This window comes from Pinus tabuliformis, chromosome 4_2, assembly GCF_031772625.1.
Source record: "Pinus tabuliformis cultivar Carrire ecotype Pingquan chromosome 4_2, CPIR1, whole genome shotgun sequence".
NCBI classification, from domain to species: domain Eukaryota; kingdom Viridiplantae; phylum Streptophyta; class Pinopsida; order Pinales; family Pinaceae; genus Pinus; species Pinus tabuliformis.
The window spans coordinates 6,294,761-6,366,849 of NC_142304.1; the positions used below are offsets into that span (position 1 = coordinate 6,294,761).

At 38.9% G+C, this 72,089-nt stretch overlaps 1 protein-coding gene across 3 annotated transcripts; it reads right to left on the reverse strand.

Moving 5' to 3' along the window:
- Positions 1-10,958: 10,958 nt before the first annotated feature.
- LOC149168117 (uncharacterized) lies at positions 10,959-53,658 on the reverse strand. 3 transcript variants are annotated; one of them, XR_016259317.1, is made up of 3 exons: positions 53,405-53,624; positions 53,122-53,273; positions 10,959-11,272 (listed from the first exon to the last, which is right to left on the reverse strand). XR_016259317.1 is itself a non-coding variant. In XM_089426889.1 (3 exons), the coding sequence occupies exons 1-3, from the start codon at positions 53,564-53,566 to the stop codon at positions 11,284-11,286; spliced, it is 309 nt and encodes a 102-aa protein (XP_089283015.1). In that variant the 5' UTR covers positions 53,567-53,658; the 3' UTR covers positions 10,959-11,283. The 3 variants fall into 3 exon arrangements, 2 of the variants coding, with proteins under 2 accessions (XP_089283015.1, XP_089283014.1); XM_089426889.1 differs by having other exon boundaries at positions 10,959-11,286; positions 53,122-53,265; positions 53,405-53,658; XM_089426888.1 differs by having other exon boundaries at positions 53,122-53,265; positions 53,405-53,645.
- Positions 53,659-72,089: the final 18,431 nt, after the last annotated feature.

The following is a 72,089-nucleotide window of genomic DNA, read 5'->3' on the forward strand; positions in this document are numbered from 1 at the left end:
ATACTTGCATCCCTATAAAGGAGGCCTTGGAAGTGATCTATTGCCTAACAAATCCTGATACGACGCATCTGGTTGAGATTTGTCTCACTTCCACTTTCTTCTATTTCGAGGGTGAATTCTTTGAGCAGACTTGTGGTGTTGCCATGGGCTCCCCCCTTTCCCCGATTGTTGCGAATCTTTTTATGGAAGATTTCGAAGCCAAAGCTTTAGCCTCGGCTCGTCTCCTTCCCAAGCTTTGGAAAAGGTATGTAGATGACACTAATGTCATCTGGTCCCATGGCCAAGAGGAGCTTGATCGCTTCTTAAATCACCTCAATGGTCAGTCCTCTGCCATTAAGTTCACCATGGAGAAAGAAGTCGATGGTTGCCTCCCTTTCCTAGATATTCTTATTTCGAGGAATAAGGACGGCTATCTCTCCCACTCTGTGTTCCGGAAGAAAACGCATACTGAGCAGTATTTGCATGTCGATTCCCATCATTTCCCTGCTCATAAGATAGGTGTCCTTAACACCCTCACTACTCGAGCCCTCAGGATTTCTGATAATGAGAGCTTTGATAAGGAGAGATCCCATCTCCTTGATGTCTTTGTGAAGAATGGATATAGTAGACGCCTAGGTCAGAAGGCTTTCCTTAAAGCATCTAAGAATGCAGCTATTAAAAAAGAACCTAAGGAACGCCGAATAGGGGTCCACCTTCCCTATGTCCAAGGAACCACAGACAAGATTGCTCAAATCCTTAAGAGTTATGATATTCCCTCTTCTTTTAGACCCCTCAACACGATTCGTAATTCCCTCCGATCTGTGAAAGATCCCGTTAACCCCAAAGACATGAAGGGTGTCTACTTGATCCCTTGCTCTTGTGGGACCCAATACATCGGGGAAACAGGGCGCTCCATCCATCAGAGGATCAGCGAACATGCAGCTGACCTAAGACATGGGAGAACCAAGTCTTCAGCGTTAGCAGAGCATGTGGTGAAGACCAAGCATCATGTTTGTATTGAGGAGGCTAAGGTGGTTGCCAAGGTTGCCCAGTTCCATCATCGTAAACTCAGGGAAGCTATTGAGATTGAAAGAAGACCTAACAATCTCAATAGAGATGACGGCTGGAAGATCAGTAGGTGTTGGATCCCTGCCCTTTCATCTTAGTTCCCCCCCCCCTTTTCTTCTTTTTCGCTTCCATCGTTCCCCTGGAGCCCTCCTGTCTCCTTTGGTTTATCCTTCTTGCTCTGGACTCTTTCCGGTCCTTCTCCTTCTAAGTTGTATCGTTCCTTTCCTGCCTTTGCCGAGTTGATATTGGTTTTCATATTCTTAACAATTTTTATTTACTCATTATTATTTTTATTTTTTATCTATTTTATATGATCTTTATGTATATTTTTATGTATTTATCTATTAACGAAAATATATTAATAATATCAGTATTATTTATTCGTCCCCCCCCTTTTTTTCTGTTTGATATTGGTACTTATATTATTAACAAATATATATTTACTTAGTTTTATTATTAGTATTTTTATATATATAATCTATTTATTTTATTTATTTATTAATGTATACATAATATTATTATTATTATTTTTTATTTTATTTTATTTTTATTTTTATTTTTATTTTTATTTTTATTTTTATTTTTATTTTTTTATTTTATTTTATTTTATTTATTTATTTTTTTCCGTAACTAGCCTTTATATATTGTTATTATTTTATATAGTTATTAACGAATATATATTTTACTATTTCTTTCATAACTAATTTATATTATTTTATATCTTAATTATATTATTATTGTTATTTCTATCTATTAAACCCATTAGTATCCAAGATTCATTAGATCAGATCTCAATTGGGGAAAAAATTTTGTGGATATTTCAACAAAATAGGTTATGGAAAACATAGAATAGGAAAGATAAATCAGTGAGTACATTTTTTTATTAACATCAGATATACATTTATAGTACAACATATGACTCTTGGGTTTCAGATCCCAAGGTCTCTTGGACTGCTTTTGTCCATTCGACTTCCACACTAACCCATTAGGATTAGGTGTCCAACATTCCCCCCCTTAATCCGAAGGGTTATGTATGAGTCCAAGAAGAGAGCTGTAATACAAAATGTGCAAAAAATGCATGGCAGCACTAGGCTGAATGTGCTCTATGAAATGTTGGTAAAAAAGGGCGGTGGTTTAAGGATGACCACCAACACTGGAACGCTTAGTGCAGTTCCCGAAACTCTTCCAAAACTGGCAAGAAGCTGGAGTCTTCTGCTAGAGGAAGTGTTCTTAATCTGTGATGGTTTAAGGATGACCAACAACTCTGTAATGCTTAATGCAATTCCTGGAACTCTTCCAAAACTGGCAAGAAGCTGGTGTCTTCTGCTAGAGGAAGTGTCCTTAATCTGTGATGGTTTAAGGATGACCAACAACTCTGTGATTCCTGGAACTCTTCCAAAACTGGCAAGAAGCTGGAGTCTTCTGCCAGAGGAAGTGTCCCAGATTGCCAACTGAAGACATGTTCAGGGGCATCTTTGTCTCTGGCTACAACTCTGAAACTGGTGTGGCAGGTTGTGGCTTAGGCTCGCTTGATGTGACTTTGAAGCTTGTAGATGACCATCATTTCCCCCCTGGTCAGATACAAGGTGAGAAGATGGAGAAAACTCAACTGCAAGACTGTTCAATACTCTAGAACAAGTTCTAACATGCGTTTGGAATATCTTCTTGGTTGTTGATGCCCATTGCCAAGAAGCGATCCATCCAAGATGAATCTTTGTTCTTGCAGGACGTTTATTTCTGAAGCATATGTGTGAAGAATGGTTGGTTTTATGACAGTGCTCACATGGATGAAGATCAAAACAGTGATCTTTCAAATGGCCAACTCGATCACAGTGTTGGCATTTCACGATCTGTTGTTTTTGTTGTTGTTGTCGTTGCTGTAGAAGAGGGGCAGAGTCTGGAACAGCTGGAGGTGAACTGTCATGAGGAGCAGGTGAACTGTCATGAATAAATCCAGCACTTTGAAACTGAATGGGCTTGGCATAGTCTGGAATATGAAAGGACAAGTCCTTGTCATATCCAAGACCAGTTCTGTGCTTGTTGTGGACAAGCTGTTCCCAAGGTCTGATGATGAGCTTAGGAAGTGCAGACTGAGTTTCTGCATCTGCATGTACAGCTGCTACTTTATTGGGCACTGGATCTGAATGAACTGTAATATTATTGTCTTGATGTTTATGGGAGTCTGTTTCAATCCTCTGAACAGAAACATGTTCAGAATGATGACTCCACTGCTGTAATTCTTCCTGCTGTAGCTTTGTCTCAAGCTGCAAAAACTCAATATTCTCTTGTACATTATACAAACAGGTTCTAATATCAACCAGAGAAGCTTTGCTTATTCTCACTGTATCATGATCTGAGGAATGTATGAGAGCTTTTAAGAACTCTAATATTTCAGTAATTCGAGGCATATTCTTCATTGTCAAAATTACACCCCTTTAAAAGACTGATTACAACTATGACTCAATGAGTAAAAGTAACACCCACTCATAGTACAAAGACACAGAAAAATCCTTTGTAAATGTGCAGCAAATGAATCAAGGAATAGAAACTATAATGAGTTTTAAATACAGTTTCACAACTGGGGCAGCAGCAATTGCAACATTGGCAACTGAGAAGAGAAGCCAGCTGCCTCAAGCTGGATCTTCAGAGAGTCTTCTTGCCCAATTAAGAGATATACAAAAGAGGCTCCTTGAGTTTATTTGAAAGAGGGTATCACTTCTAGAAAAAGCACTGAATGCTGAATACCATAAGGAGTCAATAATTGCAGAGCAGAAGGAATTTGGGTCTATCAATGAAGAACCTGAGCAAGAGGCTAGAGATGCACATCAACCACTGGCAGAAATTGGTAGCACTGCTTTTTCTGCTCTATCACCCCTGATGGGTCAATGGCAGTTACAAACGACGAGATATTAAGGATAAGTTTCACAGGTTTGACCAGTTTGGTTTTGGAGGCTGTCACCTTTGGGAGCTTCCTGTGGGATGTTGAGAGTCATGTTGATTCAAGGTATCACTTTGTTAGAAAGTAGTTTGAACAGTCACGGTGATACTACGTGTGTAGTCCATGGCTTCTGTTGATATATTAGTTGTGAACTCCAGACACAGGCAATAGTCGGTTTTAAAATGAGGTATATCTTTCTGGAGAATACCCCTTCCGATCTTGTAAATGTATATCGGGAGATATTTTACCTTCTCGCTTATCGCTTTCATGCTGACCAGTGATCCATCGTAACATCCACTCCACTGCAGTTTGGTCCTCCAGAAAACAGTTTTGTAAATATCTTATCAAGTTATAATGAGAATAAACTTGATCTTATGTTCACTGTTAGTTGCTTTTTACACATCACTGTCGGGATGGGTTGTAAAGCTCATCTTATATAGCTGAGCTTTGTATCTGAGACACAATTTTCGTGACGCTAGTCTTCTGTTAAGGTGATCTTGTATATGAAGAAGTCTGTATGCATTCAGCTCTGTAACCTTCCACTGCTTCAGAGGGCGATTCCTAAAACCCCTTCAAGGCAAACAATCCAGGTAACAATCCGAGTTCGAATCCGAACAAGTGCTCAACAGAATATTCACCTCGAGTACTCACACGCATGGGGTTTCCAAAAGAGCAGGAGAAAATGAAAACATTCTGTATTATTTGGATCACTTCGGGTTATGGGCAGCCTATCAGGTTACACAACTTTACTAGAAACCCGCAAGCTCCACGACGAAAATGAATATTTGAATGCAGCATTGGAAGTATTAAAAAAAGGTACCTTTTAAATAGATACCAAAGTGTTTTTCACTTTATCGCCGCCCGACGTAAGAGACAGAGTTGCTGTAAGTACCTCTCCAGTTGCCTTTTCCGAATTTATGAAGTCCCAACAGACATTTTATGTTCTTCCTCCTCCGTCCAAGGAATGCAGAGGACGGGTAAACAAACAGACTGCCCTGTGAGGGGGATTGGATATATACCATATATATATAGTGTGTTACCAAGCTTCTTCGTGGAAACTTCCGACCTCTGGGTCGCTTCCCAATTTATTCTCAAGCCGCGTTATTTTTTACAAAAAGCCAAGAATGTGAGTAACAGTGGCAAGACTTTGACGGAGTTGTTGGTCTTAAGACGTTATGACTCACCTTTTTCCTAATGTGGCGCACGCCATGATCGCGTCATGAGAGTTCCATAGACGACGCAGTCGATGACAGCACGAGGTGGATTACAAAGCAGAGAAGCATTCAATTCCTGAGGCCGAAACACTTTCGAACTTGCAACAAATTATAGCGAATTCATTTTTGGCTACAATTCCCACGGCCGCTGGTTTCATTCCTTCTCCTTCTACAACTTGATTCTTACGATAAATAATCTGGATCACTGATTCTTACAATTCCGTTGGGCAGAGCTGTGGTGCAGTAGAAACATATGCTTCCCAAGCACGACTGTGACATACAAAACATTCCTTTAACACTGGTTTCAAATTCAGTTCTCCTCACCGTCTCACCCTAAGATCTTCGACTGCGTTGCAGACACCGACATGAGATGGGAGATACAGAGAAATGCAAAGAATAACGCACACAATGGTATCAAAAAAACCGAAGAGAATAGGCGTTACTACACAGTGGCGCAGAAGCGTTTTTGCTGACAAGCGCAGAGATACAGTGTCAGGCCCAGAGCAGCGCAGGACAGAGCAGCCATATTCAATTACTAGCATATCCCAGGCAGAGGCAGAGCAACGCAGGACAGAGCAGCGCAGTGCTCAGGGCAGAGGCGTTGATGACAGAGGCGTTATAAGGCAGCGCTTGAAAAGAATATGGCAGAGGGCCAGGACTGCTCACAACAGAGGAATGGCAGCGCTGAAACAGGTGGCTCACAGAAACAGGTGGCTCACAATGGAGCAGGGCAGGAGATCGCCCGCTCCGATACCATGTTAAACACACATGGACAGCAAAGAATGGGAAAGATAAATCAGTGAGTACATTTTTTTATTAACATCAGATATACATTTATAGTACAACATATGACTCTTGGGTTTCAGATCCCAAGGTCTCTTGGACTGCTTTTGTCCATTCGACTTCCACACTAACCCATTACGATTAGGTGTCCAACACTATCTAATTTTTTGTAACTAACTTTTATATAGTGTTATTTTACAATTTATATTTTAGCAAATATATATTATTTTCATTTTTATTTATGTTTTTTTATTATTTCTTTAATCTATTTATTTATCTACTAACGAATATTTATTATTATTATTTATTTAATTGCTTATTTTTATTTTTATTTATTTAACTATCAACTTACATTTACCTTAGGTATAAAATGTTAGGTCTCCATTATAACTATTTCCCTTTAATAATAATTTTTAATTATTAAATTAATAATGTAACCCCCTCTAAATAATCCATTTGACTTTTTGACTGTCCCTTGGTCAAATCTAGCCGTTGATCTAGATAGCTGTTGGAGGCCCTGCTCAGACTATTTAACTTGCAAAGCTGGATCTGTTTCTTCAACTTGTCCTGACGATGAGCCACACTTGCTGGCTCGAAACGCGTCGACAAAGATCTCTTTCTATATGTGATTTACGCTGAAGCTCTTCTTACAAGTATATTCAACCTTTCGGGAGGAATGGTGAACAAAGAGTTGAGCCAATTGTATGGTTAGAATTGTTTAAATGCTCTCATTTGAGAGATATCCTCTACCCTTGAATTTTTGGCGGTGACTGGGTGGAAGTCCTTTAAATAATTGGGAATCCAAATCTTGTTAGGTGCTTCAGGTTTGGAGGAATGGATGAAATTTTGCAGAATATTAAAAGAACAATTTAGGGATGGGGTGCACACAAGCTAAATGTGGTTGGAAAGGTTATCCTTCTTAAATCAGTTTTGTCATCTTTGCCAATTTACATGTTTTCGGGTCTCCTATCTCTAAAGAGTGTAATTAATCAAATAGGTGGGATGATATGAAAAATCAATTGGCAAGGAAGAACAATGAAAATATTGGTAAATTGGAATGTTGTCTGTCTCCCTAAAAAATATGAAGGATTGGGGATAAAATATCTTCAATTCATGAATCTCGCCTTGGGAGAAAAAACATTATGGAGACTCCTCTATGAACCAAGGGATTGGTGGAAGAATGCCTTCTTGAGGAAATAGTTTGATAAACCTAGAATCCTCAGGGCTAAAAACGTTGATTGGTTGGGCACTGGTTAAAAAATATGGAAGCTATGTAAGTCAACTACCCTAATTATAATAGATCATCTGGGATGGAAAACTGGAAATGGAGCTAGAATTAGTCTATGGAAGGACAACATTCCTTTAGAAAACCTACTGGAAGAATCGCTAAAAATCAGTGAAATGACTAACTGGATGAACAGGGGAGGATATATTAAAATCAAATACATTTCCCAGTCGGATAATCTTGTTGCATGGAAAATATGAGATTGTTTGAATCTCCCTCCTTATACCAGAATCAATGGGAAAACTAATTAATTCCCTTAAAGGATATGATCCCATTTAATTATTATCTCTTGATCAATGCTCGTGGAGGACTGGTCCACATCATCGCTACTTGGTCAAGGTTGGGTATGACCTTCTGGTGTGAAATCTTCGTCATCTAGCTTTCTCAAAGATTTGGAAGAGGATCCAGTTCAAAGAATGGATCCCAAAAGTGAATATTTTATGTTGGACATTAGTTCACAGGAAAATATTACTTTATAAAAATCTAAAGAAATGAAATATATAAGGTCCATCAAGATGTTCCCTATGCATGGAAGAGGAGGACATCCCTCATCTTTTTCGAAAATGTTCCGTTTCTCTCTTTGCCTAGTAGAAAGCCTTTGAGAAAATTAGCAAAGTAGACTCAATTCTAGAAATTTGGATGGAAATGTTTGAAACTTGGGGAAACAAGTTCCCATGTCCAAGAAAAGCTTTGTCTCTGCCAATTCATTGTTGGATGTCTCTCCCAAAATACCTTTATTGGGAAATTTGGTTGGCTTGTAACAATGTTGTATTTTGGGAAGATCATCCCTCCCCATTTAAAATAACAAATAAAGCTTTGAGTCTATTGTTTGAAGCTATAACTGCCAGGGGTTTTAAACTCTAAGATATAGAAGATTTAAATCCAACTGAAAATAATTGGATAGAAGTTAGGTATCCTTTTCCTCATGTAAATATCCTCAAGTTATGCCCAGTCTTTAAGGGATCTTACTGTATAAAGATGGAACTTCCTGAATTCCAAAAATGGGGAAGAACAAAGGACCATCCTCTACTATTTTTTTATGGAGCTTTGAAGGAAAATCCTAGTTTGGTAGAAGTGGGAGGGGTAATCCTTTGCCCCAATGAACAATTAGAGATTCAATTTGCTTGGGGTTCTATAATTACGACACACAATCAAGTAGCGTATATAACACTTTGTAAAGGGCTTGAATTTGTTATAAGAAAAGGGATCTATCGATTATTAGTGTTCAGAGATTCAATTTCAGTAATTAAGTAGCTCCAGAGAATCAAGGAACCTCGAAGCAAGGAAATCCATAACACTTTGTCAATAATCTATATGTAGCTAAGGTTGCTTGAGGAAGTCAAATTCTTCCATATCCTTTGACATTTGAATACAGAAGCAGATTCTTTAGCAATTAAAGAAGCTATAATGGAGTAATGCATGATGGAGATTAATGAAAACCATAAATCTTATATCCCGCTAACATGATTCGTCGACACATTTTAGAGGAAAAGAACAAGAGATTAGGCTATTGAAATCGTGTTTCTCGTCATCAGAATTCTAGTTGGACATTTCACAAACAATTTCATTTATTTCTCTTAGACTCGGCCTTGTGTCAATCTCAAGGCAAAGCAGATTGGAGGCATGAATCAATTGGGAATATGGATGTGGAGTATGCATGATATAATGACATCTTCTTGAGTTCCTTGTGTGTCACCAAGGATACATACAAATGGAAGTCATCTATGTCTTACAGAGCGAAACTGGGGAAATCCCATTTAAATAATCTTAGTTATTCAAGCAAGCATTCAAGTCCCAGAAATTCTGAAGTTAATGTGAAAATCCTTTGCATAGAATGTAAATTAATGGTAGTTGTTGGAATGGATCACTTCACCAATGTCATGGATTGGGTTGAATTTGTATTAATTGTTCACAGTTGGAATCATTTTCCTTAAGAGGAGGTCCATATATTTATCAAGCTCTAGACGTTACAAGTCTTCAATGATTGTTAATTCATAGTGAGGCAAGATTGCTTCTTGCAGAACGATTTGTATGGGTGCAATTTCATAGATATGGCTCAATGTCATCCCTAGAATATCTTACCTTAGAGCATTCCTTGGTCCATATGAATCAAATGACCGATATGTTGTTAGAAATGGTTGTTTCCCTAACAGAGTTGATGAACAAAAAAGTGACCTAGGTGAAAAGGAAAGGGATATACAATTGATCCTATTGGACAAGAAAATAGTGTTTCTCCAAACGAAATTTGACAAATTACGGGCTTTCATGGAGGCGAAGGAAATAATATTGAATGTTAGATTAAGTATATTGGAAGTTGATCTTAACTAGGGACTTAAGAACAATCAAGAGGATCAAGATGCAAAAGCAGACTAGCTAAAGAAAAGTATTTGTGGTGCTATTGCTCAAGATCGGGAGTTTTCAAGGCAAGATGCAAAACTGAGCAAAATAGACCTATATGCAAGGCCATCTGATTCAAGCCACTCTTAAAGTCTTATTTGATGATGTATTGCAAGACTTTGTATTTTGTCATTATGTGTTTTCTTTAGAGTATATGGTAGATACTAGTGTTGGAATGTAAACAAAATATTTTCTAGGTGTAGGGAAAATCCTTTATGGAAGGGATTAATCAGTGAAAATTTTGAGATGTTTGAAAATGTAAGGTATTGGGCTAGAATATAGTTTTCCTATTTTTTAATATAAAATACCTACTCGTTTCATTAAAAATAAATAAAAATACAATTGAGGCATTCTAAGAACTAATTTTTGTGGTTCCCAAGGAAAAGTTAAATTATTAGGTGTAAAGATGCACTATATCCTATTGTCAATGTTGATTTCACAAAAATTTCAAGCCTTCTTTTTATAAATAAAAACAAATACATTTTATAATTTGGAAGAATGTTTGGCCTCCCAAGTTCATATTTTGTTTTTAGATTGGATAGGGATTCTCCCTTGGAATTAGCAAGTACTAACCAAAAGTGCAAAGGGATTGTGGAAGGTTACATTGACACCTTCCCTAGTTACCTTTTAACTCTATGAGTTTCAAATGTTAACTCTTCTAGTTTCAACCGTTAACTCTTATAGAGTTTATATTTGGAATGATACAATTTTGAGTGCTAAAAAAGTTGCATTAGGGTTTAAAAAGGGTATAATTAGGTCTATGTTTATTTATCTTTGAACATTTTCATTTCATGCTAGTAGTGACAAACAAAATACGAGAGAAAAAGAAGAATGTTAACCCTCTTGGTCTTGGGTCATTACATTTATATTGTTATATTTTATTTTCATTATTGGTTGGATCATTATTTAGTAAATGTATACTTTCTCTCTTACATATATACAACAAGGAAATCTAGATCTCGAGATCATTAAGAGTTAAATAGAAATATGTGTTGTAAAGGAGATCGCTCCCTTGAAGTGGCAATGTTATTTATTCAATTTTATCATTCTCAAGGCGTGACACTACCTAATCCTTTTATTTTATGCAATTTGGATTAATTAGTTGATAACATTCAGTATAATAATGAATGATCCTTGGATTGGCTCCTTCAAAAAATCCATCTTACCATTTTCACTCTAACCTTTTTGGGTACAACAAAATTGGGTGGAAATTTCAACGTTGGCAAAGGAAACAATATAACACATTTGACAAGAAAAAAATATAATCTAACTTTTCATATTTTTAGAGTTAGGTTGTACTAGTTATGGTTTTTTTCTAATCTTGAAACTAGGCTCAAACACGTGGTTTCCGTGAAACAACCATATGTGAATATTGCAATATCCAAATTGAATGAAACTTGTGGGATTCGATAGAAGATGAACTAGGGTATTACATGTCCAAATTTTTCATCTTCAAATGCTAAAAGTATGGAGTGACAAACTATACACGTTTGTTTTCTTGAAATAGGGAAAAACAACATGTTCTAATAATTCCACCATAAATTTCTTCTGAAGCATCCACATTATAGATGATCAATGGGAGTCTAAGGAGAAACTTCTTAGTACCTCCTGTAAAAATATCACTATAGAATATTAGAATTAGATGATTTGTAACAAATGTTAGGTCAAAAAACAAAGCAAACCCCAAATTAGGGCTTTATGCTATGTGTCAACTTAAATTTATCATAACTTTTGATTGAAAGATAAATTTCTAGTGATTTAACAGAGTTCAAAAGGAAGAAATACAAAATAACATATAGGTATCCTTTTTGGTGATAGATATTTAGAAAGAACCATTATTATGGAGAGAAACAATATTATATTTTAAAGAGAAATAAAAGTGGAAGAACCTGCCAAGTTTAAGAACATGTCAAGAGAAATTATGGAAGTCATCATCAACTGGAAGAACTAACTAACATACTATGTAACTTGAAAAGATGTTTATTTCTTATAGAATCATCTACAATTGATCAAGCATTGAAAGTAACACTTGTTGAATGCGAATAACATATTAAGCCCCTAATTGCTTGATCATTACATTGTTATTGCAACATTATTGTTGTTATTATTGGTTGGCTTATTATTTCTAATTGTGTCATTTTTTTGTATGTGGCGTGCATTGGTGTGTTTGTGTGTGTGTGTGTGTGCACATGCCAATGAGACCTAGTTCTAGAGATAATTAAGAGTTATTTTTAAACATAAGGTGTAAAAGAAGTTTCCCTAAAGAAATGGCATTGTTATTTATTCACTTTTTATAATTGTCATGCCATCATTTCATTAGTTATTCTTTCAATCTTGTGTTATAAATTGGGTTATTTGGTCCACAAGAAAGAATGAGCACTAATTTAATTCCCTTCCATTTGTTAATCATTGCTCGTTATTTATTTGTCCCATCAATAATCCCAAATCAACTCATCATAATGAATATGAATATGATTATGAGTATACCACAATAGTAAATTAAGGAACTTGACCACATTAATCAATTAGTGGTGCCCCTTCACTTCCGTTTCAAATAATTAAACTTTGATCTTCCTCCTTAAATTAGCATAGTACCTCACTCTAACTGTAACTTTACAAAAATCACAAATGGAGTGCATTTCAAAAATTACATTAAAAAGGTGAAATAGGTTAAAGATCAACCCCTAAATGATATTACCTTTTCCCACTACAATCTTCAATTGTGTGTGAATCGGTTAGAGAAAACAAATGATGCAGAGGAATTTATTTGGATAGCATTGATCCCATGTCTAATTGGTTGTTGGACACTAATTGGCCTATTATGGAGGAATCTTTTAAATGGTGAGATGAGGAGGATGAGTAGGAGTAGCCAGAAGAGAGGATGCAATAGACAAAACATGAGTGGGGAGGAGAATCAACAAAGCTAAGCATCAACTTTAGTACTTGTTACCGACCAAAATGTGGGTAACCCATAATAAAAAAAATTTATCCTCTTTGGATAGCCAACTAGCTAGCATCCCTACTTGATCAACACATAACATGATGCCGATATTTTCCACTTCTATCTTAAGTCACATTTCTCTCCCATCCAAGATTCCTTCTTGAAGGAATGTTGGTCATCCATCGAAAAGTACTTTAACCATTTCTGCAATCATGTGCTTTCACTTAATGTTATGGGCATACTGATATGGATCAAGGGGAAAACTGGATAATTGGATGATCTCATCTGTATTCTTGTTCCCTTACTTATCCTGGGAGGTTAGTCTTTGAATCTAGTCTAGTAGGACATCCTCTGAGGCCTTAAGGTTTTAGGAAGGAGACTATTTGGGAAGCATTGATTGAAGCAGTGTGTCCAAGGTAATCCATACTTACCACTTTCCAGCTTTCCCTTTATTCATCTCCATCTTCGAGCTGGTGTTTGTTGGTCACTGGCATTGACACCCTTTATCCTCATCCTTGATTCGAGGCCCAAAAGCTTAGTCCTGGAGGTTGATGTAGCTAAAAGAAAGATAAAATAATAATAAATCTATAATGAAAGAAAAATAAAAAATGAAAAAGATGCCTGGGACATTTCCTTAAAGCATGGCTAAAATCCTAGCATGAGATCTACACCAATAATTAGCCATCATCCAGATCCTCAAGTATGTATAAATGCTTCATCTAAATAAAGGAACTCTTGTATTGCCCCAACCCTAATGAGCGATAATTTGACTCATCCTAAAAGGTAATTGAAATATCAACTGCAAGCTTGGGTTCCTGAGCTATGCACCCAAATAAATATAATTTATTAAAACAATGTAAAAGGTGCACGAAAGGGGTGGAAAAAATAGGTCGAGGAAAGGGGTAACTCATGCCTCCATGATTTCTACCTCCTTAGGTATGGTTCATTATGATGCATTTATGGTTAATCTCCCTAAATATTGATGATTTCATTTGATTTTAAGTAATTTTTTGTTAGGAGGTGTTATCATAACAACAAAGGCCTCTTGAGAGATGATTCTCATCCCATTCAACAACATTCTAGAGGCTATTTTACCCATTCTAATGAGTTTTACTATCCTTGGTTATGAAACATACTTTCAAAGAAATGTTGGGCTATGAGTTGGTTTTACATGTTACTTGATTCAATTGAGTACCCCCCAAAGCTAAAACTTTGAGCCAATAAGGCTTGGTGTTGGATTTGTTGATGATGTGCCTAGATGGACCTAAGATGCCCCCAATTTGGCCTTAACACTGTTTGATGGGTTTTGCTTGTTCCAGAGTCTGAATGATGATGGTTATCCTTAAGATGAAAAGGGAGCATTTTTACATCACTAATGGACCCTGAAACTTGAGCATAATGGTGTTATGTCACCCACTTTTCCTTTAGAAGGGTGACATAGGGAACTTTGGTTATGATGTCATGGTTTTTGTGGCATACCCATGGACTTTGAGTTATTTCTTGGAGTATGGAGCACTCATGACCTATTTGTAACTTTCTTGTGTTAATTTGATCACTTATGGAGGATGACGTCGTAGTGGAAGAATATATTTTCACATGCACGTGAGCTATTTTAGCATTATTTGTTATTTTTTAAAGTTATTATGAGGTTGGCTTGTAACCTCTCACTTGTTTAACACTTAAGTAAACTTGTATTAAGGTTTTTGTTTTGTAAATTAATGGAAATAATGGGGTTAAGCTTCATATAAATAGAGGCTCCCTTATTTTGTATTGGATCATGGCATATATTTTTCACTCTTCTCTTGTAAAAGAGTGAAAATTAGTCTTTGCTTGGGTCACAACATGACTTTTCTATGGTGCAAATTCTCTTAGAGGAGGAACATTGTGTGGAGATGTTTTCTTGGGATTGAATGAAGTGTTTCTTTGGATAATTTTGTATGTTTCATGTTTTCTCTTATATATTTTACATATTGTATTTGTGTAGTAGGATTTATATCTTGTGCCATGATTAAATGTTGAATCTATGTTGAAATCTTGTTCCATTATAGCATGCAAAACAATGGAAAAACATAGTATTCAAAACCAGCTGGTTCGAACAATAAAATGGTCAAATTGGTTAGTTCATTAGGAAGAGGTACCTAACTGGTAGAAAAATCAGTTTTAATGCTCACGGGATAGGGTTTTGGCACTAACCAGCCATAAACCAACTAATTTATGACAAAACCGACCAATCAGTCTTTATTGTCAAGTCGGTCACCAACCCCATGGAAGTCGTTTTTGTGTGGTTTGAAGCGGTTTTGAGGGAAAGTAGGGGTTGTATCCCTCCAAAATCATCCCATCCAAGCCTTTAAAGGATGACTCCCCTCTCATTTGCCTCACACATCTCATTTGGACTTTTTTTGAGATTCATTGTGAACTTGGAGAGTGTTGAGTTTTTGCTAGAGTAGTGGAACAATAGAGAATTTAGGTTGTGTTTTCTATATTAGAACTACTTTGGAGATACTTTGGATCTATTAGTGGAGTTGACATCTTCAAGAGGAGGCTAAGGGAGCCAGTTTTCACTTCCAGGTAAGGATTTTCACTTGAAAAAAATCCATATTTCACTATTGTCTATGTATTTTTTTTTTTTGTTCTTTAAAATTTCAACTATTAGTTTTCAAGTCTTAAATTTCAACATGTTTGCAGGATAAATAAGCCCCATTTTTCCCCAAATTTATCTTAGGTTTTCCATTTTACTTAGATGTATTTTTTTTTCAATTTTTTTTCCTTTCCAAATTTCAAATATTTCATTAGTCAGTAGCCACCATGTCTCTGAAAGCCAAGGACACTGCATGGTCTCATTGTGATATGATTGATGGAAAAATGACTTGCAAATATTTCCAAAAATCTATTGGAGGAGAAATATTCACTGGTTGAAAAAAAATTAGTTGGGATAAGAGGCCAAGTAAAGCCATGTAAAATGCCAAAGGAAGTGGTAGGTCATATTAGGGTAGAATACCTTGCGAAGCTTGAGAAGTTTGAGGAGAATAAGGCAAGGGATAAGGCCATTCAAGAAGAAATTGCGGAGAAGAAGGAAATTTTAAAATCCATGAGAGATGGTGGGTATGAAGATTTTGAGATTCAAGACTCCTCTTCTATCCCTTCCACCAATGATCCCTTTCACTATGTTCATCCTGCTCTTGGGTCTTATAATCAAGGAAAACAATCTAAAGGAAAAAAGAGGACAAACATCCAGAGTTATTTCTCAACATTTTCTACTAGGCCCACAATTTCCTCTACTATCCTATTTCCTCCCAACCAAGTCTAACTCAATTTCAACCCACTTTGGATGACCACTGGAAAAAAAAATGCAGAGAATTTGATTTTCAATACATTGTTAAATGGTGGTATCATGCATATATCCAATTTAATGTTGCTTGCTCACCTTACTACCAAGATATGTGGGACTATTATAGCTACAGGAAAGAGCTTCGAAGGCCCTAATGTGCATCAACTGAGGGGAACTCTTTTGCAAAAAGAGATTTTTGCTTCGATGAATATTTAACTAAGTATAGAGAGCCATGGGACAATACATGTTGTTCCATCATGTCAGGTGGATGGATTGATGGAAATAACCACACTATCATTAATTTACTTGTTTCTTTCCCTTAAGGAACCGTGTTTTTTAGACCAGTTGATGCATCTGATAGGGTGAATGATGAAAACCTTCTATTTGAGCTTTTGGAACTGATGATTAAAGCAATGGGGGAGGAGAATGTTGTGCAGGTCATCACAAATAATGCATCAAACTATGTTCTTGTTGGAAAGATGCTAGAGTCCAAATATAAGACTATGTTTTGGACTCCATGTATTGCACATTACATAGACCTCGTGCTTGAGGACATAGGAAAAGTGGAGCAAGTAAAAAACACTATAGAACATGCCAAGTGCATAAAAAAAACAGATTTACAACCACTCATGGGTATTGAGCCTAATGAGAAAAAACACTAGGGGAAAAGAGCTTGTTAGGCTTGCAATTACAAGATTTGCAACTTACTTCCTTAAATTGCAATCTCTCAATTCTCAACAATGAAACTTGCTAAAAAAAATCTTCTGATTAATGGAATTCATCTCGATGAGCTCATAAAAAATATGGAAAATACACCAAAAATAATTTTTTTGACAATTATTTTTGGAAAAAGTTTGCAGAGGTTGTGAAAATTAGTGAGCCCCTTGTTAAGGTGTTACAGATGTTGGATGGGGAAAAATTGACCAAGGGCTACATCTATGAGGCTATGGATCAGGAAACGGAGCAAATACGAGCAAAATACAAGGATAAAGTAGTTAAATATGGTCCTATTTGGGAGATCATTGATAACAGATGGAATAATCAAATCCATCGTCCTATACATGCATCGGTATTTCCTAAACCCAAAGTATCATTATAAAGCTCATCTATGAGATGTGCACACTAGGGAGGTCAGATATGGGTTGTACGATTGATTGGAGTGCATGGTCCCTAACCATTATGAATAGTTGGAAATACATAAACAGCTTAATCTTTTCAATATGATAGCAAGTAGCTTTGGTAAAAACTTAGCAAAGATCGCAATACTGAAATTAACAATTTATGTAACTACCCCTCCCACATTTACCCACTTTGAAAATCGCTCCAGGGTAAGCATGAGCTGAGTGTTACTATGATGTGACTTGACCTCCAAGTTCCAGTTATGGAAGTGGGGCCTACAAGCTGGAAGTAAACTGACATCCCTTAGAGACTACAGATCACTGAGGAGCTTACCAACTACCGCAGGTGATCAATCCCTGAGTTGGAACTCTTTTTCACTAGGTTTACTCCCTAATCACACCCATAACACTTCATGCATGAGGTTGGGGGGATATAACCACACCCATAGGCCTATCTCCATGTAGTTATGATCCAATTTCCTCTATTTTGTGCATCTAGTGGCAAGATATATGCCACTTTTTTAGGCTAGCCTCCAAACCATTGCCTGGAACTTTCTAGAATCATGACAATGATGATAAAAATGCTAAACAATCAAAACTTGAGCAAGATCTTGGGCTAGACATGTCGAATACAAGATAGACATTTCATCATAAAGATAGTAAACATATAAGCTATTGGTCATGAATAAATATTTGATCATAAAATTCTCTGACTTCATCTGAAAATCACCAAGAAGGCTCTATGCCCTCTTAAGCTAGCTGCAACAACACTTGTTAGGCCATGCATTCATCAACCATTCAATAACTTATCAAATGATGAGAGAGATCCATAGCTAGAGCACATCATAAAACCATGCATATAACTAGAATATAAACTATGAAAAATAATCCATAATATCACCATAATGACCAGTACAAGTGCTCATAGATCATAAAAGGAGAATAAATCATATAACAAATGAAAATGTCAACCAAGTCAGGGACTCCACGTACGACCCGACCATAGATTGGGTTGAACCAAATCTCTCTTTCATCCAATCACCCTCGCACCATATTCCAAGCATGAATGTGGGATCATAAGGGTTAAACCAAAATAAAAACAACTACGGCTTCCATAGGCCAAACCACCTCAACCCTCAAGCACAGTGATATCAACTATATAGTCTAGAAATCACTAACATCAACTAGATTGGTCTCTATCCAAGCTGTCTAGGGCTCCAGGAACTAGTAACTCAACCCACAACCTCTAAGGAACCTAAGTTGTTATAGAGCTCTAGATATCTCCCATCTCAACCCACAGCCTCTAGGGAACCCAATTTGTTTCAGGGCTCCAAAGAATTTGTCCCAACCCAAATCCATAGGAAACCTAAGAACCAATCAGAAAATCAAATGGGGAACCCACTACATCATGGTTATCCAGGAAATGGCAAGGAAAAGCTGAAACCACTTTCAAACCAGGAAAATCTCCATACTAATGATAGTACATACCCAAGGAACCACATGCATATACCATGCATCAAAAAACTAACAAGGAGATCACACATGCAACCTGTTACCTACAAAATGAGCATGATGTAGTTGTTGATCGACCTATCTCCTTGTGCTTCCTTGCTTTCGTTTGCTTGTCTTCTTCCAAATTAGTCCAAGAATATTCTAAGTGTGCAAGAATGTAAGAGAGCCAAATTCTAAACTGATAAAAGATATCAAATGTTTCTATGATGCCTTTTCATTATTGATGTCCCCTTTTCTTTCATTTTTCCTCTAATTTTCCTCTCATGCAAATTTGTGTCTCTTCACCTTCCTTTTCTCCTATTTTCCTTTATTTCATAATTAAATATCATTTATTGCATCTTTTCCTTTGTCAATTTCTAGATCCATTATTAAACTGCAAGTGATTTCTACTATAATGTTTTCCCACAATTCAAATTGAAATATATGTCCCATGACCTTGGTCTTATTTTATTTACATGGAAAATCAACCAGGGGTTGTTACAATTTTCCTCTCCCTTGATGATGGCCCCTAGATAGATATAATATGGAATTAAGCAGACCTTTAGGGTTTTACAATGCCTTGATGATGGATTTCATTCAATAGGGTGGTTTATCTCTCATTTCTTAGGGAAATTGAAAGATGTGGATCAACCAAGTAAGAAATTCCAAATTGTTTTTCTTTTAATGTTCAATTGTTTACAATTCAAACTATAAATACACGTAAATAAGTAATGAAATGAACTAACTAATGTATTTTTCTTTGTAGCACATTGGTAGGAGTCATTTGGCAGCCAATGTCCTCAACTCCAAACGTTTTTAGTTATAGTCCTCAACGAAACTTAAAGTGATTCTACTTGTGAGCGCAATTGGTTTTTTTTAGTGCATACACACGAAGAAGAGAAACTGTTTGAAACAAAAACAGTTAAATGATCTTGTCTTTGTGCAATACAATCTTTAACAAAGGCACAACCAATTGATGAACAAAAGACATGATCAAGATCCCGTTTTGTTGGATGATATTGATCCAACATCAAAATGGGTGGAGGAGACTCAACCAACTGAGTTTTATGTCGATTTTGATATTGGTGACATGGATTTACGGGGGGTTGATCTCGATGCAGATCTAGTAGTGCCATTGGAACCAGAACAAGTGGTTGAATTAAGAAAAGGAAAACAACCAATGGAAGGCATTGGTCGTGCAAATGGACCAACTCATGCATACATTAGGTCTAGTTGTATTGCTACTAGTGCTGCTACTGAGGTTGCAAATGAGGCTGAGGCATCCTCAGACTCTAAGCAAGATGATGTTTATGTAGCTCTTTTTGATGATTCCATGTCTAGTAGTGGTCATGAATTTGATCATGACAAGGATTGATCATGTTGATCACTGATATGTAGACTTGTAATCATGTCGTAGGCCAATGGCCCCATAGCTTGTGGCATTGTTCTTGGACTTTATAGGTGATTTAGAGCCTCATTGATTATGTATTTTATTGTTGATATGATCAGTGTCATTTTTGATATATTCACCTTTACATGGTATATATATGAGAAAAATTTTCATATTTTGTCTCTATTGGTTTGAAATCATGGTTTTATAAGTTAAAAATATTTTTTTTTTCATTAAAAATAAATTATTTCATGTATTTTTTAAAGACGGTTCATTGAGATCTAACTGGTCTAGTATTTCTAGTTCTGGTTTGAAAACCACTTTCATAGGTGGATCGGTCTGGTCACCATTTTCGATTTTGAATACTATAATGCAAAAATTTTCTGTTTGAAATCTATAAGGAAACTTTGATTATGCATTCCTTATATTTAAATCCCCCCCTCACAATTAAAAGTAGATGCCCTAGTCATCCCCTCTTACTCCATCAAAATTTCTCTTATTAAATTTAGCCCTAGAAGACTCCATTAAGCCCATTTAGAATGAGGCACTAATAATATGTTGTGTTTATAATCCATTGAATTAATTAAATCCCTTCTTATTTACCTTTTCCTTTAACATCTAGGGTTAACAACTAGGGTTTCTTGTGGAAAGTTACATAAAAGTGAATTTGAGTTTGATGTGTATGGTTCATAAAGTAGGAATTGCATCAACAAATATGAAAGAAAAATATAACATTGTTACAAGGTAAGACTCCCCTCTTTAGGACTAACATCATCCTTTATTTGTTGTTTATGCATGTTTTTAACCCTAGATATCCATTAAGAAACCCTAATACTTGGTGTCTATTGGAATGCCTTGCTTCCTTTTATTTATTATCCCTTGAAAAGTATTTTCTTTGGTTGTTATATGACATTGTGTACTCTATCATTGCAAATCAACATAACCCTAACTTATAACAACCATCTATTTTGTCTAGGGATAGAGTACTTGAAACTTGGCATCGAACATCTAGGTTTTCTAGGCTTTGTCGATGCTTTGTCCCATCTGGTAGTCCTCTTATATATCACCTTGAGCCATAATAATTAAATATACTTTCGGTGATTAGGGACGCCTCCCAAATACCACTAAAGAGTGGGAGAAAGGTTATTGAGGTGGCATTAACAACCCTTTATCTTGTTTCCATAAGGTCTGGTTCTACCTAGTGGGGCTTTGCACTAGGCCTGCTAGATTTTGTGGCAACAATACATACTCAAACTACTATAAGACAACCTATTGTTTTTTATTGTCATAGGGATAGAGGAAATTGATAATATACTAGCATAGATATATATTAAACCCAGATCTACCAAGTGCCGAGAGGGATCAAATCTCTCAAGATGCAAACCCCGTTTTGAGTGTAAAACTCGAGGGAAAGTTTGCACTTCGAGAGAGATTTGATTTTTCTCAGTGCTTGGTAGATATAGACTTAAGATAGATCTAATATGGTTAAGATTTTTTTTTTCACTTGTTTTATATACTAGCAATTTCCCCAAAAGGTGCAAATATAAGTTGATAGGATCGTTAAATTGGAAAAGTTGTACTTTGATTTGAAATAATAAAGAAATGAACATGGACACATCAATGCATCCCATGGATAAACCGATATGGACCATATTATTTATGACGATCATGCCCATCCCCACACCATAAAGAAACACAAAAAACAACAACTAGAAGCCAAACTATTGTATCACCTAAAATATTGTGTGATCCTCGCCTATGTGAGGAGGATTAGGATTGCATACAATCTGGTTCTCAGTGCTTTCACTTTGTGAAGACAGTGGTTTCATAGCATGGGTTTAAGCTTTAGACTGCATAGATATTTTTGGGTTTTCTCCACCCTTTGCTTCCTCAAGGTTCGTCAATAAGGGCTTGCTGACTTGTTATTTTTCTATATCTTATGATTTCTTGTTCGCGGAATTCCCTTCCCAGAAAGATGGAATCAATTTCTCACCCTGATCCAGGTGGATATTTGTGGCCATATTCCTATTCCACTTGGACCCCCACCATTATTTCTTTTAGTTTTCTAGTTTCCTTAATTGTAGCACAATTTACTATTTTTGGCAATTTTTCAGGCCCTGAACTTCCGGAGCTGTTTTGAGGCCCTAAAAAACATTTTTTTGGAAAATCACTGGTGGAGAATATTAATTTTAACTTAGTATTCATTGTCATCAATTGTAATACTCAGATAGATATTTCTAACGAGGTATCTTGTGTGTCAAACAGAGATCGTATGCCAAAGTTATGACCTCGAGAAATTGATGTACGGATTTACCCCAACGGGGCCCATAGTTTGGTGTTTCATCTCTCAGGGTTAGGTTTTTGGATATTTGGGGTTTTCCATTGTTTCTCAATAATAAATAGGCCTTCAAGCCTCATTGTAACACAGTTCAAAGGCATGTAGCCACCACATCTCTTCTCATAAACAAGCTACCATCGCCCAAGCCAATCTTATTTCTATTATGTTTGTAAGCATATTTCAATATCTGATATTAATGAAATGAAGCATTATTTCTGTTGCATCTCTACATTTAAATTCATATCAGTGGTATCATAGCGTTCTGCTCTTTCTCGATCTTTCTTTGCATGTCCCCAACGATGTTGGGGTATAAGCAGTTTGGGCTTGATCTAGTTGAACCTTTGCAATATCAACCTCGCAAACCCTGACAGCCGCCCATGGGGTGATCTAGGTGGATTTTGGTGGCCACCCACCTATCCCACTTGGACCCCCACAACTGTCTCTTTCAGTTTTTCAGTTTTTGTAATTGTATCACAATTTATTATTTTTAGCAGTTTTTCGAGTTTTGAACTTTCAGAGCCATTTTGAGGGCCTAAACGACGTCTTTTGAGGCCCCAAAGTTGTAGTTCTCGGATAGATCTTTCTAACGAGATATTGTATGCATCAAATGGAGATCATATGCTAAAGTTACGACCCCAGGAAGTTGATATACCAATTTACCCAAACGGGGCCCACAATTTGGCATTTCATCTTCTAGGGTTAGGTTTTTGGATGTTTAGGGTTTTCCATTGTTTCTGAACAATAAATACGCCTTTGAGCCTCATTGTAACACAGTTCAGAGGCATGTAGCCGCCACATCTCTTCTAAGAGATAAGCTACCATCGCCCTAGCTGGTTTATTTCCATTTCTGTTTGTAAGCATATCTCAGTATTTTACATTAATGAAATGAAGTATTATTTCTGTTGCATCTCTGTGTTTATGGTCATGTCTATAATTTGTTGCATTCCTATTTAAATTCGAATCAATGGTATCAGAGCAGTCTGCTTTTTCTCTGTTTTTCTTTGCATGTCCCTAACGAGGTCGGGATATAAGGAGTTAGGGCTTGAACTAGTCGAACCTTTGCAAGCCCGACCTCGCAAATCACGACGGCCTCCCATGGCGAATGAAAAGAAATACGAGGGGGTAGGAGATCCTATCAAAATCTTGCTCGAAGAAGCCCTCGAGCGACAAAGGAATGCAATGATGGACAACTTTGCCCAGATCCTTCAGCAGCTACCCAGAGGCGACGCATCAGCTTCCAGTAGCTACTCTGGAAACGCCACACTCTTTAAGGTAGAAGTTAATTTTGAAATCCCCATATTTGAGGGTCAGATAGATGCAGATGTTGTAGATAAATGGTTAAATTTTCTAGAGGGTTATTTTTCTGTTCATGAATTTTCGAGTCAGGAAAATATTATTTTCGCTCTTCTCAAAGCAGCCCCCCACGTCAAGGACTGGTGGGAAACTTACTGCGAGCAGAAGGATGAAAGTATAGACTCACTGTTCTCAGCCGCACCTACTTCGAATTCCTTCCGGGATGCCATCAAAGAGCAATACCACCCTGTCAAAAGTTATGAGGACAAATACATAAAGTGGACCATGTTGCGGCAGGGATGGGACCAAGATGTGCTGGAGTTCACAAACATTTTTCATACCCTTTGCACATAGTTGGGTATCAAGGATTCTAAGCTGCATTTGGTACTCAAATACCACGGCTGCCTAAAAAGGTACATCCAGGAAGAGATGGAGTTCCTGAACATCTCCTTGCTTGGCACGATGTACTGATACACTGTCAAAATCGAGCAGAAGTTCAAACAGAAGAAGTGAGACTTTGGATCTGCGAATCCGAAGACCAAAGGAAAAAGCCAAGGCGAGGTGACCCAAGACAACCCGTCGAAGCCGCAAGAAAATAACAACACCACGAAGTCAAAGAAGGACATAGGAAAGTGGTGCGAGTTCCATAAGAGCCCCACTCACAACACAAGTGAGTGTCGGACCAAGTAGTTGTTGGTGGCCGAGTTGAAGGCTTCATAATCAGATGCATGTTCCGACCCTGAGTCAGAACCCGACAAGGGAAATGGAAAAGGGAAGCAAACCATCGATGCGGAGCCTAACGTCACTATTGCCACCGCCAAGATCTAGAATAATGAACCCGAAGATCCAGAGGAGGGGGAGCGCCTTTTCCACTCACAGATGTGGGTGAAGGGTTCACCGTTGCAATTCATTGTTGACAGTGGAAGCCAAAAGAACCTCATTTCAGCAGAGGTTGTGAAGCGGTTGGGCCTACCGAATACACCACACCCACAGCCATACAGTATCGGGTGGCTTCACCAAGGACGAGATCTCCAAGTTCGCCAGCAATGCTGCCTTCCTTACAACATCAAACCCTTCACAGATGAGGTATTGTGTGATGTTACACCTTTGGATGTTTGTGATGTATTATTAGGCTAGCCATACTTGTGGAGGCGACATGTTGTGTATGAGTCAAGGCCTCGCGCTGTCATTATTTCTTTGAATAATTCATTATACAGGATACCGGAGCTAGCCCCACCTACCGCCACCTCTTTGATCACTGCCAAGAAAGGCAGCAAGCTCATCTCCCAGACTAGGAAATTCATTTTCTGTCAGGTTTGCTCCCAAAGTAAGGGGAAGATCTTCACCACATCCATGACCCCCGCGAAGGGTTCATCCACGCAGCAGCGTCAGCAAAGGAATACGATAATGACAGAACGCAGGAACAACTTCTCCTCACCCACAGCGGTACCACACAAGTTTCCAGTGGGCGACAAAGTCTGGTTGCATCTACAGAAAGAACGCCTGACAAGAGCCCATCAGAAGCTTAGACCACGCCGACATGATCCTTACACCATTACCAAGGCTGTGGGAAATAATTCTTTGGAGCACATCATTCCTCCATTCCTTCGCCTACACCAAGTGTTCAATGTATACCGCCCTCGATCATACTTTCACCATTAGTGGACACATCCGAGATTGCAGAACAGCTCACCAGGGACCAAGTTCAGCAGATGGAGGAGCTCAACGCAATGGGGACCATTTCTTCCTAAGGGGGGAGGAATGATCCAGGTGGATGTTGGTGGCCACCCACCTATCCCACTTGGACCCCCACAACTGTCTCTTTCAATTTTTCAGTTACCGTAATTGTAGCACAATTTACTATTTTTAGTAGTTTTTTGGCCCTGAATTTCCGAAGCCGTTTTGAGGCCCTAAACGATGTATTTTTGGAAATCTGGGAGCAACATGGGTCCATGGATTGATGTTGCTCTTCCAAACGTTGTAGTTCTCAGATAGATCTTTCTAACGAGATATTGTATGCGTCAAACAGAGATCGTATGCCAAAGTTACGACCCCAGGAAGTTGATGTACCAATTTACCCAAACGGGGCCCACAGTTTGGTGTTTCATTTTCTAAGATTAAGTTTTTTGATGTTTAGGGTTTTCCATTGTTTCTCAACAATAAATAGGCCTTCGAGTCTCATTGTAACACAGTTCAGAGGCATGTAGTCGCCACATCTCTTCTTAGAGATAAGCTACCATCGCCCTAGCTGGTTTATTTCCATTTCTGTTTGTAAGCATATCTCAGTATTTTACATTAATGAAATGAAGTATTATTTCCACTGCATCTCTGTATTTATGGCCATCTCTGTAATTTGTTACGTTCCTGTTTAAATCTGGATCATGGGGGAAGAAAAGAAAGACGAGGGAGCAGGAGATCTTATCAAAATATTTTTCGAGGAGGCCCTTGAGAAACAAAGGAACGCGATGATGGATAACTTTGCCCAGATCCTTCAACGGTTGCCCATCAACGGCGCATCCACATCCAACAGCCACTCTGGAGGCGCCAATCCTTTTAAGGTACAAGTAAACTTTGACATTCCCATATTTGAGGGCCAAATAGATGCAGACACCGTAGATAAATGGTTAAATCTGCTAGAATGATATTTTTTTGTTCATGATTTTTCCAGCCGAGAAAATATTACTTTTTCTCTTCTCAAAGTCGCTCCCCACATCAAGGACTGGTGGGAAACCTACTGTGAGTAGAAGGATGGAAGCACACCCTCACTGTTTTCAGCCGCACACACTTGGAATTTGTTCTGGGATGCCATCAAGGAGCAGTACTACCCTTTCGGGAGCTATGAGGATAAATTTCATAAAGTGGACTATGCTGCGATAGGGAAGGGACTGTGAGGATCCATCCTAGGGTCCTCTAACTACATACTAAATTTATTTAATTTAAACAAAATAAGAATGGAAATAACTTTTTTATAACTCAACGTTTATTTTATGATAATATATAATTAAAATTTATTTACAACATATTAAACAAGTAAGAATTTCATTGCAGCCGTTTACATAAGTAATCAATAAATGGAAGAATAGTTGTTCCAATAGATTGGTTGAGATACTCCTGACTCTGTTGGGATGCTCCTCTAGACAACCCAACTGAATTTACCTCCCAGCCAATTAGAAATGGTTTCCTAGCCCATGGAATCTCCACAAGTTCCCTAGCCCTCCGAGCCTAATTCCAACTAGTTGTAGTGTGTCCAAGTTAAACCAACACTCTCCCTTCTCTTTCTCCACATTCCTCCCAAAACCAAATCCTCCAAAACCAAAACTAAGACCAAGGATTCCCCTCTCCTCTCATCATCCTCCCCCTTTTATGTCTCTTCCTCCCATCCACCTCCACCACCTATCATTAATGTCATGACTACCCCCCTATCCTTTCATTTAGTATCCTTGACTTTTCTTACCATATCTTCTCCCAAGTAGATTTGAGAAGATACTTTGGGATATGGATATTTAATTTGGAATTTAATTGGAGAAGACCATATCTTCTCAAAACTAGATTTGAAAAGACACCTTGGGATATGGATATTTAATTTGGATTTTAATTGGAGAAGACCATATCTTCTCAAAACTAGATTTGAAAAAACACCTTGGGATATGGATATTTAATTTGGATTTTAATTGGAGAAGACCATATCTTCTCTAAACTAGATTTGAAAAGACACCTTGGGATATGGATATTTAATTTAGAATAAATTGGAGGAGACCATATCCTATCCAAAATTAAATTTGAGAAGACAAGTTGGGAATTGAATAAAAACAATAATAAAAATTTTATCAGTAAAATAAAATTACAGTTTCACAAATGTAGGTATATACCAATATTTCTTGATGATTGTAAGTCAATATTTTTAGGTTAATTAAACACTAATAAAAATTAGCGTGATAAGGTTAAGTAGGGCATTACATACACCCCTCCTTTAGAAAGCTTCGTCCCGAAGTTAGAGTGAAAAAGATACAAGGAGTTCGAAAGAAGTTTGACAATAAGGCATAAAAAAAATAGAGAGAGTTATAGTAGTAAAATTAAGTAAGTCAGACAATGATACCACTTCCCATCAAGAGTCTCCAACTAATCTATATCCTCCTATCTTTCCTAATCTGCTTCCATTCCCACCCTATCCATCCTCTGCTGTTATATACTATGGCATCGGCTATACCAATCTAACCACTGATAAAACCAATATGGCGGAAGCGTCGACTATATCGACCTAACTTCCCCAGCAGGCAACTGGAAATCGTCATCACATGTCTAGGGGAGTGTGTCCATCACTGTCGTCCCACGATTCTAGGTTTGGAAGTTTTATAGTGGGAAATACCTCCAACCCTCCTCACAACTAGGGTCAACACCCTAACATGGGCCAGACTACAATGTTAGTTGGATACTTTTCATCGACTAAACTAGTCAGGTAGTCTTTTCACCTGCCATTTACATTTTACCTATGTCATAAGAGTGCATATCAAGTAGATACAAAATGTAATAGAACAATGTACATCATACATTTCCTTATTAGATGTCTTGGCCTTCCCCAATGGAAGAGTAGATCTTGGTTATTACATAGTTCTTTCCAATCTGCAAGTTAGTTCTCATTCATGCATATATATAACAACAAAATATATATAAATAAGTGATCTTAAACATCAGGTTATTAAGTCTAGTATCCACGTGTCAATTTTGTAGTCCATACTAGAAATACATCTTACATTAGATAAATCATAATTTCACTAAGTCATTCATTAGATAAATCATATACACTTAAGCCATACATGAAACAATAATAACTCTGATAAGTCAGGCACTATATAAATCATAACCAAGTAAGTTGTACATTAGGTCATACACCAAACATTTCAATCATCAATACCTAATCCATCTAATGATTTATATAAATAGTTTCACCTATCCAACTATATTACATAGCGTTCATAAATAAATAACATGGAACTGCAAATAGAGCCTTAGCATAGGTAGTTATCCAAGTCAAAATGGGCATCACAGATGCTCAAAAGGTGAGGGGTAGTCACGACGTATAGTCTCTGCATCCTCCCAGTTAGCAGATCCTGGGCTATACTTGTCCCACTGGACCTTAACCTGATCCACCATGCGACATCTGAGCTGTCGAACCCTACGGTCCAATATGCATAATGGTTCGACCATTATGGTTCCCATGTCTGAGACTTGCAATTCCCTCCAATCTAGTTTGTGAGATTCATTAGAAACATAATGTCGTAAAATAGATACATGAAAAACATCATGAGTTTTATGCAAATGGGGTGGCAGTACAAGACGATAGGCAACTGGTCCAATCTTCTCCTTGATCCTAAAAGGTCCTATAAACCGAGGTGACAACTTCATCCCTTTCCCAAACCGAATGGTGCTTTTGTTGGGTCGGATACGAATAAAAACTTGGTCTCCTACTTCATAACTTCAATCAGTCCTATGTGAATTAGCATAACTCTTTTGTCTATCTTGTGTTTCCTTTAACCTTTGTCGAATCTATCTTATTTGTTCCTCCATTTCTTGAACTAATTCTGGCCCAACTATTACTCGGTCCTCCAACTTTTCCCAACTCAATGGTGTCCTACATGGCCTCCCATATAGAGCTTGATAAGGAGGCATCCCGATTGAACTATGGTAACTGTTATTATAAACAAACTATACTAATGGTAAGTACCTTTCCCACTAAGTCTGATTATCCATGATGTACATTCTAAACATGTCTTCCATAACCTGATTTACACTTTCAATCTGCTCATCTGTTTCTAGATGATATGTTGTGCTCAGATTCAATTGAGTCCCTAGTGCTGACTGCAAACTTGTCCAAAACCTAGATGTAAATCGAGTCTCTATCAGAAATGATCTTTGTGGGTAACCCATGTAGTCAAATAACTTCACTTATAAAAACTCGTGCCACATCAATAACATCGTAAGTGTCTCCCACTGGGATGAAATGGGCACTTTTGGTCAATTTATCAACTAAAACCAATATAGAATTGTGCCTCTATGAACCGAGTGGCAAACCCACAACAAAATCCATAGAAATTACCTCCCATTTAGACATAGGGATGTCATGTGGTTGTAGGAGTCCTGCTGGATGGCGATGATCGGCCTTCACTCGTTGACATTCAAGACATTTGGCGACAAACTGGACTATGTCGTGCTTCATGCATGCCCAAAAGAAGAGTTTCTTCATGTCCGCACACATCTTCTTCACTCTAGGATGTGCACAATAGAGTGCTCTATGTGACTCTTCGAGGATGGTTCCCCTTATACCCCCTTCCTCAGGTATGTACATTCTCCCTTGAAATCTCAATAGTCCATCTGGTTCAAGGACATATACCTCAAACTTTGGTTCTATCTGCTTCCCACTCTAGGGTGTTGATATAACCTTTAGATACCAACTATCTTCAAAGAGTTTCTCCAACACATGTTCCCTTAAATTGACCCTCAAGGCTACTATGGAGAAGGTTCATGGCCTCCTTCTTAGTGCATTAGCCACCACATTCTCCTTTCCCTTTATGTATGAGATCTCAAAATCATACTCACTCATGAATTCACTCCACCACCTTTGTCTAGCATTCAAATCCCTTTGAGTGAAGAGGTGCTTCAGGCTTTGATGATCTATTCTTAACTCAAATCTTCTCCTAATGAGGTAGTGTCTCCACAGTTTCAAAGCTAACATCACTGCTGCTAACTCTAAGTCATGGGTAGCATACAACTCTTAATTTTTCTTCAATTTTCTAGATGCGTAAGCTATTAGTCTGCCTTCTTGCATCAATACGGCTCCCAATCCTTACTTCGAAGCATCAGTGTAGACAGTGAAGTATTTTTCCATGTCCGGTACTCGAAGGATCGTTGCACTAGTTAATAACCTCTTTAGTTCAGTGAATGTAGTGTCACATTTAGATGTCCATTCATACCTGACCCCTTTTCGTTGTAATGTGGTGATGGGTTTTGCAATCCTTGAAAACCCTTCCACAAACCTACGATAATAACATGCTAGCCCCATAAAACTATGCACCTCATGAGCATTTTTCGGTACTGGCCAATCGATTATGGCCTTTACCTTTTTCGGGTCAACTGAAATCCCTTCTCCTGAAATGATGTGCCCAAGATAATGAACTTTCTTTTGAAAGAAGGAACATTTGATGGGGGGTGCATGTGGATCCAGCCAAGATCCAAGTCATTTAGGATTGGCCAGCCCCAACCACTCTGACAGAGATCCTCAACTTTCTAGGTCTTGCCAATTTTTACCGCAAGTTTGTGTTGGGGTTCTCTCATATCACTTGGCTCTTGCATCAAGCCCCCAAGGGAGGAGGGAAAGAAAAATTATTTAGGTTTGAATCTCAACAAAAGGCATTGGCAAAGTTGAAACATCGCCTCTGCTCTGCACTAGTGCTCGCATTACCAGATTTGCAACAACCATTTGAGATCAAGACAGATGCCTCTAACTATGTTATTGGGGAAATCCTTATTGAATAGGGGCATCCAGTGGCATATCACAGTGAGACACTTTCAGACACAGTACGAAAGTATCCCACTTATGAGAAAGAGATGTATTCCATTGTGCAGTCCTGCCGACAATGAAAACATTACATTTTGGGGAAGGAAACGGTCATCCACATAGACCACCGATCCCTGCAGTTCGTACAGATGTAAGGGAAGTTGCAGAATGATCGCCATCAAAAGTGGTCCACATACCTGCAACAATTCCATTTGAATATCAAGTACAATAAGGGAAAACCAATAATGATGTACACTGCCTCAGTCGATCATTGATCATGGCATTAACCATTGTGCTCAACTCTTGTGGGCACGAGACTTCTGATTGGCCACTTCACTACAAAAGAGACCCAAAATTCGGCCACACATACCAGACGCTTTTGGAGGGTCAGCAAGTTCTAGATTTTCACCTCTAGGATGCACTGTTATGCCACCTGGGATGCCTTTGTGTTCCTTCAAGAAAGTGTGCCAAGATGATTTGGGAAGTGCACTATAGACGGGTCGCTGGGCATTTTGGGGTTGAGAAAACAATGGCAGTACTGAAAAAGTATTTCTATTAGCGGAATCTTCGACAAGATGTTGGGAAGTAAATCAGATCCTGCACTGCCTGTGACATTGCTAAACTGACCATCAAGAAGTAAGGACTCTATACTCTGCTACCTACCCCTAGTCGACCTTGGGATTACATGTCAGGCCTTCTTTCTACTAAGAATGGCAACGATTATGCTTTTGTGGTCATCGACAGATTCTTAAAGATGGCCATTATGACAGCTTGCAAGAAGAATATCACAACAGAAGCCATTGCTAAACTCTTCATTGAACGAGTGTGAGTGCACTTTGGGATCCCACAGTCTATCATCTCAGATTGGGACAGCAGGTTCCTCTGTACATTTTGGTCTAGTCTCTGGTTGATGTTGGACACTAAGCTCACTAAGTCCAAAACTTTCCATCCCCAAACTGATGGCCAAACAGAGGTTGTCAATAGGATGATCATACACATTCTACACATGTACAACTCAAAGCATCCACGCACATGGGATGAGAACCTCCCCTATGACCAGCACAGTTATAACTAGGCTCTCCACAGCTCAACTAGCCACAACCCTTTTTAGGTGGGCTTGGGATTCCAACAACTATTTCTCATTGAAGTGGCCATACCATTTGTAGCTACTTGGGAAGATTCAGCTCATGTCTAGTCCGAAGCTGACAAGGAAAACAACTTCATTAAGCACATTCAACACATCTGCCAACAAGTCCATGACATATTGGACAAAGCCAATGCTGAGTACAAGCAGCGACATGATCAACATTAGGTGCCACACAAGTTCCAGGTGGGTAACAAAGTTTGGCTACATTTGCAGAAGGAGAGCCTCACTCGCCCCACTGCAAGCTTCACCCGCTCCGATATGGGCCATACACCATCACCAAGGTAGTAGGGGACAATGCTTTCGAGCTCAGTATTCTGCCATTCCTTGGTCTACACCTAGTGTTCAATGTGGACCACCTTCAACCCTACTTTCCACCATTGTTGGACACATCCGACATTGCAGAACAACTCACACCAACAGAGTTAAACCTATACTGCATAGAACAAACCACAATTGATCGGATCATGGACACACATATCAAGAACACTTGACAACAAAGGATCCAACCATATCAAGTTGTCAAAGCAGGTTAACTTCTTCACCAAGGCCGAAAGTGTCCACATTTCTTTGGCTTCTCTGTCATAACAGAGTTTTAACTTGGGACAATCTCAGAAAGAGGAATTTCTCAGGCCCATCCATATGCTACATGTGCCGACAGGAGGAAGAAACAGCAATACATCTAATGCAGAACTGTGCAATGGGAAAGAAATTATGGGAGAAGATAGCATTCCGCTGTCAAAAAGAAAGAAGAGTGCAAGACGACCTCAGAGGAACCATCGACAAAGGAAGTCAAGCCCCCTTTCAAAGTCCCATTCTCAATGAGTTATGGACACTCCTCCCCGGTTTCCTGATGTGGAATTTGTGGAAAGAGCGCAATCGAAGAATATTCAAAGATCAAACGCTGACGCTGGAAAAACTGTGGAATCTTGTCCATCATAACATTAAGGAAACTCTCTCACTCAAGGAATGGCACCCCGACGACCTTCCGACTCTACCTCAAGAAAAAGCCATATGGGACAACTGGCAAATGAGTATAAACCATTACTCAACTAAAGATAGAACTCCTAACAAGCACAGACAGGAAGCAAGTTCATGGAATCCTCCTCCGGCAGGCATGATTCAACTCAACTTCGACGGAGCCTCTAAAGGAAACCCCGGACAAGCAGGCTATGGAGGCGTGTACAGGGATCACAATGGCCATCCTCTAAGCATCTTCATGGGCTCGATAGGCTGGGATACTAACAATTCTGCGGAATTGGAAGGTCTATGGCGAGGACTCAAAATAGCACACAGGAAAAATTTCTTCCCCCTCATTGTAGAAGGGGACTCGCAGATAATAATCAGAATGGCCACAAAGCTTCAGCATGGCTCCCCGGTACACAAAATAAGCAGCAGTTGGAGAATGTCCCAGAGGCTTGAGTTGATCAACCACTGGATATCCATGCACCAAGCTATAACTTTCAAGCATATCAGACGGGAAGGAAACAAGCTAGCCGATCTACTAGCCAACCTTGGAGTGGAAGCAAAAGATAACCACTTCGAAGGCGCTGTAGACAACCTTCCTTCCAGAGATCAATTAGACACACTGAGGGCAATCATCTCTCAGGAAATCTCACAGATTCAAACCTCGCACCCGGATGCGGGTGTCTTTACTAGCCCATAACTATGGCATGCGCCATGACACCTGGAGGCAGGAAGGAGCGCCGACGTCTGTACAAGGAGGCCTGTACAAAGCTCAGACAGTTAATGCACCGGGTTAATGTTCTTGGTCTGCGGCAAAGGAGGAGGGACGCTGCATTGATGCCGAGCATGGCTGCTCAGGCTTCGATGCGAAAGGGGAGAAAAGCCCAAGGCCGTTCCCCCGTGTTGCGATTGCAGGTTACGCATTATATTGATTTTGAAATGCCAGTTATGACGCAGAACCAACCCATTGTTGCTTTCAGTGCACGGAGAGAGGGCTTTCTGTCTGCAAATTTTCAAGAGATTATTGAGTGTTTGGTAGCGTTACTTTTACAAGCCATGCCGCGCAGTCGAGGGGTTCCTAGGCGTGGAGGAAGGTCCGGTACCCGCGTGGTTCTGGAAGACCTATACCCAATTGAGCCAATTGCTGCAGAGCCACCTTCGTCTCCCAATTCGGAGCAGGAATGTCTTCTTCCTCAGGGCACCTACCAAACTTTTAGATTCAAATTTCCAAGCCTCCTTGTTAGACTTGAAGTGGTAGTCACTTTCACCGTCTTCATCTCTGAAGAAGAGCCTGGCCGGTCAAATTCTAGTTCCCCTGCAGCTGAAATTGTCCAAGACAGCAATATCCTCCTGGGTGATATGGAAGGCTTGGTGTATCGAACTCGTCGACACGCGGTAGCTCCAATTCAACCTGCTCCGGCCCAGCAAGCTATACAGGAAACTTCCGGTTATAAAGCCTCTGTGCAAGAGGTCCTGCTGCCGCCCAATTCCAACGTGGAGATGGAAGTCTTCAGCTCCTGTGCTCCGATACAGGGCAACTCTGGTTACGCTGCCTCTGTGCAAGAGGTCCTGCCGCCACCCAATTCAAACATGGAGGTGGAGGTCTTCAGCGCACGTGCTCCGCCAGATCAAGGAGAGCCGATTCAGAACGAGGACGAGATGGTGATTTGGCTCGACTCGCCAAGCCCAGACAAAGGAAAGCCGGAGGCCTCATCCGACCAGCCAGTCTAGTTCTCGGGTGCTCTATTTTGTTCTTTTCTTACTGTCATGGTATTGCAAATCGTGTTGTGTCTTTGGGTCCTTTTTTGTGTCCAACTCAGTCCTAGGGCTCGGTTAGGCCACTGCTGCAAGTCTCAGGCTTCAGCAGTTTGTTATTTTTGTTTAATGGTTAATGATGTAAACTGGCTCTGTCCTGCCAATAGATATGGAGTTTTTGTCAGTTTGAGTCCAGACTATATGACGTCCAGGAACTATAATGGACTGTGTTTTATGAATCGGTTAAAGCTTCTTCAGCTTGACGACTGGCTTCGGTCTCCTCGCGGGATGTAAACCTCTATACATATTTTCTTTTCTTTAATATAGCAGTAGTCTTTACTTAGAAAAAAAAAAAACTTCTTCACCAAGGCAAATGGCTCACCAGGGACCAAGTTCATTAGATGTTTCCTCATCTCATGGAGGAAATCAACACAATGGGGACCATTCCTTCCTAAGGGGGAAGGAATGATCAAGGTGGATATTGGTGGCCACTTGCCTATTCCACTTGGACCCCCACCATTGTTTCTTTCGATTTTTTAGTTTCCTTAATTATAGCACAATTTACTATTTTTGGCAGTTCCGTTTTGAGGCCCTAAACGACTTCCGGAGCCGTTTGAGGCGCTAAACGACGTTTTTTTGGAAAATCACCATTGATGAATGTGAGTTTTTAACTTGATATTCATTGTTAATAGTTATATTCCTCGAATAGATCTTTCTAACAAGGTATCGTGTGCGTCAAACGGAGATAGTATGCCAAAGTTACAACCCCGATAAATTGATGTACCAATTTGCCCAAAGGGGCCCATAGTTTGGCATTTCGTCTCCTAGGATTAGGTTTTTGGATGTTTGGGGTTTTTCATTGTTTCTCAATAATAAATAGGCCTTCAAGTCTCCTTATAACAGAGTTCAGAGGCATGTAACTGACGCATCTCTTCTCAGAGATAAGCTACCATCGCCCGAGCCAATCTTATTTCCATTTTTTTTGTAAGCATATTTCAGTATCTGCTATTAATGAAATGAAGTGTTATTTCTGCTGCATCTCTGTGTTTATGGTTATATCTGTAATTTATTGTGTTCCTATTTAAATTCAGATCACGTCTCTAGAATACCTTTCTCTAATGAAAAGCTTCATAGGAATGACTAGAGGCGTTGCGAGAAGAAGCAAGAAGCCTGCAAAAATGCATGAAAGCACAATTCCGTTATTTCTAGTGATTTCGAGGTAACCAAAGTGGCTTCCATGCTCAAACCCTCCCCACAAAAGCACAATTCCGTTATTTCTAGTGATGTCGAGGTAACCAAAGTGACTTCCATGCTCAAACCCTCCCCACAAGGTTTGAGTCTGTAATCTAACTGAGACTAAACCCCAAAGAAACCAACTAATCTACACCTCAAGGGTTTTCCATATGTAATTTCAAAATCACTCATGAAAATATAATTGACTAACTTTACTCATTGAATATTTCACAACATTAATGGAAACTCAACTTTATCATCTAGATGTTTAGATGTCCTCCCAAAACATTTTCATTTACTTTAATCATTGAATACATCCTCAAACATTTTCATAGACTTTACTCATTGAATATTTTCACATCGTTAATGGAGAGCTTTATGCCCTCCCCAAACATTTTCATTATGCCCTCCCCAAACATTTTCAGGCCTTGTCAAGATGTCTTGAGATACATTCTCTTTTGTTGATTTCTATATCATGCCACAAGTACATTCTTATCAAAGTTGTCATGTTCAATTTATATGTTTTAAATTAAGAGGTTGAGAGTAAGTTTTCAAACAAAGGTCTTCCGTGAAGTTATGTTGCCAATACACCATCATTCATACTAATGAAGATTAGAGTAAGTTGGATTTGGTGATGGTGAATGTAAGATGTCTGATGTCTTGAGATACATTCTCTTTTGTTGATTTCTATATCATGCCACAAGTACATTCTTATCAAAGTTGTCATGTTCAATTTATATGTTTTAAATTAAGAGGTTGAGATTCAATTTATATGTTTTAAATTAAGAGGTTGAGAGTAAGTTGAGAGTAAGTTTTCAAACAAAGGTCTTCCGTGAAGTTATGTTGCCAATACACCATCATTCATACTAATGAAGATTAGAGTAAGTTGGATTTGGTGATGGTGAATGTAATGCCAATACACCATCATTCATACTAATGAAGATTAGAGTAAGTTGGATTTGGTGATGGTGAATGTAATGTTAAATTACATTATTATTATATTAACCCTATATAAATAACACAATTAACTCACCTATAAAATACACTCATACACTCAATAACATTTGACATAATAAAAATATACACTCAATTACATTTGAAATAATAAAAATTTATGAATTATAGTAAATATGGTTATGTTTTTAAATTTCAACTTTAATATTTATTAAAATAAATAAAAATAATGAAAAATCAATACAATAAAATTAATAAAACTACTTAATTGATTAATTATAATAATGAAATATTGTTATAAATATTAATAAATATTTTAATATATACTAAAAAGATTATAATTTTGAAAACCATAAATTCCATTAAAAAATAACAAAATCAATACAAAATATGATTAAACCCATACACCACATTTATATTTGTTATAAGAAATTGTAAAAAAGAATGATGTAAGTAAATAAAATTGAAAATATGGCTTTTACACGACTGACCTAACAACATGATTTCGCTTTTACAAGTGAATTGAATGCTAGGCATCATGCAAAATGACAGAAACAGGGGAAAACAATTTAAATTTATTTGTTTCATGAAAGTTTCAAATTCAATCACTATAAAATGAATAAAAAACCAAGTGGTATCTTTCCCTCTTGCTTAATATCACAGAACCTGCTGGTATGGACAACCCAACCCACTCACTGTTATTACTCCAGTTGATTAAAGTAACGTTTGACAAAGCCTGTAATGGGAAACTATGGTGGTCATAAGATAGAAGAATTAAATCTTGGTATGTATATGCATGCAATGCAATAACAACTGAGCGTAACTAACTACTACAACTTCTTCAATGAGGTGGGGGCATTAGAATAGGCTTGTCGCTTCTTTGAATTTGAAATTTTGCAGTAAACAGACATGAAATTGCCCTTTGCAACATACCTGCATAGAGATGAATAAGCATATTCATCCCGGGGGGCAGCAGAAAGCAACGCAACCTGAAACAGAAGAATAGGGGAGTAGGAAACCTAGCTTTTAGGAACAACATCATAGAGAGTTCTGTCAAACATTTGCCAGCAGCACTCCCTGTTCAACAATTTTTATTTGTTGCTGCTGCCGTTGTTAAGGATTGGATTGCAACATAGAATTCTCAGAGCCTTTGCCAGATCTCTGAGATGAAGACGCAGTGGAGGAGCAAGAGTTCTTGTTTGAAATAAATATATAGGTAGCCACGGCAGATCTTGAGGGAAAGATGGACAAAGTAGTGTGCGTATTTTGTCTGGAAATTGATTGGATTGGATTGAGTAAGAAAAGGGGAATTGCAGCATGAAGGTCCGACTAATTTCCATGCGCGCGGATCATGTTGAGGAAAATGGAATCCGGCGAAGTCGAGAAGGGTTTGGATCCGCAACTCTGGCATCCCTGTGCAGGCGAATGGGCATAAAGCTAAGCAGTTTACACAGTGATTCCCGCAACGAATCAATCATACCTACCTCAAATTTGTCGTGGCAGAACTTTAAACAATCAACAACCTATCAGCATATCCTGGCCGCATGACGTTGCTCGTAATAGTTTCTCAGGGAGCTCGTCATTGTCAATTTCAGAAGCAAACCATGCCACAAGACCGAAGGCCTTCCCCACATCCTTGGCGACGCTGAGGTTATTCAACTGAACCTGGTTTAGGTACAGAATTGATTTAAGCGCCACCAAATAGTTAGAGAAGGTGTACTTGTTCCAGGCAATTGTTCCAGGCAATGGCCTGCACCCAGATGGCCGTCACGAACCCAACCCACTTGATCGCTGCCACAGATGTTGGTTGATCACGGCCTCAGATGTCGGTCCCCAGATGTCCCAGATATTGGAAAAGCTCAAAGCAGTTGGGGGTTGTTGGAAAACTGAACGGAGGACGTGCGTTCAACGGCCCAACAGGAACTCGTAGATTTCGTACAACACCATGATATTGTGGTGCACATGTATCAGTATCAACTTCAAATATCAAGTATCAAAGTATAAATGTAGTTAGGGTGGGCATCTTTATTTCTATGGATGATTCATCTAATATTTGGTCATTAGATGGATATGGGTCATAACTGATTCAAAAAAAAAAAAACTTATTCACTTAAATATATACATATTTAACATTGAAATATTTTTTTTGCAAGAGATTTTTCAGCGAAAATTACATGATAAACCATTTGTCGCGTTTCGAACCAACCAGTGTGGTTCATCATCAAGACAAGTTGAAGAAACAAATCCAGCTAAGCATGTTAAACACATGATAAACCATTTGTCGACGCGTTTCGAACCAACCAGTGTGGTTCATCATCAGGACAAGTTGAAGAAACAGATCCAGCTAAGCATGTTAAATAGTCTGTGCAGAGACTCCAACGGTGGCCGATTTAGCCGTTGGAGTCTCTGCACAGAGTATTTAACATGCTTAGGTGGATCTGTTTCTTCAACTTGTCCTGATGATGAACCACACTGGTTGGTTCGAAACGCGTCGACAAATGGTTTATCATGTGATTTTGGCTGAAAAATCTCTACCAAACTTGTTATGGATCACAGAAGCCTCAACTCTGCAATTGAAATATTTTATTTATTATTTACATTCTCCACGTTAAAATGTTAATGCATGTCCCTCATATTTAGAAATAGAAAACATCTCTATATATATATTTTATTAATGTTTTTTTATAATGTTAAATATCAAGTACATATTAAACATGAAAATAATTACAAATTTTGATCATGCCTTAAAAAGAATTTATTAATAGAATAAGAACCCTTTCTCCATATATATATTAGATGTTAAAATCTTTTACTCAAACTTGAATATTGAACTATTTGTTTTTGTAACTTAAGCTGAACTAAAAGTGAAATATAAGAATTTTTTTAATTTAAATTACTTTATTTTTCTCTATATAAATTTTATATATATCTGTCTCATACTTAAAAGTAAATTGAAAGTTTTTATTTTTAATTACTTTATATTTTTATATAAAGTTGTGTTCAATTAAAATGGAAATTGAAATAGTTTATTTATGGTCGACATTGATTTTTTATTATTATTATTATTATTTTTATTTAGTATTATTTTATTATTTGTAAATGTAACATTACTTGGCAACATCTCCCTCATACTAGGTTTGAGAGCATATCCGCACAATAATAGATGCATTATGAGATACTTTTGTTTTGTCTCATTAAAGTATATATACATGACAATGTGATTATTATTATTATTCGTAAGTCAACATTTTTTATTAAGTAGTCAAAAAAGTACATCGTGATAAGCTTTCAAGCAAAATGCCCTCGACCTCATTCCTATTGGACTTGTTAGCTAGTAGATGGAAGCAGAAACAAAAATATAACATTAAGAGAAAACTATAGAATTTCATACAAGTTTGCCATAAAATCCAAAAGAGCCCCAACACCCAAAAACCACAAATCTCCATAGCTAGTCAACAACATTACCCGAACCAAGGGCTTCCCTATCATTCCCATGTGGCTAAGGTTGATGAAAGGCCTCGTGTACATGTGCCTTTGATGCGCCAACCTCCCCTCTAGCTAGTGTTGTCTATCTTAGATTCTCTTATCACCACGATAAAGGGAGGCCAATATATCTAGCATATGTCACTAGTTGTGTTGCAAATCATTCATGAAGGCAATCAGTTCATTTCAGTTATGGCGAGACTTAACTAACTGTTCCATCCTCAAAGTAAGTTGTCACAATTGTGCCTCCATCAATCCAAATGGAGGGGGGAGGTCAACTTGAACTGGCGATTGAACTTTTTGCTGGTCAACTTCCTCTACTATATCCCTCTAGTCCACAGGGTGTCTTGCTCATTCCACCCGTGGACGAACTCCTTTGCGTGCACACCCTCTCTATTGCTACATTACACCCCTAATTGCCACCTTACCCCAAGCTGACAAGGACTCCCACCACGCCTTCTCCTGGTTGAAAATCGCTTTAGGTGGCCATCCTCAATACCGGCACAACCAAGATGTCGCTTGACCACTGTGCCACTTCGGACCCAAGCACACCCCCTTTTCATCCACCAAAAGAGTAAAGAGTTGATGGGACCTAGCCACCTATAGCCCCCACCCAAGACTACAAACATGACCACCGCACGATGCCCCAGTGGCTGCCACACCTCAAGTTGCCAACATAATTCTATAGAACATTGGCCATAGGTAACACCAAACACCCAACATACAGAAGAGCCTACGAAGGGTCGAATCTCACCAGAATGAACCAAGCACAAAACCAAACACCAACACTATACACAGAAATCCTCCCACTACGAGTAACGAGCACCAAACACACTTAAATGCCTATGGTTGGGCCAAAGCCCAATAATGCAAACCAAACACTAAGATAATTAAGAGGTTTACCAAGAAAAATTACTAGTGGGAAATCGAGGTGGATTCGCCGAGGAATTAGGAGGGAGAGAGACCCTTCTGCAAAAGCCGCTTGGCACCCACTCTTTCCTGAGTTCCAGCTAGCTACATAAATGTAACTAGACCTAGGGCTCCAAATGAAGCTCCGTGATACCACCAACTCTGTTGTTGCATTAAAATCCTGCCACCCAACTCGCAGATTAACCAGCTTTAGAACAAGAGCGGTGAATGGCTTGACTGATAAGCCGCCCTTCACGCCCGAAGGAATTTCTCCCCCTACGCACTCAACGTTCATCGCCCACACACTACAAATGGATTCCACTCCCAAATCAAGACCAATTATACTCTAAAGGATTTCCAGAGCCTTCATCTATTGGGAGCCATACAAAATGTCCATAACACGCCTTCTCGTCATTAATGTTGCATGGTGTTAAAGTTAACACTCACATCCTAAACCACTAAATGTTCACTTATCACCCCCATCAAAATACATGACAATGTGATTATTAAAATAATTCTTTTTTTTGCTAATGTAAGAGTCGATCCTTCTATTCATTAATTACAAATAAAGTACAGTGAATAGTTCAACATTCTCAGACTCTGAGAAACAAGGAAAACTACAAACCGCTTTACATCGTCCCTATCTAAAACAAAAAACGAACCTCCAAAGAAGGGAGGAAGAAGAAGGAGAGGGATCGAGAATAATCCCTAAAAGAGCATCAGAAACTGCCAGAAGCCCGCCCGACAATGAAGAAGTGGGTTCTGAAGCCCGAGAGGAGAACCTCAGAACTCCCGAAGAACACCGTCACCGGAAGAAAGGCACGAACATAAAAAAATCAACCGTGGGACATAACCCAACCATCAGGTGGTAAAAGGCCCAAGCCGCAGGAGGAAACAGCCCGCCGACAGTCGGTCAATCTGCACCGTTGAAACACCTTAAAAAGATCTGACGGTGGAGCAGGATATCGCACAGCCAACTTACGTAGAAGATAGCGTGCGATCATGGTGGTAATCCTCCCGACCCCAACGCCACGTGGCATCACCTGAGTGGGATCGCTCCCAAAAAGAAAAAACCATTTACCATTGGAGCGAGCCGCGATCAACGGAAAACCACGCCGGTTGCGGAAAGAAAGACCGGGAAAAGGAAACACTGGTTTCACAATTAACAGGAATCCTCTGCTCCCCGTCTTATACCGCGAAAATCCTTCGAGATCCGAAGCGCTTCCCTTGAAGCGAATACCGTGAATACCTGTCGGCTTCCCTCGAAGCACATTTATCCTTGTCAAAACAACTATGAATCTCCGGGAAACCCCGATAATCTTAACCGAACCAGAATAAAAAAAACTCATTGTGAGCATGCCTTTGATCCGACCCCTGCTGGTTGACCATACCCGTCTCCATTTCTCTCTTAAGGAACGTTGTATTGTCCTCAATAACTTGATTTTGACAGTCCATTTTTATCTTGTTGTTAGGAAAATCAAACCATTTCATCACTGCCCTGTTATCTGTGCAGAGTACTCCTTGGTTAGCTAGCAAATCCGCTAGCTTGTTGGCCTTTCTCCTCACCTGTGCAAATCTGATTGTTCTCAGGCTCTGTAGATGATTATGAATCCTTTGGAAGACTTGAATAAGTCTCCAGTTTGAAGAGGCTTTTTCCGGTCTTGTGCCCCAACTTATTTTCCTGACAGAGTTGATGACGATTTCGGATTCCGCTTCAATGATTGTGTTTTACCGATTTTCCTGAACCAGGAACTCAAGACTTTGTTCCATGGCCATTAACTTAGCCATGTTGTTGGTAGTTTTTCCTAAGTTGCCATAAAATATGCAGAGAATGTCTCCCTTATCGTCTCTTAACACCCCTCCATGGCCTGCCTTGCCCGGATTACCTTTGGAGGCCCCGTCGATGTTGAATTTGAGAAAGCCCTTAGGGGGAGGATGCCAGAAATCAAGTTCTGGGTCCCCCATTGACCCATTCCTAACAAAGCCCTGAGGAACTAGTCCCTGTAAATCTAGCCTGCAGAGAATCCTCCAGACAGTGGCCGAAGGTGGGTTCGAAGGAAGATTTCTGATGTTGATACTCACCGTTTCCTTTATCTGTTTTAGGATTCTATCAAAGATGTTCTGGGTCGAGTTCTTAACATTCTAGAATATCCTGTTGTTCCTTTCTTTCCAAACATTCCAGATTATGAAACCTCGAGTGAGAGCCCAAGCAGACCCAAGAACTTCATTATCCGAAAAGTTCTTTCTCCATTTGGTGAGGGTGTTAAAAAGACTTCCCAAATCTCTGTCAGAGTGTTGGAAGATTGCTGCAAAAGAATCCCATAATCCGGAGGTGAAAGAGAAATTGTTGAGAAGATGTTCGATGGTCTCTTCTTGGGCCTCACAGAGCTAGCATCTAGAAGGCCCTAGGAATCCCCTTTTCCTAATATTATCCCAGGTTAGGATTTTCCTTTGAAGAACCAGCCACAAAAAGAGTTTAATTTTCATCCAGCCCAGCTGCTCCCAAAGGTTTTGCCAGAGCCTAATAGGAGCATGGGGATCGAGCTCAAGGAGAATGAGTTTAGCTTCTTTAAGATTGAAGTTCCCTTCATTGTTGCTACCCCATCTCAGTTGGTCCTGCCCCCTAGAAACTAGGATTTTCCTTTGCCCCAACATTGTCATCAGTCTTTCAGTTTTGGTTGAAAGATGCTTGTCCTCTCTGATGTTTAAATTTCGCCAATTTCTCCACTTCCCTGCACTGTTGGTTAGATCCCAAAAATCCCTTACTTGGGTGAGCTCCTGAGCATCAGTCTCTGCTTTGAGGTCCTTCAAGTCCTCCTGTAAGAGAATGGGTTCCTGTTGCCATCTGTCCTCCCAGAATAAGGCCAAGTCTCCCTCTCTAATTTCCTAGAAGCTATGGTCTTGAATCATTCTTCTATTATCCCAATCTTTGTTACAAATATGTGATCCTCTTATATTCCCATCCATCTGTATACGTTCATTAACAGTCCAAGTGCTTGCATATTTTTCTTTCCAAGTAATGGCCCATTGTGCTTCTGGTTCCTTTATCCATCTCCACCAAAGTTTGGCCCCTAGAACCTTACCAAGAATCTCGGGATCATCTAATCCAAGACCCCCATGGTTTTTGGGTTTGCAAATTTTGTCCCAGGCAACTAAGGCCCATTTTTTCTTATCTTCCCCCTTGCCCCAAATGAAGTCTCTTTGTATATTTCTCATTTGATTCAGAGTGCCTTTGGGAGCAGGGATGGCCGAAAGCATAAAGATTGGGATAGATTGAAGCACAGCCTTTGTGAGGACCAATCTCCCAGCTAAATTTAAAGATATTATAGTCCATTTCTTGGTTTTGTCATACAACTTGTTGATGACCGGTTCCCAAATACTTTTATGAAGTGGTTTAGTAGTTAAAGGCACCCCCAGGTATTTCGAGGGGAGAGAGTCTCTTTGGAAACCCAAAATTCTGGAAATGTTCCTCTGAATAGCAATATGAGTATTGAAGAAAAAGATCTTAGATTTGGAAAGATTAACTTCCAAGCCAGAGGCCTTGGCAAAGTCCTTAAGGATTTGTTTGTAGGCGAGAGCTTCTTTAACAGTGGGTAGTCCCTGCAGCATGGTATCATCGACAAATTGTTGGTGGGTTAAGGCTTGACCATTGTCAGAGAGTTGTATACCCTTGACCTTACCAACATCATTTGCAACCTTTATGGCTCTGCCTAGACCTTCCATCATTAGAATGAAGAGAAAGGGGGAAAGGGGATCACCCTGCCTGAGGCCTCTAGACGGGGTGAAAGTCTCCAAGGGAGAACCATTGACAAGAATTGAAAAACTTGAAGAGGTGATCAAAGCCAGGATCCATCTTACCCAATTGTGATCAAACCCAAAAGCGATAAGAACCTTCCTGATATAGTTCCAATTCAGTTTATCATAAGCTTTGGCGATATCAAGTTGCATGATCATACCAGCTTTTTTCTTACTAGTTAGCAAGTGCACCACTTCATGTGCCTGGATGATATTATTAAGAATTTGCCTACCTTCCACATATCCTGATTGCTCCCCCGAGACTAAAGCAGGTAGGAGTGGTTTGAGCCTGTTTGCTACCACCTTTGATATTATCTTGTAAATTACATTGCAAAGAGCTATAGGCCTGAATCTGTCAGGGGTTTGAGCCTGCTCCTGCTTAGGGATAAGGGCTATGAAGGAGGAATTCAGAGCTTTCAAAATGGTTCTGTGTTTCCTTGAGTCTTCCACTACCTGCAAAATATCCTGTTTGACAATATTCCAGCAAGCTTTAAAGAAATCGACATTGAAACCATCCGGGCCTGGCGCTTTACCATTCTGCATTTCCTTGAGAACCCCACTAACCTCCTCTTCCGTCACAGGCCTATAAAGGTTAACATTGTCCTCTTTAGAGACTATCCTGGGAATGTTCTTGGTTATTTTCTGGATATAGTGTTCTTTGTCATAACAGGTTTCTTGAGCTATGTTTCTGAAGTGCTGAAGTAACACTGCCTCTATTTCTTCATGAGAATTGAGATTGTTTCCCCGTTCATCCTTAATCAGAGTAATTCTATTATGTGCTCAATTAGTCGTGGTAGATTTGTGAAAAAATCTGGTGTTGCATTCTCCTTCTTTTAGCCACTGGATTCTAGATTTTTGTTTCCAAAAAATTTCCTCTTGACTACATAAATTCTCCCATTGTTGCTGATATCTGGTGGCTTGATCCTGTCGAGCTTTGTCATGGCCTTCTTTAATAAGGCTTTGGTTAAGTTCCTGCAGTTTACTCTCAATCATTTTTTTCTCTTCAAAGATATTGCCAAATTCCATTTTGTTCCACTTCTTGAGCTGTAGCTTGATATGCTTTAATCTTTTCTGAAGGATAAACATTTTGGAACCCTGAATATTTAAATCCTCTTCCCACCACTTGGTTACATTGCTGATGAAATCTGGGTGGGACAGCCAGATATTTTCAAATCTAAAAGGTTTGTTCCCGGATTTACCAAAACCCTGCACCTCCATTTGTATCGGCCAGTGATCCGAACCCCCATAGGGTAGCACTCCTGCCACCATTTCCTTGTCATTGAGCATAAGTTCTTCTGAGATTATGAATCTGTCTAATTTGGAGGCTACTTGAGACTCTCCTCCTCTTTTATTGTTCCATGTAAAGATGCCATTGTGCATTTCAATGTCCACCAGCTTCATCTCATCAATAAAGGTATGAAAAGCCACGAAGTCCTTGCCTAGAACTCTGGTTCCCCCTTTTTTTTCCGTGAGTGACCTAAACATGTTGAAGTCACCCCCTAAGATCCAGGTAATTCCTGCATGTCTGTTTCTGAGAGTCTTAAGAGAATAAAGCAACCTTAGTTTAGCCTCCATTCCCTGTGGGCCATAGACATTTGTAACCAGATAGGTTTCCTTAACTCCGACTGGTTGAAAAGCTACAGATAAATAATCTCTCGATGCCTTCACATCTATTAGGTCAATCTTTTGTGGATTCCACAGAGTGAGAATACCTCCTGCTGTATTCTCTGCCTTGACTTCCAGAAACTCAAATTTATCGAGCCATTTACTATGCATGTCTCTTATCTTCTGAATGGAACATTTGGTCTCCTGTATGAAAATCACATCCGGAGATGCTTGTTTCATTCTATTACTCAGCAACCTTTGTTTTCTTCTACTACCTAGACCTCTGATATTCCAAGAAGTGAACTTCATAATTAAAGATTAGTAAAGGAGTAACTGGATAGGTCTTTCATCTTACCTGAATCTATCATTAGCTTTCCACATTCCATCAACAGCTCATTCTGCTTTTTCCTACCCCTCTTCTTTCTAGGGATTCTGGGTGCTAGTCCTGCCATATTTTTCATTGTCTTCACTCCTTCGTTGCCTTGTCTTTCTTTGTGATTGAGTCTATTCAATCCTTTCGTTTGGGTCCTCCATAAAAACAGCTGTTGAACTCTGTTTAATTCCTCTGCAGGTAATGAGTCAAGCCTTTCTTTGGTTCCTTGATTCAAAAAACTTTCTAAATCTAGGTTTATTTCTCAAGGATTTCCTGGAGATCATGGTCCTCCATTTCTGTCTCACTTTGGGTCATGTCAAGATCCATCGCCTGTTCAGCATTACTCATCAAAAGTTCTTTCATAATGTCATTCTCCTGTGTTTGCTCCTTATCTTTTTCTTTCTCCTCCTCCATTGAGTTTCTTGTTCCTGCTTTATCAGTGTCCGTAGGATCTACATCTGCTTCGAGGGATTGGAACCTGTTCTGGTTAACATGCTGCTCTTTGGCTTTGCTTGTTCTTGGTCCGCTTTTGCTCCATTTTCCTTTGTGTACCACCTTGAAGAAGCTTTCTCGATCCTTCATTATGTTAGCTTTACTGTTCTCCTCTATCTTATTGAGGGGGCAGTCCCTGACCAGATGTCCATGCTCATGACATTTGCGACATCTGAAAGGAATGTGTTCGTAATCTACTGTTTGTGTCCATTCCTCATCAAACACTTCCAGAATAACTTCATCCGGCAACGCTCCAGAGAGATCCATCTCCACACATATTCTTGCGAAGGAGGTATACTTTCCCCTTCTGGTGGCCTCAGAAACTTTGACAAACCGCCCTAACTTGTTTCCTATGGTTGATAGAGATTTCGTTTGCCAGTAATCAAGGGGTAAGGAGTAGAGTCTTACCCAGACTGGAACTGAGGTGAAAGTCTCGCGTTCCGGAACAAAGTTCATGATCCACGACCTCATATAGAGGCTTGCAGCAGCAAAGAAGTAGGGGCCTCCTTCAAACACTCTGTCTTTGTCTTCAATATTAGCAAAAACTACGGTAAAAAAACCCTTGGATCCAAGATGTAGGTCAATGCTGCCTTTTGGTTTCTAGTGGTATTTAATCCACATTTGTAAAGCTTTTTCAGTGGGCCACAGCCCCATGAATTTACAAATGATTGCATATGTTTGCATATGATCCCTGTGCGCCTGCAGCGCCGGGTCATTTAAAATAATTCTGGGAATTACCGCCGCTTTGGGTTTGCATGGTTCCATTTGTGCTTTGTCTTTAGTGCTTTGCTCGCTACTATCTTCCATATTCTCCAATGCTTCATTATGCTCCCTTGCTTTGGTTTCCTCTTGCTCTTCTTCGTTGTTTCTCTCTTTTTCTTTTGAAGCCTCTTTGTCATTTTCCATGGGCTTTTCCCCCTGCTAACCACTTCCTGCTTGAAGGAGGGAGTGGAGCTCCCCCTGTGCGTCCTTTCATCGCGGACCGCCTCTGTGATTAATCACCTCCTGGTTTTTCCTCCCGCCTGTCACCAGCTTCGATTATTAAAATAATTCAATATATATATATATATATATAACTTTAAATTAAAAAAAAAGAAAATTAATTTTCAAGAATTCAAATTTTTTCAACATAATTTTTTTATTATTTAAAAAGCATATTATATTATATATATATATATTATTTTGCTAAATCTATTTAGACATCGAAACACAATTTATGCTCACATCTCCTAACTAACATCATTAATTTTATTTTACTAAATCTATTTAGACATCCGCACACAATTTTATACTCACATCTCCTAGCTAACATTATTAATTTTAATTTACTAAATCTATGTAGACATCTACACACAATTTACACTCACATCTCCCCGCTAACATCTCCTCGACACCTTGCATCCAGAAAAATCATATGAATAAATAAACATTAAAAATGCAGACTTCACATTGACAGCTTTTAAAAGATAAAATAAAATATTTCATAGGGTAGCCTTCTATGCTTTTTGTAACCTCAAGTTTGGATCTTCACATTATCACTCTTCCTTGAATATGTACCATGATATTTTTCAGGTCAACTTTCTCTTTTATATTCCTTACATTCTGATTTCATATTTGTACTTCACAACGATGATGACATCATCGCAATGAATTATGAATACTAAATTCTTGGTAACACTCACATTCACATTCGTATTCATTTGTAGGTGATATAATCCAGGGATGAGCCATCAAAATAAGCCAATTTGATACCATATTGATTCATCCCAATGATATGAAGAAGGCATAAGATATTCTTCATTTAATACTGAATGAGTGATTCCTCAACTAAGAGAGTGAACTGTCTCAAGGGAGAAGTTTCTTTATTTATGTCTGGTCTTTACGCTCTACAATTCTTGTTATCAAATTCATATCAAAATTGTGCTTTGACATTCAATATCAACTTTGATTATTTATTTTATATCAATTATTATTATAATAAAACAGATTTCACACATCAAAAACGTTCTAACGAGATAATTAATAGTTTCTTTTTATTTTTATTTTTTAATTAAAATATTTTTATATTTAAATTTATAAATTTAAATTTAATATTAAGTTATATTTTTTTGGTAAAAAATACGTGAAATGTTAATTTTAGATTAAATATAAAAATATTCTCAAAATCTATAATAGAGAAAAAATATTTTTTCCTAAATCATAGCTTATTAGTTTTTTTAATGTATGAGGATTTCAAAAGTAATAGGGCAATAATACACCTACAAAATTTGTACCCTTAACCTAACTAGCCTATCTTTTTGCCCAGTCAAGGTTGTTTCAGACAAAACATAAAAATGGAGAGAATGTTTTATATACCTAGAAAGTTAGAAACAACAGAACATTCAAAATGTTTAGACCTGCGTTACCTGAGCCAGATGATTTCAAACATGACTCAAATGCCTCAAAGCCCACTGTTTTCTCAAGCTTGATGAAAAGAATGCGAAACATGCAGATTATGAATATTTTACTCTTTTTGACCTTGAACCATCACCCCAACTATTGACTATGTTCGTTTGTCCGTTTTGAATTTCTGAAACCGGAAAGAATCACTAAATTTAAATTTTATCTGTTTGTGATTGAATTTTGTCTATGTTTTTTTCCGGATGTGCTAGCCAGATTTCCAATTTCACATTGAATAGCAAAAGTTTTTGAATTTCAGTTCCACTTCTGAGATATAACCATGGTCAATGTTAAGTAGGATAGATCCAACTTATATAAAATATGCATGTAAAGAGAATTAATTGAATTTCATTCCAAATTCTCAGATACAACTATGGCCAATGTTAATAATCATAGATCCATTTTATGCATCCTTAAAATGAATTAGTTGTTTTATTTATTTATTTGATTTGTTTTTTTAATTTCTTTGAAGTAATAGGAAAATTTATTACAACTCAGTTGTCAAAATAGCAGTGAGACAGTTATTATTGGCTGTTATATGCACAGCTGACTCATCACTGTTATTCAAGGAAAATGTTGCCACCTGAAACTATTCAGTTGGTGGTTCTTAAGGGGCAGACTTCACTTCTTCCAGAAGCCTCTGGGTCTTGGGCCTTTAATCTGAAACTTTTAGCCAAACAAAAACAGTTTTAAGAGATACTCCAGACCCAATTTTCCGTTCTTAATAATTTTTTTTTCTTTTTTAAATAAATCGTCATTTTGTTTTTCCATAGACTGTGACACTCTATTTCACTTCAGGCTGGAAAGTGTACCTAGTTTCTCTTGTTACAACCATATTTCAATTTTCCATCTACATTCCTGTCACAGATATGAATACATTGTATGATAGCCTCCAAAGCCCCAGTTATGTTTGTGCTGGCTTTCTCATATTACTTAGTGTTCCAATTATGGAAAACTTAGTGCGCACATGAAAGGAAATCCTATAGGGGGATAATTACACATCCTATCCTGAGTTTCCTGAATTCAATACAGGGCAGATCTATTTGGATCTTAAATTTGCCAAACTCAATGCATTATCTTGTAATAGAAATCTCAGCTGTGCGAATCCTTGTTACATTTATCATGGCGCTAATCGATTCACTTGGTTTCGTATGTGTTGTTTACTTTCTGGTTTCATAATCTTTTTGATTTAGTTTCCTTCCTTCATCTTATGGGTATTAGTTCGTGGGAATGTGCAGTGTGTGATGTTTGTTATTCCAGGTAAACGTTTAGAACTCATTTCAATCACTTTCTGCTTTTTGGGCTTAAGTTGGTACTATGGTGACACTAATTTTTACAACTCTTCTGTGACAGAATAATTTATCTAAATAACAAAAGCTATTTTCTTTTATTCTATCACAAATCTCAAACTTTGAAGATAAGCTACATAGATAATCTACATGAACCTTCCTAAATGTAATCACTGTAATGTTTTTATAGAATTGACAGATATCATACTAGCCCAAAATTTGAAATTCTTCCAGGGTTGTGCATATAAATGCCATAATTTGATGGAACATTAATAGATTGATTGGAAAACTGCCGACCATCATGAACCAGATCTACAATGTTTTGTCAAAAGACACCACAGTATATGATTTATTGACATGAATTACAGACCATGAAGTAGATGGGCTTATTTTTGTTAAACATTGCAGATAAGGTAGATTAGTCGTGCAGCGTGGCCTCTCTTCAAGGCACACAGGTAGATTGATGGGATTTTATTGTTCAACAATATCTTGCCTAGTGGTTAGATCACCTAGTGAGCTTTTGTTGTTCTAGTGGCTTTGTTGTATCCTTCTCAAGAGGGTGATTTGTGATTTGAATAGTGAATTGGTTGAACGAACTGACCTAAGTGGCTAAACTATGACAACAAAAAATCCACTAGGAGTTGTGAACCCATAAATTAATGGATTCACCGGTAAAAAGTTAAAACACAATCTCAACTAGATGAAATTATTGATTCACTGAAGAGTTTCTGAAATTTAAGGGTATATGGAAACAAATATATTGAAGGATGAGATGTTGGAGAAATGGTTGCTTAGCATGCTACTTCAAACTCAAAAAACCTCAAATTGAAAAATTCAGGTGGCTTGGTTTCTTTTACTAGTGAATACAGTAGTCAAGTTCATGTTTCATATTCCAAAATAATGTAAAATAGTTTTCGAGCCTTGACTTTGGACCGGAAACCTGAGTTACATGGTTTCAGGTTCAATTAGGGTTCAACAATGATTAGGTTTGATTTGGATTAGATTTTTTTTTCATGAAATTTTGCATTAGTTATTAGACTTGTTATATATATATATAAATGAAATATTTTTAAAATAATAATAAGATATTAATATTAATAAATATAAAAAATGCTATCATAGATTTGGACATTGCAAAGATAGATTACAAATTTAGATGGGGAGATTATAAATTTAATCGATAACTATGAAATTTTATGAAATTAGCAGAAATTGAATTTTTTTTTAGATTTGCCCAATTTCAAACTTCAAAATTAAAATTCTACTAACCTTATGACATAGCCAGAATCATGTTAGTTAATTATCAAAATCTTTCTAACTTGCTCTGAACCAAATGCAACTCCTCCTACCCAAATTAGAAGTGGGGGTATAGCAACTTTCCCTCAGCTAATTAAGTTTTATGACAAAACTCAATTAATTGACTCAGAGGCATAGGCGTTCGGTTTAGTCTAGAAACTTGGTAGATTTCAAATGTCATGCATAGATCGCAAGTTCAAATCACGAGATCGCACATTGAATCATAGGAAATATGAATTTATAAGCAAGCAACATAGGAAGCCGAATACTTACCTCCAATATCCTGATCTGAAAGTCCAAGCGGTTGAGCTCTGAGAGTCTGCGACGTCTTTCGCGTATATCTGGAGCGCTAGGAGTTGGTCTCGGCTTCAGCCTTATGATATTTGGGCTACTACTTGATGCCCCCTGCATCTTTACCTGATATTCTGTGTTAAATTTCAGAAAAAAAATTGAGAAATAAAAATCCTTGGGAAATGTATCTTCGGGAATTCTCAAGTAAAGCCAATAGAGGGATGCAATGACAATTACATTCCAAAATTATCTGTTAATATGTTACCATTCTAAAAAAGCTAAGAATTTGACTCTGCAATATTGGCCATCGAATGACGAAATTGAATCGATTCTGATCCAAGAGATTCCATTCTGCCCCTCCTATCTTTGACTTGGAAACGAAGCAGAGACATTGATAAGGATGGCCTGAGCAGTCTAGACTGTACATGTCACTGTGAAGGAGTTTTGGTAACTCTGGCTTTAGCAGTTCTTTGGGATTTTTTAGGACTAGGTCAGCAGCAACAATTCAAAATGGGCACGTATCACAAGCGGTCAAAATGGCATGGATAATAAAACCTAATTGACATAGACCATATTAAATTTGAGGCTGCTTCAAACCCACGTCGTTACCGTCGCTAATGAGTATACATAGGTTGCACACTTTCGAAACCATTTTAATTATTAAGAATATTGGGTATGTTTTAGGAATATTCTAAAGTCGGATGAAACATTGTGAAATTAACGATAAATGGTTTGAATTTATTTAACTTTTTGGGATTCTAAAATATTTTCAAAATTTATAATCAAAATAAATTAATAATTGAGAGTGTATTTTTTAAGTAATATAAAATATTTTTATCTGAAAGTATATTATCATTGTTTCTATCTCTTTCTTTTTGAGTTAAAGGATAACAATCCAGTGAGTTGGTTTTGAAATCCATTGTGTTTGATATTTATCTAAAATTTAGATTTCTAAATTCAAGCATATTAGAAAAACAAAGGGGCATGGTATCTTATATTTGTATTTTAAAAAATGTAGTGGTCGTTAAATGATGATAGTTATAAAAAATAAGGGCAATAGCTGCAACGCAGCATAGTCCTTGTCTCTATTGCTAATTAATTTATCAAGACAACGTTTTATGCACATTGTGGGGTCCGCATTTCATCCTTATTCGAGAATGTTTTTCGTGTTTGCAATATGTCATTATTGTCGTCTCTGCACACATAACGAAAGCCACCTTCACACATCTTATTTCACTTCCGCACAACTTCCTCGGCACAGCTAGTTGTTTTGTCATTTATTCATTATTAAGTCTACATTTCATCCTTATCCGATAATACTTTTCGCACTTGCAATATGTCATTATTGTCGCCTTCACACATGTACAACGAAAGCCACCTTCACACATCTTCTTCAGATTCTGCATAGCTAGTAACCATTTTTCCTTTTTGTTTCATAATTATTATAAGTTTTAATTAAAATAAAATAAAACAAAACTATTTATAGCTAAAAGATAACACTTCTTTAAAAACAAATAAAAGTAAAGTTTTGCATTACTAAAGTAACACTATTTCATAATACAATGTGGAAGAAACTATTGTGCGGAGGTGTGAAGCATCTGCACTTCTCTGCACAATGAGCTAACATCTATATTTACCTTACAAAACAGGTTCGAACTAGCTGTAATTATGATAATCAATTAAGAAACTGCCAAATGCGTATAGGAAACCGAAAAAGGTGTAACAACCCTGGTGAAAATTCCATGTAAAATATATAAATACCACAGATGATGGGACACATACTCCAAGCTTGGGAAAGACATCCTAGGGTGATTTGATAATCACCCTATGAGTGACCTCAGTGAAGATTTATTAAACAAAAGGTATTACAGACCCATGTGCTGGTGTGTGTTCTGTGTTATTGAACCAACGGATCGATCAGATTGCCTATACACAGAAAATAAATGGAAAGACAACAGAGAAATACAATAAGCAACACAAAGACACAAACTATTTTTAATAAGGAGTTCACCCTATTCTCCAGGGCTATGTCTCCGGTCCAGCTTCAGTGATGGCCTTGTTTTATTATGTCTTTGAGGAGAGAAATTACAATACAGGGACTCAATATGAGTTCTCCTGAAGCAGATTTTGCTTGGCAGGGTGGTTTTTGGATTCCCCAAGCCACTGGGAGTACACAGACTCTTGTTCTTCCTACCAGCTCTGTGACCCTCGGTCTACAGTGGAAAGAGCCAACTGTGATGCTCAATCCGGACAGATTCCTCTATGGGAAGGCTTGATCCTTCAAGCTCTTTGGTGCTCGATGCTACCTATGGTCAGCTCGGCCCTCTGCCTCCTCTACTTGGCTTTACTGCTCTCTATGCTCAGTGCTGCTCTCAGGGTTCACTCTTCACTGTCTCTCTTGGTCGCTTGGACTCTTCACTCTCTCTCTGGTCGCTTGATGCTGTCTCTGTTCATGGATTTAGCCATTCGGCCTCCACGCCTATTCGGTTTCTCTCCCGCCTGTGTCGATTCCCTATCACATGTGTGCTTGGAATTCCCTGTTCGGCGTCAGCATGAACGCTCGAGAAGTAGCCACGTATCCTCACTGAAACTGCGTTAGCCCGCTCGTCGATTCGTTGCTTTCTCCATCTTGGTGGTCAACGGATTCCAAATCCTCTTAAATGGTGGCTTAATCCCCTGTCAATTCCGCTCTGTCTATCGGACACAATCTCAGCCGTCCGATCTGGGCTCCTCCAGATCCAACGTCATTCGCACGTCGAGCGCGGTTGAATTTCTTGACCGATAACGCGTGATCGCGACGGTTTTTCTCTCACCTCCGCTGCCATGCGTCGATCGCTGAGGGTGCTCGCTCCGTTTCTTTCCAAAACCTCTTACCATTCAAGGGCACCCCGAGTAAAACCGCCGGTTTCCAGGGTGTGGGTCCCACCTTCGTACAATGGCGCTTTACCTTTTTCCGCCCACGGTCCTTTGGCTCCCAACGTGACCGAGTGCTTAAGCCCTACCATTTCAGCCCTGTTTGCCCAGCGATGTGCGTTAGCGCTAACGCGCATCGAAAATCAGCTCCTTTTCCCGATTCGGGGCTCCTAGGGGCTATTTTGACCTCTTGCGCAGTCTCCATGGGCCTCGGTCAGTGCACTTTGATTGAGGTCCTCGTTGTTCCACGCTGGCTGCCATGGCCACTGGTTTAGGGTGTTTTTGATTGTTGTTTTCGATTCTTCAATGGTTTGTCTCGTCCTGATATAGTCATGGTCTTATGACAGTCGTTTATGGATCTGATTCAGATCACGACCTCCCAACTGAAAAGCTTTTGGACCACCAAAAGTTGGTTTTTTTCAAGCATCGACTAAGTGAGGAAACTGTTGTCTCACTTGTCCAATCTCAATCCACTTTGCACTGCTCGGCTTCGAACCTTTAAGCCCAATTCTGAGGTATTCCACCTGTCCACTACGCGTTGTCCTTACCTTCCTGTCCAACACTGTATCTTCCTGCAACTCATTAAGATATTCAGGTAGTAGGTCATCAACAGAAGGCAATTGACTCTGCTCTTCAAGGTCCTCAATCATTGAAGGCTCAAACAACCTCAAGCAATCTGCATTCACGACTGAGTAGATGTGCATGTAAGCTGGCAAATCAAGGTGAAAATCATTTTCACCAATCTTCTCAAGTATCCTGAAGGGTCCATACCTGATAGGTTTTAGCTTCTTACCTTCACCTTGCATCCTGTCCTTGCTGATATACAACTAGACTTGGTCTCCAACTTGAAAACTATGCTCCATTCGATGCTTATCATGCCTAGCCTTGTACTTGGCCTGGCTCTTTTCTAGCTATTCCTGTACTGCCTGATATGTTCAATGAACCTAGTTGCTTTGTCCACATCACTGTGTCCATCAACCATGGTATCTTTACCAAAGACAAAATCCAAGGGAGACCTTGGTATGAAACCAAAACAGGTCTCAAAAGGAGATCTCTGGGTAGAAGAGTGTTTGGCTCTATTGTAAGCATGCTGCACATAACAAAAGTGTTCATCCCAAAGCTTAGGGTGTTTGTTGCAATATCCTCTCAGTAACTGGATCATTGTCCTGTTAACCACTTCTGTCTGGCCATCTGTTTGTGGATGAAAAGCTGTGCTTTTTTTTAATTTGGTGTCCATTAGTTCCCACAGACTGGACCAAAACTTCCCCAAAAATCGGGTGTCTCGATCAGATATAATAGAAGTGGGTAATCCAAAATGAACCCATACATGTTCAAAGAATATTTTTGCAGTTTGTTCAGCTGTAATCTGTTTACTACAGGGTATCAAAATACACATTTTTCTGAACCTATCCACAACAACATATATATAATCATGACCTTTCCTAGATATAGGCAGTCCTCCAACAAAATCCATCGAAATGCTCTCCCAAGGGTGAGAAGGAACTGGCAATGGAGTGTACAAGCCTAGTTTTTTGTTGCTGGGCTTGCTTTTAGCACACATAGCACACCCCTTACATATCTAGAAACTGTCTCACTCATTCTTGGCCAATAACAGAACCTTTGCAGCTGTGCAACTATTTTACTTACCCCAAAGTGACCTGATATCAGAGAAGTGTGTGCTTCCCTAATTATCTTTGCTCTCTCAGTTTGTGGAATGCAAAGTTTCCCACAATGATATAAGAGTCGGTCCTTCACATGATAGTCCAATTCTTCTACTCTTTTGCCTTGACTCAAAGTTGCATATACATCTTTAAAGTCCATATCCTGAGCATACTATTCTATGTAGCTTTCATGTAGCACAGAATTATGCTTAAGTATGGTAGATGCATTTATAATGGGTCTAGATAACATGTCTGCAACCTTGTTATGTATGCCCTTTTTATATCTGATGACTAAATGAAACTGTTGTAGAAAACCCATCCATCTGTAATGTCTTGATTGTTGCAACTTAGTTTGGGAGTGTAGATATTGAAGTGGCTGATGATCAGTATGCATTACAGTTTCTTTTCCCATTAAATAATGTTTCCACTTTTTCACACTCTTAACTAATGCATACAATTCTTTATCATAGGTAGGATAGTTGACTACTGTAGGATTAAAAGTCCCAGAATGATAACATATGGGTTTACCGTGTTGTGTCAACACTGCTCCCATGGCATAGTCACTGGCATCAGTTTGGGTCTCAAAGGGTCTTTGTAGATCTAGCAGTGCTAGTACGTGTGTTGTACTAATTTTTTCTTTTAAGGTGTCGAAGGCTTTCTGTTGTTTGCCTCCCCACTGAAACACCTTGTTCAATCCTGTCAAAGCATGTAAGGGAGCTGCAATTGAGGAGAAATTTGAAATGAACTTCCTCCAATACTGTGCTGCTCCTAAGAAGCTTTTCACTTCTGTAGCAGACATGGGTTTAGGTCAGTTTACAATGACTACAACTTTAGAGGGATCTATTTTCAATTCACCTCCCCCTACTATATGACCCAAATAATTTAGAGAGGTTTTGCCAAATTCACATTTGGAGAGTTTAACATAAAGTTTCTCTCTTTTCAAAACATCTAATGTCTGCTTAACATGCTTTAAATGTTCTTCCCCCGTTTTACTAAAAATCAGAATGTCATCCAAATACACAATAACAAAATCATCAAGAAAAGGTCTGAGTACATCATTCATTAATCTCATGAAAGTATCAGGGGCATTGGTCAAGCCAAAAGGCATAACCAGCCATTCATACAATCCCTGCTTTGTTTTGAAAGCAGTCTTCCATGCATCTTTCTCTGCAACTCTGACCTGATGGTATCCACTGTGCAAATCCAGCTTGGTGAAATAAACAGCTTCCTTCAATTGATCTAAAATATCATCTATGCGAGGAAGGGGATAATGATTTTTTTATCGTTATTTTATTCAGTGCTCGGTAATCAATGCACATTCTCCACAAGCCATCTTTCTTTCTCACCAAAACGATTGGTGACCCACATGGTGATGTGTTAGGCCTGATGAACCCTTTCTCGAGCAACTCCTGCACCTGATTCTTGATTTCAGCATGCTCTAAAGCAGATAACCTTTTATACCTGTGGCTGCAATGATTTTTTCATCTCCCGAGTCTGACCCCAAATCCTTCTGAATAGCTGCAGCAGTCGTCTTCTTCTTGCCCTCGGACTTCTTAGGTCTCAGCTCTAGATGAAGAATCCAACAGTGCTCATCATCATGCCCCTCCTTTTTACAGTGAGTGCATGAGGCTTTTCCTTTCTGTGCAGTGTTAGCCTTCCTTGCTTTCCACTTCTGCTTTCTTTTCTCCTTGCTCTTGCTTATAGTGGGTTGGGATGGTCCCCCAACTTCTGGATTTCCATTCTTTCCTCTAGCTTCTAGATGAGTAGCTTGTACAGATACCTCATCTATACTAGTGGGATTAAACATGAGGATGGTATGCCTCATGTAGCTGTGTAGACCCCCAATGTACTTCAAAAGAGTTTCTGGTGAGTCTAATGAAATACCTAACATCAATGCTCTCTTTCGGAACTCTTGAGTATACCCTTGTACACTTTGCCCTTTCAACTGCCGAAGAGTTTGCCAGCTCATCATGGCTTGTTGCATGTATGCCAATGGATAGAACTACATTCTGATGGCAGAAACAAAGTCACTCCAGACAAAGATGGTCTTACCATGCTTCTTCACATCAGCTTGGGTTCTACCTTCCCACCAAACCAAGGCAATGCCCCCTAGGCGAAGGCTTGCCAACTGAATCTTGCTCTTGTTTGAGTCTATATTTTGTACTCTGCAATACACATCAATTTGTCTTATCCAATTGTCCAACTTTTCAGCATTTCCATCATATATAGGCAAATCAAATTTAACATCTAACTTAATCAAAGATGCCTTCTTATTATGTACAGGGCTGCTAGGAGGTGTAGGGAAGTTTTCCTCTTTCCCCTTTCCTTTGGAGTGGTCATGGGAATGAGATTCATCTTCTTCTTTATCTTGCTTGGAGCCTAATGAATCTTCACCCTTATGCTTTCTAAAGTCCCTATACATTTCTTCCACCATGGACTTTATAGCTAGGAAACTTTCTAGGAATTGAGAGTCTGGTCCTACAGAACCTTCTTCTGCCATTGTCTTTCAAGAATAGACTCTCCCAATTTCAGGATTAGTTTCCACCAATTCTCCTTCTCCTAATTGAGCTTTGATCTAGTGATCATTCACAGCTAAACCAACACAAGCTTGTCTAACCTTACAACCTATAGCTCTGATACCACTTGATCTGATAATCACCCTATGAGTGACCTCAGTGAAGATTTATTAAACAAAAGGTATTACAGACCAATGTGCTGGTGTGTGTTCTGTGTTATTGAAACAACGGATCGATCATATTTCCAATACACAGAAAATAAATGGAAAGACAACAGAGAAATACAATAAGCAACACAAAGACACAAACTATTTTAATAAGGAGTTCACCCTATTCTCCAGGGCTACGTCTCCAGTCCAGCTTCAATGGTGGACTTGTTTTATTATGTCTTTGAGCAGAGAAATTACAATACAGGGACTCAATATGAGTTCTCCTGAACCAATTTTTTCTTGGCAGGGTGGTTCTTGGATTCCCCAAGCCACTTGGAGTACACAGACTCTTGTTCTTCCTACCAGATTTGTGACCCTCGGTCTACAATGGAAAGAGTCAACTGTGATGCTCAATCTGGACAAATTCCTCTATGGGAAGGCTTGATACTTCAAGCTCTTTTGTGCTCGATGCTGCCTATGGTCAGCTCAACCCTCTGTCTCCTCTGCTTGGCTTTACTGCTCTCTGTGCTCAGTCCTCCTCTCAGGGTTCACTGTTCACTGTCTCTCTTGGTCGCTTGGACTCTTCGCTCTCTCTCTTGTCGCTTGATGCTGTCTCTGTTCATGGCTTTAGCCATTCGGCCTCCACGCCTATTCGGTTCCTCTCCCGCCTGCGTCGATTCGCCTGTCGCCTGTGTGCTTGGAATTCCCTGTTCGGCGTCAACATGAATGCTTGAGAAGTAGCCACATGTCCTCACTGAAACTATGCCAGCCCACTCGTCGATTCGTTGCTTTCTCCACCGTGGCAGTCAACGGATTCCAAATCCTCTTAAATCGCGGCTTAATCCCCTGTCAATTCCGCTCTGTCTATCGGACACAATCTCAGTCGTCTGATCTGGGCTCCTCAAGACCCAACGTCATTCGCACGTCGAGCGCGGTTGACTTGCTCGACCGATAGCGCGCGATCACGGCGGTTTTTCTCTTACCTCCGCTGCCACGCATCGATCGCTGAGGGTGCTCACTCCGTTTCTTTCCAAAACTTCTTACTGTTCAAGGGAAACCTGGGTAAAACCGTCGGTTTCCAGGGTGTGGGTCCCACCTTAGTATGATGGCGCTTTACCTTTTTCCGCCCACAGTCCTCTGGCTCCTAGCGTGCCCGAGTGCTCAAGCCCTACCATTTCAGCCTTGTTTGCCCAGCGATGCGCATTGAAAATCAGCTCCTTTTCCCGATCCGGGGCTCCCAGGGGCTATTTTGACCTCTTGCGCAGTCTCCATGGGCCTCGGTGAGCGCACTTTGACCGAGGTCCTCGTTGTTCCACGCCAGCTGCCATGGCCACTGGTTCAGGGTGTTTTCAATTACTCTTTTGGATTCTTCAAGGGTTTGTCTCGTCCCGATATAGTCATGGTCTTATGACAGTCATTTATGGATCCGATTCAGATCATAGGGGGTGTTCATTTGGTTGTTTATGGCTAAGGAAATTGGTAAAGGCAATGGCTAAGGTTTTGGGAAGGCACGAGGCATTAATTGACATTTTATTTATGAAAATAATGGAAATTAGGAGCAAAGGAAGGTGAAAGGTCACAGGTTGCATGTGAGAAGGAAAATGAATGCAAATAATGGAAAATGAAGAAAATAGAGGCCTCATTAATAAAAAGGCTTCTGAGGATCAATGGGAAATCTTGGTCAGTTCAGTTTTGAGAGCTTTCTCATTATTCTCTTTCTCTTTCTCATACTCTTGGATATTTAGAGTTTTCTTGGAGCACTCTTAGAGGGTGTGGCATACTTGGATTCTTGGTGCAAGAAGGCAAAGGAAGAGCAGGAAAGCGTAAGATGGCATCGGCATCAGTAGCTACATCAGATTGCTTGCAGGTACCGAGTTGCATGTATGATTTCTTCACTAGTTTTGGCATGTATGGGATATGCATGTGGTTTCTTGGTTATGATCCGTCATTGACTTGGAGGATGGCCGAGATTGACAGTGGATTGCCTAGCCTTGCCATTTCCTGGATATCCATGGTGATTGTGGGTTTACTTTCATTGCTTTATTTTGGCTAGTTCTCATGTTTCCTTAGCATAGGTTGAGGTATTAGTGCTGGAAGCCCTGGTTGAACAAACACTCTAGAAGCCATGTAATAGCTTGGGTTAAAGTTACTAGTCTAGGAAGCCCTGGTTGAACAAAAGCTCTCGAAGCCCTGTAACAACTTGGGTTGAGTTACTAGTCCTGGAAGCCCTCGTTGGACAAACACTCTGGAATCCCTTGGTGGGTTGTGTTACTAGTCCTGGAAGCCTTGTTTGGACAAATGCTTTGGAATCCCTGTATAAGTTGTGGGTTGAGTTACTAGTTATGGAAGCCTTAGTTGGACAAACGCTCTAGAAGCCCTGTATAAGTTGTGGGTTGAGTTACTAGTCCTGGAAGCCTTAGTTGGACAAACACTCTGGAAGCCCTGGAAGGCTTGGATGGAGACCAATATGATGATGGTTTTGGTGATGTCCAACTGTGAGGTGGAATAACTGTTTGATGGGTTGAGGTGGATGGCCTCTGAAAGCCCTGGATGAGTTTTGATTGATGTGTTCTATGAGATCCCACATTCATGCTTAGAATATGGCACGGGGGTAAATGGTTGAAGAGAGATTTGGTTCAGCCATTCTATGGTTGGGAGGAAAGTGGTAGTCCCATCTCCGGTTGGTTCATTTTAGTCATTAATGAGAAATCCATTCCCTTGATTTTCATGTGTACAGTTACTGATGTATTTATGGATTTGATGACTAATATGTTTATTGTATTTGTGTTCCTATTATGCTGGTTATATCCACATTTTATGACAACAACTATGTATGGATCTCAACATGTATTTACTTGTATATGAATGGATAATGTGTTTATGAGTTAATGTAGGATGATGCAACAAATGGCAGAGAGAACGATGGTTCATAACGATTCTCAAATAAGTATGAGATCCCTACACTTAGTTATGTTATTTACCCCTGTAGGTTGCATGTTGATGATATGTTTGAAAAAATACCTGTCATGGCTAGGAGGGGTCTGGTTATGATATTTTTCATCTTATTGCTTTTGCATCCTTACTAATTCTAAGTGATCATTCCATTCTAGGCAGTGTTGTGAGCTTTGGGTTGAAAAAGGTGGTTCAAATCCTGAAATGCTAGTGAAATAGAGCGTTAGTTTGAGACTAACTCTCCTGGGCAGTGTCTGGGAAGCATTATAAAACACCTGGGCAGTGTCTAGGGAGCGTTAGTCCTGATACTAACTCGTATGGGCAGTATCTGGGAAGTATTATAAAGCACCTGGGTAGTGTCTGGGGAGTGTTAGTCCTGATACTAACTCACCTGGGTAGTGTCTAGGGAGCGTTACCCCGCCCTAAGTCTCTCAAACAACATTAGGACACAGGGATAGGTAGTCTGAGTGGCTTACTTGTCTCCTGAAGGTTATTTGGATGATTGTATGTGATGTTCCATCGATTCCATTTCCTTAAAGTCACCAAGAAGATTGAATCTTATCATAGTGGCATCTCGTCGCATGTTTACCCCAGCTGGCCAGTTGCTTGGGTAGATGTGGGAGGAGGCTATTAGAGAGTGGTATCAAAGCATGGTTCAATTCTCGGATTGGATGGGTTGAATGTGTTAGTCATGCATGCATGTCAGTTGCATGTGTGTCTCCTACGCTTGCATTTCATGTGCTTGTTGCATTGGCTTGATGATGGATTAGGGTTGTAGTATTGTTATCATGGAGAATTCGATATTGATTTCATGAAGTATATTTGAAATGGGTATGTGACTAACTGTGTATGGATTATATGTCACTTACATGTTGATTTCATGATACGTATTTACATCTTTGTATGTTAGGTTACATTTTTGAATATTTTGTTTACATGCATTAGTCTTGTAGGTTGATTACAAGAACTTATCGATTATGTTTGACTACATGAAGTTATGTGTATTGGTAGTTGGTTTGGCATTGTTTATGCATACTGTTGGTTGCATGTCGTAATGTGTACAATGGAGTAATGGTTATTGTCATGCATGAGGTCATGGGTTGTGTAGTTGATATGGTCATGCATTGATGACTAGAATCTAACTAGAATGATGTGTATATGGTTTTGCACTCATGTCTTATATGTCTATACACAGTTGTTATGCATGTATGATCTTGGTTATAGTTATGCATGAATAGTAGCTCAACTATGCCTTATGAAGTCATTGTAAGCAATTTAGGTCATGATGATGCTATTGGTTGTTATGATGCTAATATGTTGCATGAGATAGAGCAGGAGATGCAAATCATCATAATGAGGTTGCAACATTGGACTTTGGGGTAAGAGCATATCATCATACATGTATTGTATGTTGGCATGCAGGTATGTAAAAGTTAAGGATTTTTATATGCATTAGGTTTATATCCATTAGGTTTATGTACATGTCATTTGATGTTATGGTTACATTCATGATAGATGTTGGTTGATTAGTGTAGTTATATGCAAGTTGTATGCATTTCTATTGTGTTTTATATTAGATAACCTGATGATTATGCTATATGTTGCTGATGAGTATGTTATAGGTTAAATTGTTGATTTTTATATGATAGTTAGCTTGACGATTCAATTTTATGTTGTTGATGAGCATGATATATAGATTATTGTTGTTATATGCTATTAATGTGATAATTAGGGTAATTTCATTGAGATATTGATGTTATAATTTGGATTGGTCATATACGTGATGGTTATGTTCATTTCCTTGAAAATCTTGTTGTTATATGTATTGTGTTAACCTGGTTTGACCTATGAAGATGGTTATGGTTACAATACTGAGGTATGAGCTGACATATTTGTGATATGGTGTTGTACTAATCTAGACTGATCATACATATGTGATTATTATGCATGAACAACATATGCTTTTGAGCTTGTAATATGAACATGTTAGTTAATTACTGTTATGGATATCATGATTTATGTTGACATGTTGTAAATTGATATCTCGCTAACTAGATTGATTATGCAGACAAGATAGCCTCCCCTGAAATACATTAAGGTATGAGTTTTCTTATGTAGTATATTGGGTGCTTCATTGTTGATTATGTCGTCTAGTTGATTTATTTAACATGGTATGTTGCGAGTTGGTTGAATGTTCGATGAGTTGCATAATACGAGTATGTGTTCAAATGATCTTGTTTTAATATGAATCATGCTTTTACTAAAATATATGTGTTGAGATAGTTGATATGTACTTGAGTATAGTAGGTGATAGTTGTAGCATTATGTCTAATGACTATGAGTTGACTATGGGTTATGACATGTTTATTAGTCTTGCTAAATGTTGATTTCAAATTGATAGATATGATTGTCTTGATATTTGGAACATGTGGTTGACATGTGTGAGCAGTTGCAGGAAACATGCTTGGTAGTAGTGTGACAAGATAATAGTTGGTGTGTTTACATAATTAACTATTGGCTGATGTGACATCGCATAGCAAGCCTCGATTGCAACAAGGTAAAAGGGTAAAAGAAAGGAATTGGGCAATAATTCCTTGGTTATGTTTGGAAACCCTAATTCCAAGCGAATGAGTGCTTGGCATACAGGAAGTATTCTTAAACTTGATTTTGTTTGACATTATGTGGATATGTGCTAGATGCATGAACTTGTACATGATATGTATATTAGCTAGTCGTTAGTTACATGTGGATATATCAAAGGATTGGAGTCCCTTGAGAGATGGCATGGATGTGTTCAGTTGTAGGAAACGTGTTTGGCACAACAAGATAAGGTAACTAATGTATTGTTATGTTTATTTATACACTGATAGTTATGTGTTTATGGAAATATGATGTAAGAGTTGCATGGCAAGAGAGGTTGCCATGAAATCTTGAAGAAGGCTTAGGTTGAGCTTTCCTTGGGAACAATGGGGATTGAGTCATGGTGTTTGTTTTTAACCTTGTGGTTTTGGTCCTTTTGTTATTTGCTTGTGCTTGATTTGCAGTTTTGTTATGTCTAGTGTATGATCATACCACTTTGTTTGTGGAGTCGTGTTGTTATTGGTTTTCATGGTTTTCTCCTTCTTGTTGTTTCTGTTCTTGCCTTCTATGTTTTGAGTCTGGGGAATTGGTTTGGAAAGAGGAAAGTTAATGGAGCTCATAGAGAGCTATGTGGTACTCGATAGGTGATGCATGACTCGGATGAAGCTCTGCCCATGAGTAAGAGCAGTGAAAGGTAAGAATATGACTCTCGGTTGGACTGGCTGGGTCGATTGTGGTAAATGGACGGTAGCAGTATAGTCATGAGAAGGGTAACATGAAAAGGCAAGTAAATGGATTTGAGGCATCATATGCCTTGTCTATGTTGGGAATTGTTGTTCTCAATGTTACGCATGTGTTGCATGAATAAAGGAATTTCTCTTAACCTAGACCTTATGTTATCTGGCAATTTTGTTATGATCATGATTATGTTGATGTTTATATATGTATACATGTATGTATGTATATATGTCGTTGTTTGACAAGATGATTGTTTTAAGCTAATGATTATATCTGTATGTATCTATGTATCTATGTCGTGTTTTGACAGGGTTGTTAGGATCATTCTTATGGTAGAATGATTTTTTATGTAGGTGAATGGCACGAAGAGATTCCTAGTTCATGAGAAATCATTGGGAAGAGTAGTCACAACAAATATATGAGTTCAGTATCATGTGGATATGATTTGGTACTGTATACTTGTATTATGTCTATGTTTATGTTATGACAGGTAATGTTGAAGGATACATCAACAAAGTGAAAGTAGTGTGGTTTGCGACATGCTAGGGCAAGCATGTATAAGACATAGAAAGCAAGGTTTCTTCGTAAGGACAATATGGTTTTGGATGTGTGGTACTATTGTTGTGTATATATAGTGTGTGTAAATGTTGTTTATGCAATGTTATGTATAGGATGGTACAGATAGTTTTGTATGAATGTTACATATTCAATATTGGGTATAGATGGTGCTATGTACATGATGGATATGCGATATTGGTTACATATTGTATTGTGTGCATGATGGATATGTGGTGTTGTGTGCATATGGTGTTATGTGCATGTTGGATATGCAGTGTTGTGTATAGATGATGCTATGTACATGTTGGATATGTAGTGCTACGTACAAGTGGTGTTGCGTGCATGTGGTACATTAGTACTATGTACATATGGTGTGGTGTGCATGATTGTACAAGTGGTGTAGTGTGCGTGTGTACTGTGTACATATTGTACAAGTGGCACTGTGTGCATGTGGTGCTATGTACATGTCGTGTGTGTGGCGCTGTGTACATGTGGTGTTGCGTACATGTTGTGCCTATTGTACTGTGTACATGTGGTATTGTGTATGCATTATATAGTGGTGTAGTGTACATGTGGCATTGTGTACACGTTGTGCAGGTGGTGCCATGTTCATGTGATGATGTACACACGTTGTGCAGGTGGTGCGGTGTACTGGTGGTACTGTGTACATGTTGTACATATGGTAATGGTGTACATGTGGTATTGTGTGCATGTCATCCATGCTGTGTTATGGGAATGCGGTATTATGTATGTGCATCATGTAGTCATGGCATTGCAACATGTGTACTCGTTGTGTTGTACTCTGTGTAGGTACATGTATTTGGTGGTATTTCACATCGAGTATAGATGGATGCAATGTGTTCTACACTAGTTGTAGGTGTATGCATTGTACGTCAGGTGTAGGTGCATGTATTTCATGGTGTTGTGTGTCAAGTGTGGTTGTATGTGTGTGATGCACACTCTACGTACGTCCACCTGGTAGAGGAGAAGGCACTAGGTGTTTGTTGGGTGTGGCAACCGATCCGATGTTTATACAAAAGAACAAAGGCAGAAGTAAGGATCGATGAAGGATAGGTATCGGTATTGTATTTCAGTTTTATTATGCATGTGACTTACGATTCTAGTATATGATGATTACATGTGAATTATGATTCTAGTATATGATGATTACATGTGAATTATGATTCTGGATTATGATCTATGATTCTGATTTATGATCTATGATTCTAGTTTATGATCTATGGTTCTGGTCTATGATAGTTACACATGATTTATGATTTTGATCTATGATGATGTTGTGCTCTACAACAACCCCCCATTTCATATCATCTTTACTTATAAATATTAACGTATGAAATGGGTTCCTTGAAAATTTAATTGGTATCAATATTTTTATTGTTCAAAAGAGGTCCGATAATCTAAGGAATTCATTTCATAAAACCCTTTTTGAAAAGACCCTAAAAAGAAATAAGGCAATTCTTTGTCATTGCGATAAAGCGATCGCAAGATCGCATATCGCAATGACATAAGAAATATAAATAAGCGGTACATTGATTACCCCCGATGCGATATCGCAATCGGCGATCGGCAACACTTCATACACATCTTAAAAAACACACATAACATAAGCACCGACGCGACGCGATATCGGCGATCGGGTATCGGCGATACTCCATATGCGGTCAAGGCAGTTTAAGTCATTTACTCCGATCCGATGCGATTGCGCAATCGGCAGTCGGGAGCATCCCATGCACATTAATAAGGCGCTTAGGTCTTACCCCCGATGCGATGCGATATCGACAATCAGGAAATCGGCAATTCACTCTAAATGCACCTTGTCATATTTTCTTCGCGCTAATCCAATGCGACGTCGCAATCGGCGTTCGGAGGATCCTATGCTTATGATTATATAATGCCCATTCTCCCCATGCGATGCGATATCGCTATCGGCGGTCGGAATTTCAAAAGGTATAGCTTGAAGATCTAAAGTGTTATTGATTTCCGATCAATAAAGCGCGGATTTCGAAAAAGCCGTTAAATGGAGGGATAAGGTGATGTATTCATATTTAAAGTTTTGCCCCTTCGATTAACGATCACCTGCGCTCAACCGCCAAAATATCCATTGCACACTTAAGGGAGTCATTCAACCGGATAATGGTGTAATAAGCATTTAAGGAGTAGCAAGCCTTAAACGGGCATTTAATATATCTGCAATATTTGCCCATTGATTGGATCCGCAGCCATTTTTGAGAATTAATCTCTCAGCACGCTTCAATTGATATATCTTTCCCACCATGAGTCCTCAGCATTATATTTCTATGTTACGGTTTTTCTTGCCTTTGTGCAGGATTCATATTCTAACAGAAGCCTGAGCATGATGGGAAAGAAATCTAAGAAGACCGCGGGTTCCGCTGCTACATCAGTTGCAGGCCAAGCTACCACAGATAAAAAGAAGGGCTTAATATCGGATACTACATGCACAGGCCTTACTAGAGCTACATGGCAAGGCACATATAATTTGATTGAAGCTGAACAACCAGAGAAGGCAGTGACAGAAGCTACTGCGGATCCCACTCGCAAGTCTGATTCCACTCTCAAAGACTTAGCTGACTCTTTCCTTCACAGGATAGCAGCCAGAGAACAGATTCTCCCCTACACAGACGTCGTGCGATGGGCATTGAGGAAATTCCAATCCTCGACAGAACTCTTTGCACCAGAGATGGGAGGATTTTTGGATCGTTCAAGCCAGAACATCTAAGGCAAATGTATCATTTGCCTGAGCCAGAGAAAGTCTATAACAAGATGTTCCTGGAGAAATTTGCAGCTGATAATGAAGTAGAATCCGAACCCATCCGGGATTGGAGGCAGAATCCAGCCAAACACAAGCACGAGTCTTCCGGTAAGTACTCAGTCGATTCTTTGGCTTCTCCCTATTGTTATGCGGGGATAATGATGTGTAGGCTATGGGGATTACATGACTCTGCTAATTTTACCATAGAGATGGTTCCTCTAATGGAAGCAGCAGTAAACAACATAATTATGGATTGGGCTACTATTCTCTCTGATAAGTTAGCCGTAGCTGTTCGTGATTTTAGAAAAGGTTCTGTTGTTACTGAAAGGAAAATTCCCCCATTTTATTACAGTGCATACATTTTAGATACGTTATGTTTTAATTCTAAGTTTCCCGTCCTTGGTTGGAGGTGGACTGCCCAAGACCTCTCACCCATTCATATATACCACCAGAAATTGTGGAAATCCTCTTACAAGGACCATTTGTATCAAATCTGCAATGGCTTTATGGTTCCCATTCATTATTCTATTTTTGATAAGCCCATTCCTAGGATCTCCTACCTAGCTTCCTTTGATTTGCCGGCGGTAGCAAGTTGGTTTGGAGAAGAGAGATTTACCTACATTAGAGTTTTTGGCAGCCAAGCCAATCCGCATGTTCTCCCTTTGTATATTCCAGATAAACTGCTAGCAAGAGAGGTCTCCTATCAAATTATGGCAGAGAGTACTACACAGACTCTCAAGAAAGAAAAGAAGAGGGGCTGGCCCTCTTTTCCCTTGAGAATTGGTGTATATACTCTGCATGATCTCAAACACGCAGAAAAGGAAGCCACAAAGATGCAGTCTTTAACCCTGGCCACTATCCCGAATAGGCTATATGATCCAAGCAAACACGCCCATGCTGCATTAGAACAGGCCAAATTAACTAAATTTGATCATCAAGAAGATTGGTTTGACGACCTATTTGTTTCGAATGAAAAAATAGGTCAAGCTAAAGAAATTGCTCAATTAAAATATAATGATCAAGGGGTAACTGAGTTCGATAAACTTAGGGAGCAGAGGTTGCAAACTCTGCCTCTAGATTTACTGGCAACAACCCCAGCGATGTCTTCAAGCGAGTCTGGTCGGCAACAGTCAAACCAGCCTCCTGTTATAACAAAAGATCAAAAGAAACAATAGGAGGAAAATCAGAAGAAGAAAGAGGTAGAGGAACAGCAGAAGAGGGAATAAGAAGAGAAACACAAAAAAGAACTGGCAGATAGGCAGAAAAGGGAACAAGAAGAACAGCAGAAGAGAGAACAGGAAGAACAGCAGAAGAAAGAGCAGGAAAAAGAGCAGCAGAAGAAAACCACCGATGTCAATATAGACACTACCATAGACCCCAAATTATTTCAAGAATGGCAGAAATTTCATTCCATCATCAGTGGATTGGAATGTTCAAAAGATGGGGACACTTCTAAGACAAATGATACGCAGGACATCACTTCTCCTCAGGTTCTAAGCGGAACCAGCGGCCCACCCATTTCCCAGGATGTTGAGGTAATTCCTAAAGACCCTTCAGATCAAATTGTCCTCCAAGTGGAAGATATTCCTCCCTTGGACGTTTTCTACAGCCCACGACATAGAGCAGTTGTGAAGCGATCAAGGAAAAGACGAAGGATTGATCAACCTTCTGTCTTTCCAGAGCAAACAGTCACGGGCAATGTAGTATGGAAGGAGGAATTGGACCCCTCCGATGACCTAACAAAGCTGTCACAGTATGCAGGTGCCTATTCTGCAGAAACTATCGACAAGGCATCGGAGGTAAGTCTTCTGCTGAAGACTAAGGACCAAGATATTTTTGCATTACAGGCAGAGGTGACCGAGGCAAAACAGAGGGAAACGCAAGCAGAGGAGCAGTTGCTGGTACAACAACAAATGAATCATCAATTAACCCAGCAATTGCAGGAAGAAAAGCAGAGGATTGACCAAAGCGCAATCCAGAAACAAAAGGAGTTTTCGGAGGCATTAGCACAGTTGAGGACAGCAAATGAGCTGATGCTGAAAACGAAGGATGAGAAAATAGCTCAATTATCATCACGGCTCGAAGTCATAAA

Excerpts from the sequence above, each read along its gene's own strand:
- LOC149168117 (XM_089426888.1), bottom strand. The coding sequence starts at position 53,566 with ATGTACAGTCTAGACTGCTCAGGCCATCCTTATCAATGTCTCTGCTTC. Across the intron at positions 53,266-53,404 it reads TTCTTAGCTTTTTTAGAATG|GTAAAGATGCAGGGGGCATC; the intron begins GTAACATATTAA and ends ACAGAATATCAG. Across the intron at positions 11,273-53,121 it reads TTCAGATCAGGATATTGGAG|GAGGTACTAAGAAGTTTCTC; the intron begins GTAAGTATTCGG and ends ATATTTTTACAG.